Raw genomic sequence first — 72,089 nt, 5'->3', positions numbered from 1 at the left:
ATATTCGACAGTGGGACCCACATCTCAAATCCCGAAAAAACTTACGAAATTCGAACATCCATTCCGAGACGATTCCAATCATACAAAAATTATCCAATTCCGATGTCAAATGAACCTTCAAATCTTAAATTTTCGTTTTTGGAAGATTTTATAAAAATCTGATTTTTCTTCCATAAATTCACGGATTCATGATATAAATGAGTATGAAATCATGAAATATAATCAATATAGGATAAGGAACACTTACCCTAATATTTTTCCGTGAAAATCGCCTTACCCGAGCTCAAAAATGAAAAAGAGTTGAAAATGGGTCGAAACCCCATTTCTAGAACTTAAGTTCTGTTTGTGGGATTTTTATCCTTCGCGAACGCGGTCAGTGCCTCGCGTTCGCGAAGCACAAATTTGTGCCGTCCAATTTTACTCTTCGCGAACGCGAGGGCTACCTGGCGAAGGCGATGCTTGCCTGGCTTGGCCTTCGCGAACGCGATGGCTAATTTTCCTCGCCAGACTCTTTCCCTTCGCGAACGCGGGGCTTCGATCGCGAACGCGAAGCTTCGCACCTCAAGCCTTCGCGAACACGGCCCCCCTCTTCGCGAATACGGCCCCCCTCTTCGCGAACGCAAAGAGTAATTTTCATCTGCCTCTAGTTTCTTCTTCGCGAACGCGAGCCCCCTCTCGCTAACGCGAAAAAGGATACCATAAGCAGATTTCTGCAGTTTTTCTCAAGTCCAAAAATGATCCGTTAACCACCCGAAACCAGCCCGAGCCCTCGAGGCTCCAAACCAAACATGCACCCAAGTCCTAAAACATCATACGAACTTGCTTGCGCGATCAAATTGCCAAAATACCACCAAGAACTACGAATTGGGCACCAAATCAAAGGAAATTTTCAAGAAAACTTTAAAACATATATTTTTATAACCGGACGTCCGACTCACGTCAAATCAACTTCGATTCTCACCAAATTCGGCAGACAAGTCATAAATATTATAGTGACCTACACGGGCTCCGCAACCAAAATACGAACCCGAGGTCAATAAATCCAACATCAGTAGTTTTTTAAAAATCATTAAGCTTTCAAGCTTTTAATTTTTCATCAAAAATTCATATCTCGAGTTAGGGACCTCGGAATTCAATTTCGGGCATACGCCCAAGTCCCAAATCACGATACGGACCTACCAAAATTATTAAAATACTGATCCGGGTTTGTTTGCTCAAAGTATTGACTAAAGTCAACTCAGTTGAGTTTTTAAAGCTCTATTTCACATTTTAATATATTTTTCACATAAAAACTTTTCGGAAAATTGTACGGACTGTGCACACAAGTCGAGAAATGATAAATAGTACTTTTCAAGATCTTAGAATACAGAATTACTTATTAAATTTAAAGATGATATTTTGGGTCATCACAACCTCTAACATAAAAAGACGGAACAATAAAAAACTGGTATTTAACTTGTAAATATAGCAAAAAAATCCCTATAATTTAAAATCTTACCAATACAATATAGTGTCTAAAGTATATCATTATTGTTGTTCATTTAGATAAAAGTTCATTAGAGAAAAGAAGAAGAAACTTAGATTATATGTTGAAGGAGTAATTACATGTTGAAGCATTGATAATTGTAAATATTCTCACACTCAAATCTACAAAAAGACTTAGAGAAAAATAATTATTCCTTAAGGGAAACTGAACATGGCATATTATTGACTTATTCATGCGACAAGTAGTTATTTGTTCTTTGCATCAGAATTAATATGGATTAAATCATTGCATGGAAAGGCACGATAAATATAAAGTAGCTTCTTTTGTCCAATTGAATATAATTTAGAAATATTATGTTCATGGACTATACAAAGCTCCAATCTACTTGATTATTACAATTCAAAGATTAAAGAAGAATTACCTCTAGAAAATAGTTAATCGGCCTCGATGTTCCATTGACAATGGTGACAATCATATTTGCAAACAATGTCTGTATAATCTATAGAGTTATAGACTATATTAAAAGTATGAAAACTCTTAGCGAAATGTGTTCGTTTTTTTATACCCTTTAAAAATAAAGTTCACATTGACAAAATTGTAATTTAGGTTATTTTTCTAAAAATATGAATAGCTCAAATAAAAAAAGAAAAGGACTACTGACTTTATTTCTGTAGTTTTCTATGTATTCATTCTCTTTCAATTAATTCTTTTACTTAACAAATTAATGGTTATATTTATGGTTATATTTGGATAAAAACTTCTAAACGTCATGGAGTTCTAATTTCTAAATATATGAAATTTTGTTTTCTATTTTGATTTCCAATTGTTGCGTCACTCTTTGAATATTATATAATTCTATGTCAAAGAATAAAGATTTCTAGGAATAGGCACATTTAAAGTAGTGGAACTTGAAGGAATAGAATGCCCCGTTAGAATAACCTAAAAGAACTCTAGGCGCATATTCCTAACTTTAGTTTTTTCATTTTTGGTGTTAGTTACTTTTTTAAATAAGAAAAAATTTATAAATACTCAAAATTTAGTTGATTTAAAATTCATAAATATTAGGAAAGTAACTTAAATTACAATTGTGTCCCATGTGAAATATGTTTTTAAAGGGTAAAAAAACGGGAACGACATTTCGTTAAGAGACTTCGTGCTTTTAATATAACTAGTTTCTCGGCACGTTCGTTGCACTTGTATATCGATCATGTTATTTTACTTGTACAATAACTCTACTTTTGAGTAAATAATTATACATGAAAGAGTAAGGACAAGTTTCTCTAAATGATCGATATGAATCATCATATTGTCACTTATTTGTCAAGATCAAGATGATTTGATGTTGTATGAACTATAAAGATGAATTGTAAAGTTTTATTAGATATATGTGATGTCATTAATAAAGGCAATATAAATAATTAAAGAATATAATATAAATTAAAAATGGTATTACCTTTTCGTCGTCCAATATTATAGGCCTAAATCTCCTTCGTATTTTGGATTTTTCTATGGTCTTATTACGCTCTTCGTCTTGCTAATGCTTTATCATCCAGTCAGATGAGTATTTTTGTGTCCTACTATAAGGTACGTATGATTTCACTAATTCTACTTCGATTATTGGCCATTTTGATCGATTGAACCTGAGATGTTTAGGTGCACAAAGCAATAACAGTATGATATTTATAATATAACACATGTCAAGTGCTTTCTGTTGAGGTGAACATTCTTATTTGAAATAGTTAATAATTTCAAAAACGAATTAAAAGCTGGTATTAGCTATTACTATTATTTTAGTTAGTACATTGAAGTTAGACTTCGTAAGAAGCAAAAGTATTACCAATATTATGACCGAGTAATTCGAGTAACATGTTAAAATACATAACAAAATTTACGTATGATACAATTTTGAAAAACACAAAATTCTTTTGACGTATTCTTGCAAATTAGTGTATTATGCAACTTAGTAGCAAATGATATTACTTAATTTTTATCTAACAATTCACAATATATATATATATATATATATATATATATATATATATATATATATATATATATATATATATATATATATATATATAAAGCTAAAATGAAAAACAGACATTCATTGATAACTATATTTCATTGATTTATGCCCATTGAAAATACTAATAATAATTTCTCATATGAGTCCTCTAAAGCTTCTAACGAATATATGGTGAGTAGCGACTGTAAAAAATATAAATGTGGTATTATAGATTTCTTTCTTGGGAGCATGTTTAAATTAATTAATTAGCCAGAGTGAGCAGATAGGGTGGAAAACCTAGCATATATCAAAATTGTAATAATGTAGCGATAATCTCAATAAGGTCAAGCATAAAAATTATGGGGTAATTGAATGGTCGACTTGTGGCAACTTCAGTATAGTGGATGAGTAAATTTGGAGCATAGCAGTAGAACTCTTACAAGTAAAACCTTAAAATATCACTTGAAGAATAAATTTAAATTCAAAAAGATGGATGTGAAACTTATATATCTAAAGTTGTTCTATAGACAATATTAATTTATATCTACACCTTTAACGCTTTCCAAATTAAAAACCAAAATAAGATACCTTTTGTGATTAGGCTTGAGGTTCCAAAGTATATTAAATCGTCCTTAGAGATAAATTTCATAATTTAGTCTCTTGACTAACTTTGCCTCAATACTTCAACATGCCAAATTCTTAAAATCAAAACCCAATCTTTAGTCATTTAAATCATCCTGACAATACATAAAAGATAATATACCGAGGTTAAACAAAAGTTTCCTAAGAAATGGATTATGAATATTTAGTAAAATCGTTAGTGTGATCTGCCATATGACTTGAATAAGTATCTCATTAGCATGCGGAAATCTAATTACTTTTAATTTCTTTTCTTAATGACCAATAAGAATGTAGCCCTTTTCAGTTTCAAGCACTATCCTTAATAAATTGGATACTATAATTTCTCAACTACATAAACACATGAAGTTAATGTAAAGAAGAAAAATAAATGAGTATAATGGATCATGACATTTGCCATGACATAATATCCACTATTAGACCAAGAATTTCTTGCTATAAATAGAGGAGCTTCTCCTCATTTGCAAACACACCAATTCAAGAGCTTTTCACTCTTGTCTTTCTTTCTCCTCCTTTATTTCATTATAGAGTATTTTGTAAGAGAGTAAGTGTTGGGAAACACTTGTGTGAATCCTTTCTTTGGAGTGATTTTGTGAGGTTATTCTCTTGGGGTATTTGGTAATTAGAGTATTTACTCTAACTTTGTACTCTCTTTTGTACTCTTGTTGGTATAGTGAAATTGCTTCTCTCCGCTTGTGGACGTAGGTCACCTTGACCAAACCACGTTAAATTTATATTTTCTTTATCTTCTTTAATTGTCGTTATTATCAACTTGCATTGTCTTTGTTATTATCATTATAACGTTGTTTGGCTAAATTCTGCACTATCCGGTTTTCCGATCCTAACAAATTGGTATCAGAGCCAGATTTAACCGGGTTAGTTTAAATAGCCAAAATGACACTAACAAAGTCTTATGTTGAGAAATTTGACCGAAGTGCAAACTTCGAAATGTGGCAATTAAAGATGGAAGCTATCCTAATTCAGGATGGCTTAGATTTGGCACTGCAAGGAAAAGAGAAGATGCCGGATAAAATGACGGACGAGGAGTTTGCCGTCATAGACAAAAAGGCAAAAGCAGGTAATATTTTAAATCTTTCAAATGAGGTTTTTGCGTGAAGTTGCAACAGAAAGCCTAGTCAAAGGCATATGAGAAAAACTTAAAACCTTATATATGAAAAGAATAGTAGAAAACATGCTTTACCTAAAGCAAAAACTCTACACTTTTCGTATGGCTGAAGGTACCTCTATACTTACACGTCTTGATACTTTTGATTCTCTTCTTTTGGATTTAAGTAACATAGATGCTGAAATCAAAGATGAGGATCAAGCTGTGTTATTGTTGTTTCCTTACCCCAGTCGTTTAAACATATAAAAGATACTATACTTTATGGAAAGGACAATATCTCTTATAAAGATATCAAATCTATTTTGAAATCAAAAGAACAAATAGATAGAGTTATTACTTGGGAAACTAGTGGAAACCAAGGGAAAGGCTTAATCATAAGAGGTAGATTCAATAAGAAAGATTCAAGTAGTGAGAAACCTAAATCAAAGTCAAAATCCAGCTACAGAAATGTCATGTGCAAATATTGTCATAAGAAAGGTCACATTATTTCTGAATATTTTAAATTGAAAAACAAAGAAAAGCATACAGAAAAGAAAAATGAGCACAAAAATACTGACACTGCCGAAGCAATTGTAGCTGCTGATGAGACTAAGGGAACTATTTTTTAGCAACTAATAATAGTTTCAAATCTAACAATGAGTGAATTTTAGATTCGGATTGTTCTTATCATATGTGTCCCAGTCGGGATTTATTTACCACATATGAATCTATTGGAGGTGGAGTTGTCTTGATGGGCAACAATGCTGCCTGCAAAGTTATTGGAAAAGGTACAGTCCGAATCAAAATGCACGATGGTGTGGTAAGAACTCTCACCGATGTTAGACATGTTCCTGACTTGAAGAAAAATCTCATCTCTTTGGGCACTCTAGAATCTCTTGGGTGCAAGTACACAGGTGAAGGTGGAGTTCTAAAAATTTCTCATGGTGCTCTTGTGATCATGAAAACACGCAGATCTGGTACGTTGTATACTCTTTTGGGATCTACTGTTACAGGTGCTGCTGTAGTTTCAATATCAGATAAATTAGATTCTGATATCACCAAACTGTGGCATATGCGATTGGGGCATATGAGTGAAAAAAGTCTTTTCATCCTCAGCAAAAGAGGTCTCTTATGTGGCCAAAGTACCGGAAATATAGAGTTCTGTGAACATTGTGTGTTTGGAAAGCAGAAAAGAGTCAGCTTCAAATCTCCAGCGATTCATAGAACAAAAGGTACTTTGGATTACATTCATTCAGATCTTTGGGGTCCTTCACGTACCCCATCAAAAGGTGGTGACAAGTATATGTTAACTTTCATTGATGATTATTCAAGAAAAGTTTGAGTTTATTTCCTGAAAAATAAAAGTGATTTTTCTTAAATTTCAAACAATGGAAAGTTTTGATTGAGAAGCAAACAGGAAAACAAGTTAAGCGGCTTAGAACAGATAATGACTTGGAATTTTGTAATGATGAATTCAACGAATTTTGCAAGAATGAAGGAATTGCTCGACATCGTACTGTAAGAATGACACCTCAGCAAAATGGTGTGATAGAAAGGATGAATAGAACTCTTTTGGAAAGGGCTCATTGCATGATTTCAAATGATGGGTTGACAAACGCCTTTTGGGCAGAAGCTATCTCTACAGCTTGTTATATTGTCAACTGAGCTCCTTCTGCACCTTTGAACTTTAAGACTCTAGAGAAAATGTGGTCAGGTACTCCTGCTAATTATTCTGATTTAAAGATATTTGGTTGCCCTGCATACATGCATGTAAATGATGGAAAATTAGAGCCAAGGGCTAAAAAGTGCATTTTTCTTGGGTATGCATCTGGGGTGAAAGGATACCGACTATGGTATCCTGATCCCACGATACCAAAATTTATAATTAGCAGAGATGTAACCTTTGATAAATCCTCTATATTACATTCTAGAAAAGAGTCTTCTAGTTCTTGTAATACAGATAAATGAAAGAGTACACAGAACCAGGTGGAGATTGAGATTGGCATTCCTTCTAAGCCAAGCTCATCAACTTTGGAGCAAAATACAGTTGAAACTCCTGAAGTTGAGACAGAAGCTAAAATTCCTGAAGTTGAGACTCCTGAAGTTGAACCAGAATAAGAGGAGTATTCTATAGCCAAACATAGACTAAGAAGAAAAGGTAAACAACCATTAAGATTTAGAGATTATGTTGCATTTGCTTTTTCAGTTGCACAGAAAACTGAAAAAATTTGAGAACCATCAAAATATTCAGAAGCAGTTTCTGGTGCTGACTCAGCCAAGTGGCTGATTGCAATGAATGAAGAAATTGAGTCTCTCCACAAGAATGGTACTTGGTCTCTTGTGAAGCCGCCATCGGGGAAAAGAATTGTTGGTTGCAAATAGGTCTTCAAGAAAAAGGATGGCATTCCAGGGGTTAAAGATGCGAGGTATAAGGTACGATTAGTTGCAAAGGGCTATAGTCAGGTACAAGGAGTTGATTTTAATAATATTTTCTCACATATTGTTAAACATAGCTCTATTCGTGTCTTGCTTGCCTTCGTTGCCATGTATGACTTGAAATTAGAACAACTTGATGTTAAGATAGCTTTTTTACATGGCGAACTTGAGGAACAAATATACATGTATCAACCCGAAGGATTTAAAATTGAAGGAAAAGAAGATCATGTTTGCTTGTTGAAGAAATAATTGTACGGATTAAAGCAGTCTCCAAGATAATGGTATAAAAGGTTTGATTCCTTTATGTTGGATCATGGTTATTCGAGTAGCATGTATGATAGTTGTGTTTACTTTCGGAAGTTAAATGATAGTTCATTTGTGTACCTATTATTATATGTTGATGACATGCTCATTGTTGCTAAGGATTTAACAGAAATTCACAATTTGAAAAGTCAGCTGAAAAGTGAATTTGAGATGAAAGATTTGGGAGCAGCTAAGAAAATTCTTGTCATGGAGATCAAAAGATATCGAAAAGCCAACGGGCTATTTCTGACCCAGAAGAAGTACTTGGAGAAAGTCTTGGAGAGGTTTGGCATGAAAGATGCTAAACCAGTTAGTATCCCTCTTGCTGCTCATTTTAAGTTATCAGTTGCTCAGTCCCCGCAGTCAGAGGAAGAAGAGAGGTAAATGGAACAGGTTTCTTATTCCAGTGCAGTCGGCAGTATTATGTATGTAATAGTTTGTACACGTCCAGACATTTCACAAGCAGTGAGCGTGGTAAGCCGGTATATGGCTTGCCCTGGTAAAGCACATTGGCATGCTGTGAAATGGATTCTCAGATACTTGCGAGGTACTTCAAACACATGTTTGGAGTTTGGGAGAAATACTAACACTTTGGTTGGTTTTGTAGACTCAGATTATGCAGGTGATCTTGGCAAAAGAAGATCACTGACAGGCTATGTATTTTGCATCGGTGGTTACGCTATTAGTTGGAAAACTACATTACAATATGTAGTAGCTTTATCTACTATCGAAGCAGAATATATGGCAGTAACCGAGGCGATCAAAGAAGCTTTATGGTTGAATGGTCTATTTGCGGAACTCAGTTTACACCAAGGTGATATTACCATTTTCTGTGATAGTCAAAGTGCCATTCACTTGACTAAAGATCAAATATATCATGAGAGGACGAAGTACATTGATAAAAAGTACCATTTCATCCGAGAAACCATTGCTGAAGGAAAAGCCTATGTTCAGAAGATCAACACTAGAGACAATCATGCTGACATGTTCACAAAACCTCTTCCGGTGTCCAAGTTCAAGCTTTGCCTGAACTTGATTGGAATTTATGAAGAATGATTTTGTCCATTGGGATTTTTGCGAAGAAGGTGGAGCAAATTTACTATATTTAAGCAGAAATTAGGCCAAGGTGGAGATTTATAATATGGCCAAATTTTCATGACATTTGCCATGACATAATATCCATTATAACAAATTTTGTGGATCATGACATTTGCCATGACAGAATATCCACTATTAGGCCAAGGATTTCTTGCTATAAATAGAGGAGCTTCTCCTCATTTGCAAACACACAAATTCAAGAGCTTTTCACTCTTGTCTTTCTTTCTCCTCCTTTATTTCATTACAGAGTATTTTGTAAGAGAGTGAGTGTTGGAAAACACTTGTGTGAACTCTTTCTTTGGAGTGATCTTGTGAGGTTATTCTCTTGGGGTATTTGGTAATTAGAGTATTTACTCTAACTTTGTACTCTCTTTTGTACTCTTATTGGTATAGTGAAATTGCTTCTCTCCGCTTGTGGACGTAGGTCACCTTGACCGAACCACGTTAAATTTGTGTCTTCTTTATCTTCTTTAATTACCGTTATTATCAACTTGCATTGTCTTTGTTATTATCATTATAACGTTGTTTGGCTAAATTCCGCACTACCCGATTTTCCGATCCTAACATACTATTCACATGAAGTTAATGTAAAGGAGAAAAATAAATGAGTATAATGGATGAAAAATATATCTAGCTAGCACATTAGCATCCAAGTCTTTTCATGTACTTGATCTGGACGTAGAGATTGGCTTCTAGTAAGTGTAAACTGGCCTTTAAATATTCAATCACAATTGCAAACAATTGACCTAAAATTATTGTTTAGACCCCTTTAAAAATTAAAAGGACATAACATTTTAAGGAAACATACTTTTAAAAAGTTTAGTTCTTAAGCAACGGTAAAAATATATCTTAAAGTTGCAGCACCAAAAAAAAGGAAAAAATAATACTGGTCTAGAGCAAATTAAACAACAGTGCAGTTAGCTAATCGAAAATACCATGATATGATGAAAGCCTTTACGTGAGAGTTTTGAGTCTCCTGCAAATGAGCCTTGGACAATTGAGAATTTTGGGTGTGCAGATGACAAAGATAGTTAGTAGTATAAATTTTTTTTCTAGAAATAACATTACACTATTAACAAACAATTGATAGTTTTCTCTAGTATTGTTTACTATCTACTTGCCGTACTACTCCTAAGGCTTGAAATAATATGGGAACCTATTATGAATGGCATTAAAATGGCCGTCATGTCATACAATTTTGGAAGTTTTATTCGTTCTAAGGTTATTGTAATGACCTAACCGGTCATTTTAACTTTTAGAACCCCGTTCCCTAAAATAAAATTTTTCGTATGTACTTTTAAATGATTATTGACTTGCGGGGATGGTTGGTTCGGGATTTGGAAGCGTTTGGGTTGAAATCAGAACACTTGGTTCCTTAAGTTAGCCTTAAAAGGCCAAGTTTGACTTCGGTCAACATTTTGAGAAAATAACCCCGGAATCGGGAGTTGACGGTTCCAATAGGTTCGTATGATGATTTTGGACTTGGGCGTATATCCGAATCGGGGTTTAGATAACCTGGGAGCGTTTTGACGCTTAATAGTAAAAATCAACTATTTAAAGGTTTAAAATTCTTTAAATTTGGTTTGGAGTAGGATTTTGAGTAATTGAAGTCCGTTTGGAATTTCGAGTTTGGGAATAGTTCCGTATAGTGATTTAAGACTTGCACGCAAAATTTCGTGTCATTCCGAGTAGTTTAAGTATATTTCGGCGCATTGAAAGTAAATTGAACAACTTGAAATTGTTAAGTTTGAATCAATTTGGTTTAGGGTATGATTCTTAGATTTGATGTTGTTTTACACATTCCGAGAGTTCTAGCGAGTTCGTTTTATGATTTCAAACCTGTTGGTAACCGAGTGTTAACCGGACGAGGCTCGGACCAATTTTGAAAAATTGAGCAAGGACTGAAGCTCCGAGCTACTGTCATAATCGCACATGCACTTGGACAGCCGCAGGTGCGAGCCACCAATCACAGGTGCGAACGAGAGAAGCCTGCCCAGCCATCGCAGATGCGAAGTATTTGGCGTACCTGCGAACGCGCAAGTGCGATGACCTTGTGCGCAGAAGCGGAAAAATGAGCAGGTGCGAAGGGATGGGCGCACATGCGCTTGCGCAGAAGCGAGCACTTCTTCCGCAGGTGCGGAACCAGGAAAAGAAGGAAAATGCACACCTGCGAAGAATTTCCGCAGGGGCGAAAGCCGCATGTGCGGTACTCTTTCCGCATGTGCGAAAAACTTGTCCGGGCAGAACCTTAAAACAGACGAAAAAATCAATCCATTTCCTTCTATTTTTCATCCATTGTTGGGCGATTTCAGAGCTCTTTGTGAGGAGTTTTTAACTATCAACTTGGAGGTAAGTTAATTCTACACCCTTTGAGTTAAATACATAAATTATAGGTAGATTATAACCAGTAAATCTTAGAAATCAAGGATTTAGGTGAAAAACCTAGATTTTTATAAAAATGAGATTTTAACCACGAAAATAGTTATGGAATTGGGTAGAAATTATATATTTGAGTTCTTGAGATTATGGATAACGTTTCCATCAGAAAAATTTTCAGAATCGGGGCACGTGGGCCCGGGGTGAATTTTAAATTTTTTACCATTTTTGGTATGATAATTTATTTAATAGATAAATTTTGAATTATTGAACACATATTAATTATTTTATATAACTTTTGGATAGTTTCAGATTTTTCGGCATCGAATCAAGAATTTTATGCTACGCGATAATCGAAAAGTGGACTTTGAGACGAGGTAAGCCTTTTGTCTAATCTTGTGAGGGGAAAATTATCCCATAGGGATTAAATTGAATAATTGTTGCTAATTGCGGGGGCTACGTATGCACGAGGTGACGAGAGTCCGTACGTAGCTACTATTAATACTAAAGTCCGGGTAGTTTAGGACTCAAAGCATGAACTACTTGTGTAAATTGTATTCTTTATTTAATTAATATTAATTGATATATATGAATATATTGTGAATTGTTAGATAAAGATATTAAAGGATGGAAATCTCATATGCTTGATTTTCTGTTTAAATTAATTAATTGTTAAAAAAAATTATTCTTCCTCCCGAATTTATCTTATAATAAATATACTCTCCTTCCGGAGGTACATAAGAAAATGTCCTCCTTTCTTGTGGAGCTGACCGAACGCCTCAGCAGGATAGATGCATCTATGGATCGTGCCGCACGTCCCTCGGCAGTGTACACGACACTCTGGATCGGGCCGTATGTCCTCGACAGAAATCGTGCTTAATAATAATAATTACACGATAATTTAATAGTTATTTCAAGCTTGCGTACTAATTGATAAATTTGAGAATCCTTCGAATTTAATGAATTATTATGCCTGCTTGTTGAGGAATTAATTGTTATTCCTGTAAATGAGATTTAATTAATAAATTAAAAATTATTTGAATTTAAGGAATTTAATTAATATATTGAGAATTGTTACATTTGAAGGAATTTGATTATTCCCGCTGGTTAAATAAATTCTGTGAATCATGCTGATTTAAATATTCTAGTTGTATTTCAATTATTATTATTGACCCATAGTGAGTGTCAAAGTCGGCCATCTCGTTTCTACCACTTCGTGATTAGGCTTGATACTTGCTGGGTACACATTGTTTACGTACTCATACTACACTTGCTGCACTTTTTGTGCAGGACCTAAGGCAAGTACTAGTGGGGGACCTATCGTCTTACACCCACGTTATCCAGGGGCATAGTGGTGAGCTGCCTTTCTGAGCCGTTCTGCGGCTACTATTGTCTCTCCTTGTATTTTTCATTCTGTCTATTTTTATTTCAGACAGTATTTGAGGCTTTGAATAATCTACTAGATGCTCATACACTTGTGACACAAGGTCTTGGAACACACATTGGTAGAATTTGGTGTTTTATTATTTTCTTGGCTTTAAATTTTGTCAATATATGCTTAATTTATTAAGTTAGTTTGTCTAGCTGTAGTGTTGGGCGCCATCACGACCTATAGGTGAAATTGGGTCGTGACAGTTATTTTCTTTTGTAGTTTGATTTTATTTTTATTTTGGTTTTATTCTTTGTTGGTGTGTTAAAGAACATGCAATATTCTATTGGTACGTCTAAATATTCAAGTCGCATTATTATATTAGTGTCAGTAATTTTTAGAAAAGTAAATTATTCTTTACAAAGTTCATAGAAAAGAAGAATGCTCAATTGTCACAACGGTGGAAGGTGGTCGATGAAAAGATCACCTTTTGGAGAAATTGATTGAACAAATTGTGAGCGAATGCACTTTATCGGGAGTATAAATATTTGAAAGATATCAAAAGATAAAACGACTGTTGTTAACCAGATCTCTTTATTTTTGTTGAGATAAATAATTTGCTAAACAAATCTCTTAAGAATGGGCAACTTAGCTTGACATAGATTTGTCTCATAAATTAGGATGAATATTAGGTTCAAACCATTCTTGTAAAGTTTTTAATTCAAGTATAATGCAACTTAAATGTATTATGAGAAAGTGAGGACAACAGAAAATATACCTGTGGTGTTGAAGTATAACAGCAACTCCGAACCTGATCATATTGACTTCCACAATTTTGTGTTCAATGGGGTCAAAAAAATATCTAGAAAAAAAAAAATACACGATACCTTCATCTAGAGATCGATGCGCAAGTGAAGAGGAAAAAGTTTGGATATAGTAACTTTTGCTTCTTACACAAGATCTTTTAGCAGTAATCGGAAATTAGTGTAGGAAAACCAACAATAAACGTTTCAAAAAGGCTGCGGTTCATTTTTTTCCTCTAAAGACGTGTTGGTTCTTATGATATATAAGAGAAGGGAAAAATAGGAGAAGTTTTTATACATTTATATTTATTAGTAGAATGTTTAAGCTATTTAGAAGGGTATTTTAGTAATTCAACTTTTAACTTTTGAGGTTTATATTTTTATAATAATATAGATTAGTTACTTTAGCCCGCCCGGGCCCAATTCCAAAAGTTAAAGCTTGCAAGAGTATTTGAAATCAAAAGAAATAATTATTTTCTTACTTTGGACTTCTATTGTATTTTAAAAATATATATTCCTATAAGTTTTTGAAGTCCAACTGAGCCTTAGTACCTGTCAATTTTTTTTTTAATTTTTATTTGAGGTAATTTAGCAAGTGAAACGTTAGATGTTCAACATTTTTTTTGGTAAGTGATTCTACTAATGGAAAAAATCTTATGATATTTATAGTGTGTTGTCGTAAAGATAAGTTGATTAGACAATTTGATATAAAAAAGGACAGGCTGATAGGCCAATATAGTGCATGTAAGTTTTTCCAATGGTACTTAAAAGTTTTTAAAATTTCATATTTGAAATTTAACTTTAAATCGTTTCGATTTAATTTTTCACTCTAGTTTGATTTTTAAAATTGTCTTGAAATAACCTTTACCCCACAAAAATAGAGGTAAAAACTGCATACATCCTACCTTTTTCAGATTTCACTTTGTGGGATTACACTGATATATCGTTGATGTTGTACTCCTAATTGTACATTCCTTCTCAACTTCCCTCCGAAAGAAATATATTTCGGTTCAAGAAAGTTTAAGTTTTTTCTTATTCTCACTAAGTGATCATTTTGATTTATGAAAGCTTGCACAAAAATAATCTTACATAATATTTATAATAGGCTGGTAAATGTATCTAATATTCTAATTTCTTTTCTAAAATTTTATTTACCAAGCATTTGCTACTATCACCATATAAAGACTCTTTAGAATTGAAATTATTGAACATCATTGTAAAAGATTTGTAAAATAATTTGTTAATTTTTTTACAAATTAATAATTTGATCACTTTAAAAAGACACCATGCAGCGGGTATATAGTATTAAAGCTGTAATGGGGCCCATGAGTTTATAGGAGAATTCAAACTAATGCAAAGGAAACCAGACTACCAGAGAGGTCTCAAATGTGAAAGGTAAATGGGACCCACATGTAGAAAAATTTTGCGGAACAGAAGCACAAGTTCAAATGTAGTAATGGCTTTCTTGTCCTGTTGTAGATCGTACATTCATAAAACAAAATGGTACAACATTCTTAGAGCACTGAAACCATAAGATACCCTAATTTCCCAAAATACCCCCGTCAATACCGTCCAAAATTAAGCGTGAAATTCAAAGGGTATTTTTGTCAATTCACCTGGACGACCCTAAGCTCCCCTCTTAGCCTCTTCTATAATAATAATAGTAATATATATATAACAACCATATAGAATCTTTAAGGTTACTAATAATAATTCTAAAAATATGCACACAATCTTTTTTATTGCACAAAATTTCTATTTTGCATAATACATAAGATTTGAAGATTTGCACCTGATATCTTTTCCATTGGACAAATGCCAAAAAATATTTAAATAGATGATTTAACTGTTAAGCTCTTAGATTGTCTTTAAGTGAAAGTTATTGGACATCTTTTTGCTGAAAATTTGGGACGAATCTTCGTCAATTCATGTGTTATATCGCTAGTAAGAGAATGAAATCTAAGAAACAAGCTACAATTACAAAGGTCTTCTATTAATCTTGAAAGAATTTATTTTTCTAAGTAGCTTTAAATGTGTGCCTTAGAGTTTAAATCTTTATCATTTAGTTATGAATTTATTAATAATATACTAGCTTCTTCAATATTTAACTAGTGAAATATGCATATTTTTTGAGATTTTAAATTTGAATATTTTTTATATTTTTTATTTGTAATATTAGAAAAGGAAAAATAATTGATAATTTGAATAATTTTTATCTATAACGGCCAAAAAATATTTAAACGCCAAATGCTGTTATAAGTGTATAACAACTATTCACTATAAAAGCCAAAAAATATCAGAACAAACGAAGTTGTTATAGAAAGGATTGACCGTACGTGTTGTGATTTGAATTTTAATTTGAGATTTTCGGTTGATATTCATATATACAGTACCCTATCGACTAATTAAAGAATGCATATTTTACTTTATTGCACCGTGCATTCAACTTGGATATGAAATGTTTTTTATATTATTCATTTTACCTATTTATTTAATTTTTTTATAAATTACTACTTTCAAAATAGTAATTAAAAGATACTTCAAATTTTAAATTTGGTCAATAAAATAGAATGAAATTACAGTATAATGATTACAATTCACACCTTTCACATAGGCGCCCTCTCTTTGAAAGAAAAAGTGTAAAAAGATTTATGCATGATCATTTTTTTCTATTCAATTTTTTTTTTTTGGAGAGTTATATTGAATCATTACCCCCTATATGTGTGAACAGCTTTGAAAGCGTACGTAGACGTCTCCGGAGAAATTAAAAAATAGTCAGATTTATAAGTGGTAATTGAAAAATAGTCACAATTTCAAAAGTAATCGAAATTTAGCCATTTTTTATGTAAAGATAAATCTGAACGAAAATACTATTTAAAATCCGAAAAATATTCCAACACAATATACTGGAGTTCCAGTATAATATACCGGTCCAACATAATATGCTGGAAGTTCATACACAGATGCACCAATCTCCAGTATATTATGTTGGATCGGTCTGTATTGTAACAAAATAGTAGTTATTTTTCAATGACTTTGCAAACGGTAGCTATTTTTAAATTACCAGTCCGAAAACTGGTTAATCCGTGCTATTTTTACCTCCTTTTAATCCTCCAACCAAAGTTTTGGCATAGAATTATGCCACGAATAGAGGTGTCAATGTAGCCCAATTTAAATCTCTCTCCAATAAACCACCTCCTTTACCGGGAAACATGTCATAAATGAATAGGCAAATAGTATAAAAAGTTGCCTAATACTCGTGTATCACCTATTTATACATGTCTTCAGGTTCGAAGCATATCAGCCTGATAGCCTCTCATATAATTCTTCTTTAGTACAGTATTTATTAGCATTCAGACCAAACACGTAAGATCCACAAACCATAATAGTTCATCACTGAGACAAAAAAGTCTTCCCTTAATGTTGGCAGAAGTAAATGAAAACGCAGATCTTTGACGAACGGAACAAGGGTATGTTGGACAATCATAGAGAAATACGGTCCAAGATATGAACTTAGAACACTTCCGCAGTATTTCCACTTCCATATATATGAATTATGATATAAGTGTTTCCTCTACATTCACAGTGGCATGAACGAATTTTGACGAGTTAAAGAATTGTATGCCTCGTAAAGAATAGAAGAGTATAAAACTATGCTAATAACCGAGCTGGTACAAATGTTTTCTACAAAATGCCACCAAAACCTGTTGCTACAAAATCACACCACTCAAAACAGACATCCAGTCCCTTCATCGTGCCAATTGGGCAATACGTTGAGAACCTGGAATGAAAAGTTAAAATTTCGGTCAAGCGGCCACGGAATGCATGCTTTTTTGGCAGAACTTCTACAAGTTGTAATTGGCACTGGACCACAGCAATGCATATCATGTAGTCAAAAGAAAAAAAGAATTCTATCTTAACCAGCTAAACACAGACAAGAAGTCAAACACTCATTGCTCATTGTGACTGGAACTTGCCCATAAGGTCATCATCTGCTTTATCACATCCAGAATCAGGTGAAATATAGTATAAGTGTAATCAAATAATTGACTTTTATCATGCAAGTGAAAAACTGCAGAACACAATTATTCTATCTTTCCAGATGGCACACACCACACTTCCCAGAATATAAGTAGCACAATTTCTGGTTACGCACACATGAATCACAAGACTGTCCAAATTCTAGAAAAAAAGACATGGTTTCTCCAATTTTTCTTGCGTATAGCTCAAGAAGGTAGAACAACAAGATTTAGACGTACCGAATCTACATAGGCACCAGTCAAGTAGATGAAATGATGTGTATTTAACACAATAGAAATGGAAAACTAGATGTGACTTGAAGCACCCCAATCAAGAAGACACATAGATAAGAACTTTTTATCAGACATGACTTGCATGAAATTACACTTGATGCAGAAAATTCAATTCTCACAGTAGGAATGGATTACATACAGCTGGAACCAACTCTCTTCACTGAACCTAGTGACGTGGTGTAAGCACTGCAAAAAGAAGAAAAGCAAAAGAATGAGAGAAAAGTGACATAAATTTAAAGTTAGTTCAAAACAAAAGGCACAAATAGGGACAATCTGAGAAGGAAAACAGGTTGAAGAAGTGAACTGTCAAACTTATGCCAAGAAACAAATGAATGCCAAATGCTAAAGCTGAAAAATATTAGCCAGTGCTGGAATTTTTACTTATAGCAACATTTCAACTTAAATAATGAAAATGGACTACTACTGCTTGCAGCACCTTAAAAGCTTGAAAGACATTCTTAAACTTCCTGACATGAAGAAGAGAAGACTCCAAAATTGTTTAGTATTTTTTTAGTATTGGCAATATGCTTTCTCGAAGGAAGGGCGATTGTTTAAATTGCTTCAAGCAGTCAAGATTAACGAAAACAAAGAAAACATGCTTTATTAGGGAGTGAGGGTGATTGTTTAAATTGCTTCAAGCAGTTAAGATTAACTAAAACAAGGAGGCATAAAAGAAAAAAGAGAAGAATTTGGAAGGTATGGGAGCCGAATGCAGCAGCTAATAGAAATTCAATTAATCACCAGCAACAAAATTAGGATTTTTACACCGGCCCAACCAATTGCTTTTAGGCTGACGGTTTTCCTTCAGTATTCGTACCCCACTCTTCGTCAACCTCGTTTCCATTGACGAGTACTGCACCATCAGTAGAGTCAGCATCAACCACAACAGCATCTTCTTGGCTCTCTTGTTGATTGTCATCTTGCTCATGTTCTTGCACCTCATCACCATTCTGTTCCACAACCTGGAGAGTTTAAACAAGGCAGAAAATCATTTTACACTTAGCATTTACCAACAACGATTAGTCGTATAAGCTGCTTGTATGAAAGCTATCAACTACCCTCGAGTGTAGGAATATCTTTAGATGTTTGAAATACAAAATAGTATGACACACTAGTTAATTCTCAGCTTCCTATAAAAAAATGCTGTAAATGCAAACTGTGCTTTTTACTTCTTTCTTCTATCAAAAAGATCGCATATAGTAAATGAATCCTCGTAAGAGACAAATAGAAACATGTCCATCTTATACCTCATGCTCCATATCTCCATTTTCAAGGGGTTCTTCATCCATTCTCATGTTGCTGAAAGCTTCTACAAGGTTGGTAGCTGGTCTATCAGCAAAATTTCCATAATCTGCTGCTGGTGGGTACACACCCCTACAGAAAAATTAGAAAAATAACCATGTTGGTGCAAAATTTTCAAAATGAAATTGTGTGCAATTTAACAATTTCATTTTCAGTTAGGCTCATAACTGGGAACCAGTCCACTCTAGTGTTAAAAATGCCCATCCATTCTTTTTATTTAGAACACAACCCTGTTGTGCTTATACTCTAAACAATAAGAGGAAAGGAGCACAAATAGAAAAAGAGATGTAAAATGTGTTCAAAAAGAGGCTCAAGCACTCATAAACATTAGCAGGTCTGACCAAAGCATTAACATTTTCAAAGAGCCACCAGCATGCGAGCTACAAAAGACCACGCAAAGGGGGAAGAGCTATCTATTTACACCTCTCCTCGGCGACTCTAGCTTCAACAGCATGTGCAATTTGCCAGTGCTCAAACAGGTTGGGATATTCTTCAGGATCAGCCAAAGCTTCTGCTGCTTTCTGGTTAACCTACCAAGCGGAAATCATGCAGAAAACTATGTTCAAAATATGACAAGGACTCCAGCTATATAGTCGCAGATAATTCAGCAGACTGCTATCCTGAAGGAAGCCCAAATATGCTATTAGCATAAATGACTAAGAACCTTAGCCTGCTGTTTTTTTAACTTGCACTCAATTTCACATCTTAAAGTTAAAAAGGATGTATGTATCTAACACAGGGTGTTCTCGTGCCACCATTGGCCTCTCAGGAAAGTCATCAAAAATATTTCTTGTGGCTATTTCACAGAAATTACATATAAATGCAAGCAGAACATGGAAAATAAAACACAACGTTATTATCCAACAATATTTATTTTGATGTCTATAGCAGACAAAGAGTATCAGCTCAAAGAGCTCCAAAGTTTCTTTGCACCATTAACTTAATTGTCAAAAAGAATGATCCCCCCAACACAAAACTGAAGCAATTTCCTTATTTTTAAAAAAGAAAAAGAGGAGAGATTTAAAACTGAGGTAACGTCAGAAAACAAAGAGAAGCTCTGAGCTAGAGAATTGGCAGCTCTGGCGGATTTTTAATTATTTAACAATACATGTAAATCTAAATGCACGCTCGAAACAGAATATCACTGACCTTATTGAGGTCCTTCTTCCAAATAGCAACTATTTCAGACACCTTACTTGGAAGATAAGATCTTGCCATAAATGCAGCCTCAGGTATCCGATTGCTACAAAGAAATTGCAATACAGAATATCATTCCAGTTTTGACAACAAACTGATATGTGGCTACTTCATATACTTAATTATATCAACTTCCCGCCATTTAAGCTTGTTCATGAGTGATTCTTGGATCATATTACTTGCTAATCACTTAATGATGTCATTGATGTATAGCAGTGCAATGAAAGGGAAACAAAGTAAAAACCCCTTCAAAAGAAGAAAAAGAGGGAGAAGAAGAACTCACAAGACCCACGACCGCAGGCAATATGCACCATGATTGTGGTCCAAGGAGATTAAGAAAGCAGGGAGAAACAACATTGAAATCTCGATGGGGTCGAGAAGATTTTGGGCAGACTGTGACCCTGGTCTACACAGTTTTGGATGAAATTTTGAAAGCTCGATAGCTCGACCGCAGTCACTACCCAGCAACCGCAGTCCTTTGAGATTTTGTGGCAAATCTCTTCCAGGGCCGCATGGTCTTTTGTGTTTTTGGATCCAAACCTATAAATAGTCGTCTTCTGGGTTTCTAACCTATGATTGGCTGGAGAACACATTTCGGAGAGCTTTCTTAAAAGCAACACTAAGTTTTGGTATAACCACGCCGCAAGTTTAGAGTTTTTCCAAATTTATTCTTTACAGTCATTTCGATGGCTTGTATCCGCCCTATCTTTGACTTTGCGTTGATGCTTTTCATGGGTTGTAACTAAATCACTATCCAAGGTTATGATGACTCTTACGATGCTAAATACAAATTGATTCTTGGTCATTCTAAGGTAGATTTTATTTATCTTGGTTTGTACCGCTCCTACTAGTCTGGCCAACAAATAGAATCCCATATTAGTATGAATTGGTTGGAAATGTAATTCGACAATAAGGCAGACTGAATAGTGTGGGATTAGCTAATTAATTGATTTAATTAAGTTAACTTGTGATTGAGAAACAGGATATCCTTTCACCCCACATAGCTAATTCAATAAGCTTGAGACCAATATATCAAAATTAGTCTACTAGCATAGGGATATAGCTTGATAGCTTAAATTAGGGTAGACTTGCATATGACTGGAACATTTACATGAGTAAGTAATGTCTCCAAGCTAATAATTGAAACCCAAGGCAATCAAGTAGGAAAGCTTTACCTATTAACTTTTAACAAAATGTGTCAGTTCCAGTTGCAAAATTTAATTGTTTAAATTAGAAATAATTAGTTTAATCCATAACCACCTTAAGTGGTTTTTTGAATCAGCAATAATTGTAATAAACCTAGGACTTAATCATAAATGATCTAGCTCCACATGGGATGATAGTTGAACTCTTGGTACACTTTACTTGCCAACGGCTGCAAATTTTCAATAGGGTACCTTGGGGGTGATCGCTAACCAATATAAAAGGATCTTAAATGAAAATTAAATACCTGTCAACCAACAGCTGAACGCACTCATCCACTTTACCCAAGAGGAACAGGCAAAGAAATGCAACATTGTTTTTCCCATGCTCTTTGGCAAAAGATGCTAGTTTAGTTATTCCTTCAGCATCTCCTAATGAAGAATAAAGCAGCAGTAAACCACTCAAGTCATTTGCATGCTTCAAACATTCCTCTGCCATCTCCAGCTGCAAGATATAAAAATTGCAACGTAGGCAAAGAATCCATGTAAAGAGAACAGAATCCAAGTAAAAAGAACACATGCATTTTACAGAAGAAGAATGACTAGGAGGCAGCACAAATCAAACCACAAACACCCTTTACCACTCAATTAGAAAGAGAAATATTGGCAAAACTTTCACAGATGTACTTTAACTGAAGATTTTTCCCAGCAGAAAAATGGGTATAGGTCAGGAGTTTTCAGCAAAAGAAACTTTCAGAAAACTGACTTGGAAGTTCCTATAAAAATTAAGGAGCTTAAACACTGGCCATTTGTAAAACCTCGTACATTTACTTGTTTTTGGAAATTCAAGTGGTTTTTATTCTCCTTTCTCAGAATTTGTTTTCCCAAAAAAGGGGGGCTCAAGTGGCTGTAAGCATCAGTTACCATTCCAGCAGACATTGCTAGATCACCCAACTGCTTCCATTTGGATTCACTCTGCGCTATTACAGCAATTTCCTGCAAACAAGAAGGGGCACAAGCCCATACTTAAACAACATATGGTTTTTTTCACATAAGTAAGTACAAAGGAAGAGAGAAGAGGCCAAACCACACACTTTCACGAGTTAGGAGCCCTTACCTTCGCAATCTCTAATTTACCCAACTGTATGGCAAGTTCAAATCTGTAGTCAGGGTCAGTTGCAACTTCCAATGCTTCCGAAATCATTCCTCGTGATTCCAAGAAACGAGCAACACTATAGGGAACATTTGATCACAACTTAGGAACCTTGATGAATCCCATCATATATGACAAAGAAGTAAATCCCCCACCCCCAAGTTGTGCAGCAAACAGACTGCCGCCTACAACATATTAATGCATACGCCAGTGCTCTCAGATCATGGGCTTAATAAGAGATATGAATGGCATTCAATCACATAGCTTAGCAGCCAGAATACAACCCTAGCAGTGTGTCACAACCCAAGGATAATAAACAATTTTATATCAATACTACAATTGCGCCTCTATCAGAAACTAGATGCACTCGGCTATATGAATCCTCAATATCCATCGCGCACCATTTGGTTTCCAGTACTAAATAATTTGTCTATTAAGGAAATAATTTACATCATAAACTACACAAAAATGAAGTTTGTATTTTTGAACCCCGAGTTCATCACATTCTGCAACAATGTTGAAAGATGAGAGGAAAAATTGCAATCAAGCGCTATTTATTCGTCATGTTCCCAGAAAAGCAAGCTTATTTCAAGAAGAGTAAAGATGTACCTATTATGATGCTCCTTCGGAATTGATGGCAAGACCTCATTTGCTCTGTCCCAGTCATCACGCATCACAAGTGTCTTGTACTCGATCAAGCTGAGCAGTAAAGTATATCCCACAACACTGTAATGGAAAGCCAATGGGCTCATGTGTCAAAGAATCATAACTGAAATAAGTTCCAGAACCATATAGAAAAGTTGCCACAAGCATACTCACTTGAACTCTTTGTCAACCAGGAAAACCCTACTTTGATTAGCAAGATATCCCAGCAAGTACATAGGTCGGTCTAAGTGAAACATTGTGGTAACCTACAGATTATAGAACACACTGTTACTCATCTGTATGAGAAGAGACATTCGGCAAACAAATAGGTGAGCAAAACTGCGTGAATGAACTTTCTTACCTCACCGCCTACACAGTAGTTCAGCCTCGAAGAAGAATTATTGTAAATGAAACAATCTCCAACCCAAATTCCAGTCCTGACCCGTTCATTTATCTCATAAAGAAGTTCAAAAGCTTCTTCAACACCTTGGTCATCTACAGATCTTCCACTATCTAAATGTGCAGAAACAATATCGCGCTGCAGGTTTAATATCAAAGGTACGATCAGAAAAATAGTTCACAAAGAAAAGAAAAGAAAATAATTCAAAAATTGCTGAAAGGGAGCTCTCACATTGTATTTAAGTATGTAAAATGAAGAATCACTTGCAATAGCCACCAGATCACCACTGTCAGCCCAATAGAGGTTCTGAAGTAGTTGAAGCAGAAAATGCAAATGACATTGTAACAACCGTTAAAAGAGTAAAAGGATCACCCTAGTACATATAGAAGTCAAGCTTATATATCTTACTTTGACATTAACATCAATTCTTCGTATCAACCTGCACTCAGTCCAATCGTAGAAACAAATGAAATCATTTGAGCACATTGCCAATAAAGTACCCCCATAGATGTGCTCAGCAGAGAAAGTGGGCCGGATGCTCTTCTTCTCCTGGAGACATCAACATAATCACTTTTAGGCCAGATGGTGAATAAAAGAAACTATAACCCAAGTCCCAATGCACCCTTCAGTTTCAGGACAAAGAGAAGCTAAATGCATTTTACAGAGCTACAACTTATCGCATGCACATGAACTTAAATTTACTTGTCAGGCCCTCAAAGAAGCAAGGGGTTCACTAAAAACAGGGTTTGGAATAGGAGAAAGAGAAGGAGATTGAGGGAGAGAGGGGTTAGCATCTAATTGGAGTACATTATTTAAAGTAATGTATCATTAGATCAGTAATAGGCAATGTGATGCACAAAAGAAATTTAATTTGGGCGGGAGGCGTTAGGAGGACAATCATGAACCTGGAAATTTTTGCTGAAAATCTTAATCCTTGAAGTACTTTCTCTCACAGCATATTCTCCATCAGAAGACCAAACAATTTCCAGGGCTTGGCCAAATGACCTATTTCTCCAGGCCAGAGCAGTATATATGATGTACTCTCCGTCTCCACAAACAACGACAAACCTTCCGTTTGGATTATGCTTTAAACTCTGTGAACAAGGGGAAATAGAATGAGATCAACAGGAAGTGACCACTGGTGACTATATCCTCTAAACTTAAGAGGGCAGATAGAAATTGCAACTAGTACATTCTAGCATACCCCTTTAAACCATGAGAAGATGATTACAAAACTAATGAAACAACACATCTTTAAGGACATAAGGAAAGCAAAGAACCAGGTACAGAGACCATATCTTTCTGGATAAGCATAACTAATACAAAATGGCATTCCATCATGAAAATCTAGACACTGAATAAAGCAAGATCAGCAATCAGACTAAGAGTATATGAATTGCTCTTTTGACGGAAAGAGTAAGAGTCTTTTAATAGGACAAGCATTACAGTATATGAGACCCAAACAGGATGATCACATGAATAACCATTGAACTATTGAACGAGATCCAATTCGCTGTTGCAAAACAGGTTATACAAGATTACACTAAAATGCTTGGTTTCAGCAGCGAATCTGACTCACTTGTGGGTATAGGTCACAGGTTCCCAATTCCTTGACAGCCAAAGGCAATCGTTCTCCCTCAGTAACCTGAAGTAAAGCAAACAAACAGTCCATAAAATAAATTCAGTAGCAATTGAGTCAGGTGACCATAAAACAATATTCAGCAGTAATTTGAGTCAGGCAAGCAAACATAGAGGCAATTTCATGTCATACCTCGTAATCTGCCCCCACACTCTTGATGTTAACAGTTTGAATCTCATTGTGCTTAGCCCATATGACTTTTCCACTATTATCCATGCTAACAACAGGTACCTCTCGACCAAGTTTTACCATAATGGTTCCCTCATCATAGCCAATTACAACCCTGTATATTTAGCATATGAATCATAACTGCAGTTATCTGAATGAATGCAAATAGAAAGCACTAAGCAGAAGATGAAATCCTGATCTACTTCTTAGCTCATATATTTTCCTAAATTTCACATATTTTGTATTTGTTAATCTCACAAGTCCCTAACATTGACCTTTAAAAAACAAAAAAAAATGCTAGGTAGAAAGAATATAAATAATTGAAAAGCAAAGTAAATGTGGAGACTAAACTGGTTGACGTCAAAACAGAACAAAATTATAGCTATAAATCAATTATAGAAACTCACCTTCTTGAACCTTTCATGTAGCCAATAGCCCAAACTCTTTCAAGTCCATAATTCAACGTGTTCTCAAGTCTGCATGAAATACAAATGAAAAGAAAAAATCAAGAAATAAGGCCCAAGATTTACAAGAGAATACAAGGAGTCAGAACCAGAGGAGTGTTTACACATGTGAAGGATATATTTCATCAGTTTATCTTAGGTAAAACTACAGAAATGTATCAGTTTTTATCAGAAATAATTCAACACTCTGTAGAGTCTGCCAGAAAATGAAGGTGAACAAAAAGATCAAGAACTAAAACCCTAAGACCTAAAAAAGAATACAAGGAATCAGAACTAGAACTAGAACCAGAAGGGTGCACACAAAGAGTGAGTGATAACCATTTTCGAAAATGAAAGTCACCAAAAGACGAGATGCACTGCTTTTTAAGCGGTAAAAAGTTTTTCCAACAGATAAGTTCATCTTTTGAAAAAGAATTCTAGAAAATCATCAGTTTTCAAGGGTTAATTGATTAGTTTGATCTCAGAAGGAAAAATGAAAAGCAAAACGAACCACTAAAATAGCACTATAGAGCCTCAACCATGTTAGATGTTTAGCCCATTAATATGAACAAACAATAAAAATAGTTCATCTCTAATGCAAAAGAGGACTTCAAAAACTAAGTGCTCGTATCAATTATCTCCAGCAGCATGTATGGATGATATTCATGCAACTTGATGCAAAAAGTTCAATGAGGATATATTCATCCCACAATGTCAAAACCCCAAATTACATTCCTATGTTTTACCTAAGATGAGATTTGAAGAGGAAATATGAGAGTAAGTACAATGTTTTCTTATTAGGAATTAAAAAGAGAAAATAGACATAATTCTGTAACTTGTGTCATGTTATCTGTTGCAAAGAGATTCTTTTGAGAAAAAGGGACACATTTGCATATAAAATTAAAATGGAAATGGACATACAATTTGAACTAAGGGAGTAGTGTGTACCCTTGAATCCCCCCCCTTTTTTTTTACAAGAGGCAATATTTCAACAGTGGGAACACATTGTGCCACTATAAAAAATGTATCTCTCGACAAAGCGATGGCAGAGCTTGATGGGGAAAAAAAAGGTAAAGCATGTGCTGTTTACCCATCAATAACTTTACATAGGTCATCACTGTAAATCAATCAAAGAATTCACATTGACTGATTTATGCAACTAACAAAAGAAACCCTTTACAAATTATGCTAACATATGCGTTTATCCGCATAATTGGTGTCTATTAAATTAAGGAAACAATGTATTGGAAAGTAAGAAGTGTGTCAAAACATGAACCATCTTATCTAATGGTAAATAAAAACTAGACATAAGCTGCAATGAATAAGTAATTCTGAGTATTACCTGTAAGTAGTTGCATGCCATATACGAACAGTACCATCTTCTGACCCCGTGATTATAATAGGAAGATCTGGATGAAAACATACAGCAGAGACGTTGTGTGTGTGACCTTCAAGAGTCTGGACACAACTTTTCGTCTGATAGTCCCAGACCTGTTCCGTGATCCAGAGCATATAATTCAGTTTTTATATGGGTACTATCAACAACAGAACATAGAAATAGGTTATCGAAGCAAACCTTAGCAGTATGATCATCGGAACCAGTAATTAGATATGGTTTATCACCACCAGTGAAATAGTCAACACAATTAACCCCTTTCAAATGGGCATCCAGCGTGAAGTTAGGATCAGGAGAGCCAAGGTTCCAAATCTAGAAGCCAAGAATTTCCAGCCCAAATGTCACATAGGTGAATAACATATATGATGTATTTATATTTATCCCAGGAGGAAGGGGACGAGAGGAAGAAGAAAAAAGGTTACCTTTATAGTCCGATCAAGAGATGCACTAGCAAAAGTATTGGTGTCTTTAGGATTAAATGTGACTTGCATCACATAATGGGAATGACCCTCAAAAATTTGAGTGCATAACCATCCCTTCTCCCAGTCCCAGAGCTTTATAAGCATGTCGTCAGATGATGACAGCACATATGGTAGAGTAGGGTGAACAGCCACACACCTAATATAATCTGTGTGCGCCTCAAATACTTTGACCTTATCCATGGTATTATAATTGTATACACGAATAAACATGTCATCGGCACCAGCAACAATCCACTGCTTGCGTGCTATAAATTTCGCTGATCTAACTGTAAAGAATAATTGAGGTGTTAAAAAGAAATGCAAAACTTTGTTACAGTAAAAGGTTGCTTATGCACACCCTAACCAACCAAAAGTACCATTTTGATTCTATTAACGGACCTGGTAATTCAGTGACTTCGAAAGATTGTGCCATTGTCTGCAGTAAATAACGAATCACGCATCAGCATTTTATCAATAAAGCTATTACAATGTAACTTCTGCTCTATTAGGACTTAGGGTAATGCTAATACAATTGCTTTTTCATACTAAACTAAGAAGTAGATTTGCACATAGTGAAGAAGAGCTGTGTCTCATATGACTAAATGGTATGCTAATATGTAGAGATACTACTGATATTGACTTGAAGCTACTGTAATATAAGGATATCAGTGGTGGAAAATTACTATTACGGGCAGTTCTGGCTACCAATTTTACAGGTATAATTAACAGCTCCTAAAATGTGGCTATGTTAGATATTATCCCAAAGGACAAGCGCAAATAAGAGGAAATGGTACGCCATAAGAAAACGAAAGACATGCCTACATACAGGGCAAATCAAATGATGAGCTCAATAGTAATCTTGGATTTTTCAAAATAACCAACAAATTTGGGAGCTACAACTATCAACTTGTCTTTAGGTACAAATTGTTGGATATTTGCATACTGACATCTTCACATGATCAGACCTGAAGCTACCAGCATAAATTGATCTGCTTCGCAAGCATCATCAACCACTCCTTGACGAATCAACACCAACAAGATCATAATAATCAAATGTTCTGGCTCAAGGACTTATTCATCTTTGCATGGCCAGACACCAGGAAAAGAGCCCTTTAAGCCCAATCCCCCCCCCCCCCCAATATGTTAATCTTGACATATGAAAATCAGCTACGACCATAAAAACTGCTCCCTCACATCCATTTCATCTAATGCACTTTCTAGTTTGGGGTTAAGTGAACTTTTATGACGATTGGCCCAAGACCATAAAAGCTGCTCCCTCTCATCCATTTCATGTATAGTACCTTCTAATTAAGCAAACTTTTACAAGTAATGATATCATACATCTTTCACAAGATTCAAGAATTCAAATTAAATAGGAAGCAACGCAAGTTTGGAAGTAATCTCCTATACCTGAGTCTGGTAGTTCCAGATGCAAAGAGTCCCCGAATATAAACTTGCCAGTATCCTGTGAGCAGACATAGCATGAATGAGCCACAAGAACTAGACTTATAGTGAAAAGGTAAACTAAACGGCATGGCACCCCGAATCAAAACAAATTGCTTTAAGTAATGACATCAACGTCCTACTAAACCCCCCACCCACCCAAAACCCCCAAAACCCAAAAAAAAAAAAAAATCCTCCCCAAGAACAACATAAACTTTGTAATTTTACTTTTTCCTAAGAATATGTCAATCTACAATACAACATTAGAAACTACTTAGCAAGCATAGGCATTAAAACTGAAAAAATAAAAAATAAATAAATTAGAATGTTTGGTAAACAAAAATTCAATTACCATGGCTCCGTAGGATGTAGATCCACGGCCTTTACCCTTTCTGATCTTTGAGCAAGTTTCCTCTGATCAAATTACCACAGTCATCACAGTATGTATCGATAATACAAAAATGTAAGCAAAAATATAAACAACCGGTAATTTATTGAATTTGAATAAAGTATAGTACCTTAATCTCCAACCTTAGAGGCTGTGCCATTGCAAATTCGAGATTGGAAAAAAAAAACACAGAAAGGGAGTGAAATTAAGTTAGTAAACAACAAAGTACCAGATCTCAAATAATTCGTCAACCTGACATTCAAATTATAGTCGAGGAATTAGCCAAGTCACGTGACTAATGGGACACAAATGTAGTTCTCGATACAGTGATCCGTTGCCGCCATTAAATCAAATCAGATTTGGATCAGATCTAAGTTGTAACGTAATGCGAAAGCATTAAGGAAATACTGAAATTAATGGACTTACCATTTTAACAGATGAATGCGGAACTTAGCTGAAAAGGGAATAAATCAGAGAATTGTGTATGAATTATCCTAAAGATCCACTAGCTACTCAGCTAAGTGGAAAGTGCCAGAAAACAGACGAAAGGGAGATCGAAAGAGAGAGAAAGTGCGTAGAGGTTTTGCTAATGTCACAGCACAACCTCTGTAAGAAGAAGACGAAGAAGAAGAAGAAGAAAATGGGACGAAGGTAGGGAAAATCATGTGTAGATGATGCTTTGAATTGAAGTTACAATACAATGACAAATTTTTACATGGACTTTTTTTCATTTTTCTTTTCCCCTTTGTTTCTCCTTTTCCTCGGAGCATATTCATTTTTGGAAAATCCGAAAATATCTATTTTAAAATATTAGTAAAACTCATATATATCTATCTTCTATCTATATTATATTAAAAATATAAAGACCCTCAGCGAAATGTCATTCGACTTTTTTACCCTTTTAAAATAAAGTTCATACTTGACAAAATAGTCTTTCAATTATTTTCCTAATAGTTATAAATATTATTTAATTATTTTCCTATATTTAGGAATAAAGATTTAATTAGTTTCCTACTATTTAGGAATAGTCATTTAATTAGTTCTCTATTATTTAGGAGCAGTCATTTAATTATTTCCTAATATTTATAACTTTTATGTTTTAATACCTTTATGTTCTAGAATTTCAAGTACATTGAATTTGCACTGTGAAAGTTTTGTTCATGTTCAAGTTCATTCATACGTTGGAGTATCAAATTTTAGGTTTAGAAGGGTCTTTTTTAGTTAATAAAATTTTGACATATTATTCACAAGCAGCTCAATTTGACATATTATTCAAATTTCAAGTTCATTCATACGTTGTACTCCTCTTAGGTTTAGTAAAAAACAAAACACTTTCAACTTCTTTTTGATTTAGGAGTCTTTATTTTTTTTAATAATATTTTCTTTGTCTATTTGAAATATACACAATTAAACCTTATTTGAATTATATAAGTGACTACTTCTATTAAAGAAACTATTATTCCATATTTTATTATCAAAACTTTGTGTTGTTCGAGTATTGAGCAAAAAGATTTTGTATTAGTAGTTGAATTTTGAATTCACGTATTTGTATTAGTAGTTGAATTCATTCACAGACTAATTTGAATTTTGCATTCACGTATATTATTTATATTATTTTTAAAAGTTTATTCTTATTAATACGAGGGTCAGGCGCTATATTAAAAGCATGAAGCCCCTTAACGAAATATCGTTCGTCTTTTTTACCCTATAAAAATAAGTTTCACACTAGACAAATTAGTCATTTAATGCTTTGATAATATTTAGGAGTAATTGTTTCCTTATTTTAACTACTTTGTAAGAATTTCTATATAAGATCTAAAATTTTTACCTTATAATTTTATTTTCTTGTTTGAACTATGTAATATAAATATAATATTATTTGAAAATTTAGATGGGAGAGCATTCTCGCCTATGTTCCTCGATGAAGTATCTATTTTTTTTAATAACTCTTATGTAGTTATTTCAAAATTTAAAGCTTAATTTGGTAGGTTTTAGTGTTCCCTAAAAAGGATGCAATATCAAAAAAATAAAAGACTGAAAAAATAGGCAAAGTTGTTTCTGACAAGAAAAATCCCACAAAAATTGATTCTTAGGCCTTTTGTCATTATATTTTAAATTTTTAACCACATAAGAACAATTTTTTCCCTCTATTTTTCTTTCGTATAACCTATTCACTGTTAGTAAAACTCAATTTGCAAGTGTTTTTTTTAAAGTTTGATTGATAATTACTTATGACTATTCTTGAAATTTGATTCCGTAAGTGTTTCGACAATATTTTTTAGATAGTATCTATTACTCCTATTAGGTTTACAAATTGTAGTTATTTTCATAAAATTAATTTGTAAGTGTTTCTTTAAATTGAAAGCTTAATCGATAATTTATATTCTTTCTTGCTTGGATTTTTGAAGACACTGCACCTCTTTCATCTTTATTTCATTACTCAAATAATTTATAATAAAATATTTATGTAATTTTTTAACATCTTATACTTCTTGAGATAGGGTACACGCGCGTACGCTTAGACTAGTACTATATTAAAAGCACGAATGCTCTTAGCGAAATGTCGTTCATTTTTTTTACAAGATAAATAGAATTCACACTAGATAAAATAAATATTTAATTATTTTCCTTATATTTAGGACTTCGAATCAATTAATATATTATTTAATAATTTTTCCTAATATTTAGGATTCAGAATCAATTAATATGTTTCTTTTTTATTTAGGTTAGGTATCTTAGGAATGTATTTTTACCTTTTTTTTTTACTTAGTAATTTTAGGAACGTTTTTATACATATACATTCTTGAATTATTTCTTTATATATCCAACACTTTGTATATAAAAGCACAAATTATTCCTCCTTAGAGTAATTCCATGTTGAATCTTACGACTTCAAAAATCAACGACAAAATTCTTTAAGTTCGTAACCCAAATTAAATTCCACAACGATTAATAAATGTAATAAAAATATTCTACAATATTATTTTAATTTAACAAGGATCTGTTAAATTTACAGTAATTGAAAGACTTTCAAGTATCAACTGTGATGATATTAAAACTTATTCCAAAGATTGATTCCTTTTGGAATACTACCACAAATTATTAAATATTGAATGGAAGTTACGACTATTGTTATTTTGATATGTTGTGTATTAGGTTCTCGACATGTCTTCGGCAAAGATGATAATTTCATCTTCAGCTCATACAAATATTTTTCACGGCAATTTATAAAGAATTATGATCGAGGAATCCATATCCTTAATGTAAAGATGAAAATATATCGACGACTTAACTTATAGTTACATCTATGGTTACATCGAAAGAACACCCAACTTTTCTTTATTATATTAAAAGCTAGAAGTCTTAGCGAAAATATCGTTCATATTTTTATCTTCTAAAATTAAGATCCGCAAACATTAAAATTCAAAAATAAAATATTGATAATTTTATTACCATTTAAAAATAGAATATTATTAGATAAAATTATAATTACTAAATATTTGAAATTTGGTATGAGCTAGGATTAACAATTCGAATCAACAAGAAAATAAAATATTTTCTTATGTGTGAATAAATAATTACATGTCTGAATTAACTATTAATGAAATAATTCAATTTAATTCATTTACACATTTATCATATAAATAAAATTATTTTCATATATCACATAATATGTACATAAATTATGCCTTTAACAACTTGTTTGGATGGTCGTTACCTATTGTATTGTATCGTATTGTTACTTTAAATACGATATTTATTTTATTGGTTGTTACTTAAATTTTATTGTATCGTATCGTTAAATTCGTCGTTACGTAACGACGAAATGTGCCACTTTATGCAACGACCGATTTGGTGTGGTTGCGTCGTTATCTTGTCTTTTTCTCTCATCTCACCCTTCACTATTATTAAATTATTTTATTTTATCATTTACCCTACCTTTTTATATAATAAATTTACCCTGTATCGTAAATTTTTTTTATAATATTGCAAATTTATTCTTCATATTGGCGGAGCATGATATCATGAAACAACAACAAACGATACAATCTATCCAAACATTGTATTCATCAAACGATACAGTACAATACAATATAATACAATACAATACAATACAATACACTATGAAACGATGTGTGACAACCATCCAAACAAGCTGTAAGAAGAGAATCGGCAACAAAAGAAATCAAAAAAATGAGAGAAAAATTGGTTATAATATAATATTAAGAATCAAATTAATTAAATTACTATTAATTTAACTATTCTTCACTTATTTGACACTTTTTAAAGCTTTTATGTATAACACAAATGTAATATTTTATATAATATTTGCATAATTTTTAAGAAGTTATATTTATTGAGTTAGATATACGCGCAACGCGCGTAACCTAAGACTAGTTCGAGAAAAAATAGTTACAAAATGAATATGAATAGCAAGGGTATATAATTATGTGAATTGTATACTCGAAGGTATAACACATACAAAATTGTACTATTGTTCTAATGAGAGAATTTTGTAAATGGGTACAGTTATATTTTAAAAGTTATGTAAAAACTTCTTGTTTTCTTAAAAGAACTTACTTATGTATATTTATTGTTTATACTGATTCAATCAATAAATGAGCTTTTGTATATATCTAGCATTGAACTATAATAGCTTAATATATTACTTAATCATAATTAACTAATATTATTTTCGTGTAAAGATAAGAGTGTGATTAACTGTTTTCCTCACTTTTCTAGTCCAAAGGTCATATGAGTGACCAAAATACAACAATCACATTTTAATATAACGAGTTTGAATGTTATTTTGTAATGTTGTTTGAATTTTCTTTATCCTTGTTATTTATGTCCTATGTATAAAACATTGTTTGAGCTATATGTGATATAGTCATTTATTTTTTCCTTAGAATATGGGATTATGTATATAAATACTTAAAAAGCCACCTACAGACGCTTTATGTCCAATCATTCCGGATAACGCTTGCTTCCTCTGTATTACCGCGGCTGCTGGCATAGAGTTAGCGACGCTTATTCCCCAGATACCGTCATTGCTTCTTCTCCGGGAAAAGAAATTCACGACCCGTGGGCCTTCTACAGTTCTACCTCCACGTGGCATTGCTCTGTTAGGCTTTCGCCCACTGCGAAAAATTCCCCACTGTTGCCTCTCGTAGGAGTCTGGGCCGTGTCCCAGACCCAGTGTGGCTGATCATCCTCTCGGACCAGCTACTGATCATCGCCTTGGTAAGCTATTGCCTCACCAACTAGCTAATCAGAGGCGAGCCTCTCCTCACGAAATTCCTCCATATATATATATATATATATATATATATATATATATATATATATATAGTGCTTACAAATTTTATTTTTCTCTGGTGATATTTATAGGAGCTGAATCTAAATAAATTATTAGAGTGGAATATGGACCTTTATATTCAAGCTAATAGCCTGTGTGAACAAAACTCACTTCGGTTTCTAATGTTACTAACTTGATACTTTAACTAACTCGTAGTATTTGTTATGAATTTTTTGATGGAACACAACAAATTTGTGAAAATATTTCTATAACTAACTTTATTTTCTTTTACCAGCTTTTGTCTCATCAAGGACATGTGCTAGTTTTTTTCTTTTTCATGAAAGGACATATGCAATTGGTTTACACACCCAATTTATAGCAACAAAAACAAAATTTTTTTTTTTTTAATGATTTTTAGCAAGAATAAAAGAGGTGAATTGGATTAACAAAATAAATCACCAAATACTAAAATGGTAAATGTGTTCATATAGAAAAGCACAACACCAACGACTTAAAAAAAGTAGAAAGGACACAAATAATAGAGGCAGTGGCATCACAAAACAATTGTAGAAATTATATGTAAAGAGCACGGGTAACATCAAAGACCGCATAGCGCAGTGGATTAGCGCGTTTGACTTCGGATCAAAAGGTCGTGGGTTCGACTCCCACTGTGGTCGAATCATTTAAGTTTTTTTATTTTACTTTTGTTTTTTGTCATTTTACTTCTGTTTACAAAAATAATTTTAGTGAGATATATGGGAAGATTGAGAATAATATTGGAGTAAATGAGGATAGCCTTCCGCAGAGAATTGGACCTGCAGAAGAGGCAGTTCTGAAGCTATAGATGTTGCAAAAATAAGTCGTCGAGATGACGAGGATTGAAGAGAATGCATGTCTGCTAAGACTGTTCGGGGGTTGTTTGTCATTGTTGTATTGTATAGGCATATTCAGTATTTTAACTTTATAGGTTTAAGACCGAGATTCTACCACAACCATTTGATTTACTGGTCGAAATCAATTTTTATACTAATTTAATAGATTTTTAATATACATAAGATTTGAATCAAAACTATTAGACCAGAATGAACTCATAGCTAATGCACTATGTTCGGCCATGGGCATAATATCCTCAGGGTAATGACCTTGTTAAAACAACAACAACAACATACCCAGTATTATCCTACACCGTAGGGTCTAGAGAGGGTAATGTGTATGTAGACCTTACTCCTACCTTGTGAGAATAGAGAGGTTGTTTCCAATAGACCCTTGGCTTAGAAAAGCATAAGCACCACGTTAAAATGGTAATAACCTTGTTACTTATACTAATTTGCAAGTCAATAAATGTCAATATAGCATAACAATCAGTTTCAGCGGCATTATATTTGGTATAGAGATGTCTAGTTTTATATTTAGGCATATCCACTTCAATAATAAAGTGGATACGGTATATTTCGCTTAAATATGTACATTGAAGTATGTATAACGACATTGCTGCTGTGGGACTGTGGCCTGACACTTCTAGTTCTGGAGAACAGTTCGTCTCAGAGACCAGATTAAAGTTTCTTTAGATGCAGTAATCAGTATCCCTGATACGAGGTGATGAGTATTGCGAGTTATAGAAATAAAGAAAGTTCGAACTGGAGTTCCAAAAAATCATGTAAAGCGTAGACAGTACATTGTTGTTCCTTTTGTATTTTCTACACCAAAGTACATAGAATGAAATGATTTTCGTTCATTTTCTCTTCCTTACTTTTTACTTTCGAGAAAGCACTATAGTAAGGTTTACTCGACTAAGCATGGTGAGTTGTGAAATTTTTGCATACGGGTATGCAAAGTAACATAGCTCGGGGGAAAAGAAGTTAATCTCAACTATGCATTCATTCACGTTTAACATTGCACACTGGACATCTTGAATGGACACGTAAACTCCATTATACCAATACAATAAAGTGTAAAAGAATGTAAGGTTCCTGGTTCCGGATACACATCAATCCTTGCTTAAAAAAGACAGACATGACTCGGGTGTATATAATTCAGTAACAAGAAAATAGGGAATGCAATCGACCTCCCTCAAAACCCCGTGAAGAAACAGGATTATAAAAAAGTCACCCTGTGAATAATATAATTGCAACCATTCAACTATAAAGATGGCCGAACCTATCTCACCGAGGAAATATAGTGTTGCCGCTAAGAACCTTCAAAGATAAGCCTCAAAAGCCAAAAGTTATAGCATGAAACCACATCTTAGGCTGTATAAAGTATTTGAAAACCAAACCAACCGCCAAACTCATGAAGCACTTTATTTGGCCGCAGATTAGTCTGCGTCCATTGGCTCAGCAGCAGTTTGGGGTACCTCAGCACCATCAGTGTCACCGGCATTGGTGTTATGGTTGGAATGTGGATTTGGACTCTCCGCATCCTGAGGCTGTTGCTCACCTCCTTCAGCAGGTGCATGTGAAGGTGTTTCAGGAGTTGCCGGCTTAGCTGGCTTAGGTTTCATCATTATAGGCCGACAAACCCTGTACAGACAGATAATAGCAGAAGTATTAGAAAGTCAGCTAAGTAATACAAATCTAAGAAAAATTAACACAAAGCTAGCGAGAAAGACAGTGATCAATAAAAACTTCAGAATTAGACCACATATAAGTCAAAAGTGAATTTATTAGATGGAATTTGAAGAAGAATAATACTTGTCAAGTGATTCTGCTTTCCTCCTAACATCCGCCGACAAAAGAACAGGGTTTGCATGCTTTGGAAGAGAATCCTGCTGCTGCTTTTTCTCTCTCAACCAAGCCTCAGCTTCAACGCACTCATTAAGAACCTAGAAAGTGCAAGATAAACAGGAAAGTGACTGCTTGAGACCATACTTCAGGCCAGGACGAAGAGGATCATGCAAAAGAAAATAACAGCTAAAAACAACACTGATGACAGGCACACCTTCTGCTTATCTGCTAAATCAATGTGATCAAACTTTTGATCATTTGACATTGCCGCCTCTCTATAACTGTTAATGCAATAAGCAAGTTGATCTATTACAGATCCCCTCTCTGTGTACTCCTTGTATCTTTGCTCAATTGGGTCACCTTGCTGAGATTGCATCTTATAATTCAGTTTCAAAGGCAAAAGACGAAGCACAAAATTGGGTAAACAGACAAAAAACACAGACCTTCTTAAGTTCCTCAAGCTTCGCAATGTAAACACCCTTGGTCTCATCCTCCCCATCTTCATACAACCAGTCCTCCACCCCTTGAAGTTTAGCGATAAATTGTTCTCTTTCTGAATCCACTACAAACTCTTGATATTTATCATGCAGCTAGAGACATTGTGGAGGAGAAACATAACATTGTGGAGGAGAAACATAATCAATATCAAACCCAATGTTCTCATATAAAAACTACAAGGCCAATATATAATCAATATCCAACCTAATGTCCTCATACAAACACTTTAAGCCAACGCATACCTTATTCCTCATATCATAAACATAGGCCTCAACAGCATTCTTCTTGTCCTTTGTCTCTTCCATGACACGGTCCTGCAGAGCCATTTCAAATTCTTTCTCCACAGCCTTCTGTACATCAGCAGCTGCCAACGCCCCATAAACTAATTCAGTCACTGGTACATTTGTCTTCTTCACCTTCTTCTTTGGGGCTTCAGCCTGCAAGAAATAATAACCAAAACTTCAGAGATTTACAGATAACCCTTGCACAAAATATTCAACCATATTGGAAAAGAATATTCCTCATTCCAGATCAGAAAAAGGTCATATTCAGCCTGCACATTTCAAGGATTAAACATAGAGGTAAACACTAAACCATTGATATCTGACAAGTGAAAACAAATTTGGCATCTTAATAATGCATAGCAAGTCAAATAACTATCAAGCATGATAATTGAAAAGTACAAACTAGCTCAAACAACCAACAACAGTTTAAGATGAAAAAATTAATTAACCTTCGTGTCTGTCGCCATTTCGACAGGTTTGTCTCCAGATTCTGGAACACCGTTCTCAACCCCTGAAGCATCTGCAGCTCCTTTAGCATCTTGCATATTTTCATCAGTTTCAGCAGTAGTCGGAGCAGCAGCATCAGCTGAAGCGTTATCTGTATCCATTTTAATAGGTTCCTCTTTTACAATTGGGACTTCAACCTCTTCTTCTTCCAAAAGCTGAATCAGAGATCTTGGAAACATGAGACTGATGAACATCCTTACTCTACAAAATAAATAGTCAAAGATTTCCAGGACTTACAGTTGCTGACTCAACTGAGACAATACCATGAAGGTTTAGCCGTACTTTAACCTTTAATTTGGACCGCTCACCCTTATTCGACTGGAATGGTCCAATCTGCCAATCAACAAACATCAAGGAAAATCAATGGGGCAATCAAAGGACTCACTTACAAATAAAGCATCTCATAAGTGATAACTAAAATTACCGTGTAAGTACTGATCTTTGCTGGTGCCTGCAGTTCGCTCACATCAGCATATTGTACATCAGTTGTAAATGTGCCAGATCTGTAGAATGTCAAAGCTTTCACACTTGGTATCGGATTTCCCTTAGGAAAAACAACTGTGCTCTGTTGATTCTCTGCTGCTCCATTTTGTGCATCTGGAGCAGAGCCCTTCCATGACAAAGCAATTGGGAAAGGGAAGCTCTCATTGACCTTCAATGACCCAGCAAAAATTCTTAACTCTTAAACCCATGCATCAACTCCAAATAAATCAGTTTGAAGCTAGATGTGCAAATATAATCTTCTAACAACAGATAATGCAGGATCAGCAAGTTCAATATATAATCCACCTTGGCTTCAACTAGAAACTCAGCCATCCTATGAAATCTTATGTTCCCTTTTTTTGAGTCAAGAAGGCAATTTATGTTAACTATTTAGTTTGCCATTCATTACCTGCATATCATATTTGTTTCAAGGCAAGTGCACCAGTGAATTCCACTCCATCGATCCAACAACGCCTTAATCCTAAACAAGTTGGGGTCGGCTGTATGACTCACTAACCATGCTCCGTTTAAAATTATCTCATGCCAATATTTTACAAAATAAAAATAAATAGTACTAGAAAATATCTATATTTCCTACTGATATAAGATACTTTAATAGGGTTAAAAGACATAGTACCTAAAGTAAATGCAACAATGCACACAATCGATAAAAAGAAAACATTATTATCACATTTGTTTCAAGTCAATTGTATCAGTTTTTTCTTAAGTCCAGCATTGCAACCGCACCAACATGCCTCAAATTCGATCTTTAGATGATCGACTGCAACAGTCTATAAATAATTTGTTTAAGGGCAGTTCATAAACAATATAAGCCATGCGCCATGCGAACTAAGCCTGGTTTTTAAGTAGAGAAGAGTTGAGGGGAGAGCCCATTATCCCTGAGTTTCGAAGGTTGCGGTTGGTCCTAAGGGTTGGCCCCAGACTGATATCTCGGTCATTAAAGAAAATTCATAAATAATTATAGTTGAACCCAATGACATTATGGAATTCAAAGCGCTCAAAACCAAGATGAGCATGAAAATATGTATCAAACCATAGGAGGCAACAGCCATAAGCTACTTTACCTGAAATTCTCGAACTTTAAAGGTAGGACTGAGAATAGCACATTGCAGCGCACATCCTTTTGCCACACACTCACTAGCATTCATGGTCCTCCTTGGTTCTTTCCCAAAGAACTCAGTCAGAATTTTCATCATCGCAGGCACTCGCGAGCTCGAGCCAACAACCTCAACAGAATGAATATTCTCCGTTGTAAGTCCAGCTTCTAAAAGAGCTTTCTCCAATGGCTTTTTTACTCTCTCCAATATTGGAATGCAGATCTGTTCAAATTCCTCTCTCTTGATGAAACCTCTGACATCCTTCTCATCCATTAAACACTCTATACTCAAAGGTGCCTCAGGGTTTGCGCTAAGAACCTTTTTCAACTTTTCACAAGCAGCTCGAAGTCTAATACAAGCCCTCGCGTTCTGGAAAACATCAATCTTGTATTCTTCTTTGAATTTTGCAGCAAAATGTTGGAAGAGGGCTTCATCGAAATCCCTTCCTCCAAGTGATCTGTCAAATGAATGAGCCAATATCTTCAGCTGGCCTTTCTTGAAGCCTGCAATGCAAACTTGCATGCTTGCATGTCCAATGTCAACAAAAGCGACATTTAGTTGGTCATTTTCTGGCAGATCTGTCTTGTAGATACCATAAGCCAATGCAGTTGCTGTCGTCTCATGGATTAGACGGAGAGGGTGCAAACCAGCAATGGTAGCTGCATCCATAACCGCTCTTCTCTGAAGATCAGTGAAATATACAGGGATCCCAATACAACAATCAACTACTGCTGCATTAAGATTTTTCTCCGCTATAATCTTCAGATCTGAAAACACCATTCCAAGAACTTGGGTGGGCGTAAAAGATCTCATTTCCCCCAAATAACGTGCATGAATTAAAGGATATCCATCAGGCCCTTCGGTCACTGAGAACGGCAATGCCTTAAGATCTCTTTGCAGCTCAGGATCTACGAATTTTCGTCCTATTAACCTCTTTATCTGAGATATTGTGTTCTTTGGATTCATCATGCTTGATGCAGCACCAGCTGTCCCAAGAAAACGTTGCTTTTCACCAAAGCAGACAATAGCTGGAGTTTCCCTCTTTGATTCATCATTAAGTACAACATCAATTCCTCTCTGCCTTGCCACTGCAACAACACCACTCTCATTCCCAAAGTCAAAACCAACCACACTCATCTTTGCTGCCTCGCTCAATTTCAAACAGAAGTATAAATTACCTGAACAGCATCAAGAAGACACCAAATAAACTCGGGACTTAATTCATGTAAACCAAATTACTCACAATATAAAAAATAAAAAAAAACTGAGCTTTGCAATACATAGAAATCAAGAAAAGCTTCTCACTCCGGGTTTTCTCCAATGCGGATGCTAGTTTTACTAAGATAATACATGCTGAAACTAGCAGTTACTTTGGGTGTGAAAAGATGAATAAAAGATCTCAAGATATGCCATCCAAAACTTTCAGCAGATCTAAAAAACATTTCATTAGATAAATTCAATTGCCAATGATGACTTTCAATCTGAATTCCCAGCGAGGAGAAAAACTTTCAATCACGACTGAGCTAGTGTATATTACTATACCCAACATATCTCCCTCTTTAAGCTAAATAAGGCATTGATTTAAAACAGATAATATCCTGCTTAGTTCTCATACTTCGTCTTATATACCAAACAACCTCTCAAGATGCAAAACTAAAAGTGCCGCAAATAGAAGTATAAAAAGCTCATCGTAAAATCTTCCTAATGAAGAAATGTGTAATAGATTGGATGTTAGTACTGACTTATAGGATGTTCAAATCTAACGTCTCGTAAAGCTTCGACAAAGACAAATCTAAATTTTACTCAAATCACAGATCTGCGATATTGTGTTAGGGAAGAGTAAAATTTAGTAATCAAAGCGTACCTTACAGACGACGAGGCTGAGGTGTTTGAAGGATCGCTTGACCGGTGGTGTAACGGCGGCTTCTGGAATATTCCACGTAGGTTCCTCTGTTTTGTCCTTGTATTCTATTTTTGTAGCAAAACAGAGGATGCTGAAATGAGAGGGTTTTTTCTTTCTTTCTATTAGTAGGGCGAGTGAGGGATGCGATGCGTCTACACTGTTGAGATGCTCAAGCTTCTAGAAACATCTTCGGGATCTTGAAAAATTCCTAGGCGTTATGGGCTTCAAATTAATGAGGTGGACATTTCAGATTTCAAATTTTGCAGCCCATCGATTTCCTAATATTGCTAAACATTTTTAAAACAGAAAAATCAATGTAGAATTAACTCAAATAGCACCCTGTCACTTAAACTAAAAATAACAGGTAATTTATAATATATGCATACTTTATATATTATTATATGTGTATAATTATATATAATTAATATATAATCAATGTATATGACTAGAAAAAGTAAATAATTAATATGGTCGACTATTTGTGTAAAGATCCCAAAATCAATTTCTTTTGTTCACATGTAGGAATTTAGTCATTTTGAACACAAGTTAGTCTTTACTTTATAATAAGAGCCCGTTTGGCTCAGCTGATAAGCTTTAAGGAGTCATTTGGTAGAAAACAAGTTATCCGGGATTTTACAATGATGGGTGCAGGGATAAATAATAACGAGATTATTTGGTGAACTAGAGAATATGTCCGCGCTCAGATGTGGATCCAGGATTTGATGGTTATGAGTGTCACTGTCTTTAATGTAAACTTACCTCTAGTCAAGGAGGTCGAATTAGGGTGTACATTTGGCTAGTTTGCTCATTTTTGAATTAATTCGGTTCGGTTCGGTCTATTTTTTAATTAATTTGGTTCACTTTATAAGATTTTTTGGTGCATAAATACACACGTGATAACCAAACTAAAAATGTTTTGTCCTTCAAGAAAAAATAACATTAGCTAGATCAATAGAAAAATGATTGAAAGCATATTTGAATTTCAAAATTCGAGATTTAGAAAAGGAAAACAAAAATAATATACTTTTATAATCTAAATAACTAATAAAAATGGAATTGTATAGAGAATACAAAGATGAAAATAAGAAATTAAGAGAGAGAAGAAAAGAAAAATCTGGAAAAGAGGGAACAAGGAAAAGCAAAATAGGCTTTGTTAAAAATGAAAGAGAGGAGATTCAATCCTGGGCCGGCAAGAAACACCTGGACCATGGCACCTACCATAACTTTTTTACTCAGGGTTCCATGCTTTAATTTATATACCTTTTTTTTAATATGAAATATCAGTGGAATACCAATACTAATATGAAATTCTACCGGAGCGATCGGGTGACGTACCACCCCTTCCTTCTACATAGACATAGATCTGCCTCTGTCCGCGCTTCACGCGATTTTTAAAGACATTTCATTTTATCAACTTTATTTTACCAAAAATGAGCAATTAATCTTTATTAAACCCGACTTCAAATTATTTTTCACATAAATTGGATGTGTGACTAATCAAGACTAAAGTTAGAAAAGTTTAACACTCACAACGAGTTTGTCCCATTTTTTTTTTATTTTTTTTTCCTTTTAGTAGTAATTACAGGATTTGTCAAGACTAACGAAGATTATCATAACATCTTTTTGGTTATATTTGCCAACACCCTATGTAGTAGAGATGAAGGCCATTGGGATGAAAAGCTTCGAATTTTTGTCTCGGCTAAAGAGTTTTCGCAACCCATCATTATTGTTTATGTTTTCCTGATTTACCGCCGAATGCAAACTTCGTTTGGGTCCGAGGAACACCTATAACTCTATCAACAAACAAAAGAAAATTGTGTTCATACTAATAATCTATTTCCACTGACAATAAATAAAACAATCCAATATACACATTCATAATCAACATCTATACATACAAAAGAGAGAAAAAGAAAGGGACTTCATATATAGCGGCGCATCACATAAATATAAGTGATAACCAAAATAACACTGCCAAATCCGCCTTTTCAATTGACAAAGTTGAAATTCAAGAAGTTTACAAACAATATGAATCATTAAATTTAGTTTAACTATTAGAAAGAACCCAACATTCATTTCGGCTAAAGCATGTGCATAAACTACTCATGAGCTTTCGGAAGGGATGTTGCCAAGGATGCTGCATGATTTTGATTGGAGGATATAACAAATACAAATATTGTACATAATAGTTTCAGAAAATAAACTTTTAAAAACTTATATAACTATATACTAATGTCAGATTTGTGAAATCAACAAAAAACAATGCTTTGAGAAATTGCACAAACTTACAAAGGGTATATGAGATCGAATAACAAATGTAATTTGTCTTCTTATGATAAGAACCGAAACAGGAAAAGAAAAAACAAATAAAATAGATTGTAAAGAACTCTTACAAAGAAACTGGAATTCATCTACTCGTAAGTCTACTTCTAATATTCTTCTACATGACATAGATCAATTTTCATTCTCAAAAGTGTCTTCTTATCAATATACTATTTCGTCTCTACTAAATTGCTAAGGCCAATAAAGATTGATGATTAATCGCTTTACCCGACTCTGCAAGAGTGTTGTCTTCATAAACGTTTGTCTCTGGTTGGTCAATATTGTGAAGGCCACAAGTTATCTTCACACGAAACTTTTCTTGATTTGTCTCTTTATAAATCCATGGATAGAGTTTTTCTGAATTTTTCTATATTGTTGAATGGATTTAGACGAAAGTACTTTACTTTTGAGGGAGTAATGACCAAGTAAATACTCTACATTTAATGAGAAAATAAAGCACTTAATTGTAACGAACAGATGCGGCTCAAACGGAAACCGCATTGGCTGACCTTAAATGGCCTTTCAATATATGGCCTTGCAACTTTTCATTGTCGGCCTTTATTATAGGAAAGGAAAAATAAATCAAAGAATATAAATAGGATCCTCGGCCAAAGAGAGGTGCCAACTCATCTTCTATTGTTCCAACTTTATATATATATATATATATATAGAGAGAGAGAGAGAGATTATTTTTATTGGAAGATGTTTGGTTCATTGGACTAAAAATGAAATATACGGGATATAATACAAACATGTGTTTGGTGGATACTAAATAAGTTGGAATTTTAAATTTACATTATATGTTTCCTTTTTAGTACTCAAAATTCTACTGTCAACTGTGGAAATAATTACTTTGTGTAGTTATATTATTTGGCCTCTTTCTCACTTAGCCATCAACTGCAATCCTTGCTATACTAAAATTCCAACAAAGGAGGTGAAGAGATGAAGAATTATGCTTTCTACCATTTATTGGTTTATACTTTTCTGCTATAATATGAATTAATCTTTGTGTTGCTTTTAGTGGGGTAGATTTTGCGATGTTACAAGCTATGACACGAATCATGTAGCATAATTGACAACTTTCTTGCAAATTTTAGAGACAGATTTAGAACGTGTTCTATGTGTTCAATTGAATTCATTATTTTTTAACCGAACTATGAATACTCATGCAAAAAGAAGTAAACTATACATATCATAAGATCATTTCCATTCTGTACCTACCGACTCCATATCACATATTCGCCTTTGAATTTATGGCATGATGTGTATTGTTGACTTCCTCTTCTACCAAGGGGCTGAAATAACTTAATATGGTAGAATTTGATCACATATAGTACTTGTGCAAATAGCAGTATGAATTTAGCTCTTGTTCATCTTCATCCTTTTGCAATACCAAGGGTACATTTCATTTAATGACCTTTCTGGTTAAGCAAAGATTGGTGTTCATTAAATTAAATTCCCAAAAATCCCATTTATAAAATGCACGCACATCGAAATTCTCGTAAGTCAAATCTTATCCTTGTCAACTCGATACCTTGTAGATAGACAAATGATTAAAGAAATCAATGTTTTCGACATCAAACAGCAATAATCATGCCCAAATAGTAAATACCCCATGAATCATAGCCTAAGTTCGCTGAACCTGGTTGTTGGGTCAGTACCATGTCTTAGCCCTTTAGGCATCATCACTATGGCATTTTTCCTTTGGCAACTGTGCCAATTTCCTCGACCTGGGTTCGAGAGCCGTGAAAGCAGTCACTGATGTTTGCATTAAGATAGACTGACTACAATACACTCTTAAAGTGCAACTCTTTCCCGGATCATGCTTGAATACGTAACACTTTGTGCACCGAGCTCTCTTTTTTTTTTTTTTTTTCCAATTGTGCCAGTTTCGAAAATTTTCTTAACATCAAACTATAGTTGGATTTGACATATCAACTTAAGAAACCAACTAATGAAGTGGTTGTAGGAGGCAGGAGCACGCCACAAAATGAGTCTATTTTCGTAAAATGAGACTTCTAATAGATAACAAGATAATGTAAAACATCATTTACGTTCATACATATTCGCATCTTTTGGGTGAAAATCAACGAACTTCTTTACTTATATTAAATATAAGTATATATATATATATATATATATATATATATATATATATATATATATATACACACACATATATATATATATATATCTTCTTCATTTTAAATTCATTGACTTTATTAGTTCTAGGTTATATTCGCTTTTAGTCATCTGCTTACAGTCACTTCATCGGGACGAATCTTTATATATAGTTGAAAAGCAAGTGGTCTTAAATATAAATTTTTATGGTACTAGCAGTTCATTGTCAACGATGATTGCACAGTTCATTCTGCCTCACCTAATTCCTACAAATTTATTAATTTGGGCTCCACGTTCTGAAATAATAGTACGCCCCCGGCCCCCCAAGATTTTTAACGGCATTGACTCTTGGATGAATTTAACGGCATTGACTCTTGGATGAATGATTTAGTCACCTAATTGATCTCGTTGATTACTTGATTTAGGCAAGAATTCTTTGTTAATTTGCAGTGGATTGCAAATAATTTGTTTCCGTTAGGCTTGAGTTAAGCAATTGAAAAGTAAAAAAGAAGATTCTCATTGCCACTGGTTAGTAACTTCAAGGTCAGTTGAAAGAAAAGTCAAGATAATGTAAACTGTAAATCATATCATAGCTAATTTAGAAAAAGCAAAAAAAAAAAAAAAAGCCTTGAAAAAGATTCATATGTAAAGCATCTACCTTTGCTTGTGAATGAAAAAGTTAACACAAGAAAAACAAGAAATAGAGCATCAACAGTCAACGGATATCTGAATTTTATCATTAAATCCATATGAAAGAAGAATTACAATTAAAATTATATGATGATCGATAACGTAATAGTGACACCAGAGATCTTGAGCTAGAGTTCTTGGTGTGAATTCGCCTTCCGCAGAAAACGCTCTATCCCTAAAAGTGGGACTTTCTCGGCGCGAATCCAAATTAGTTGAAACCAAAGCCGGGACCGGACATTGGCTGGCAATTTTAAAAAAGAAAAGACACCAATATGAATCTTTGTTTTCCTCCATTAGAGCATTAATTCATTCTGAGTGAAGATTCTGGAGGGAACAGCAAAACGAGCTGAGAAAGATCTTGAGAGGTCATCAGCATCGGACAAGAATGAACCTTGATCAAAATTCTGTGAATAAGAATGAGGATCATATGAAAACTGCATTGATGTGTTTGAGCAATCGAATATACATTTCTTCTGTTTCTTTATCTTCCTCCATAGCAGTCTCCAGATTGGTGTTTTGCTTGTTGATCTGCTCACTGGCAACTTATAGGATACAAAACGGTCGTACTCTAAACCGGAGTAACACCGCCGCGAGCAGACGTACCCGTCGTCTGAATCACACCATGCTCCGGCGTCCATTGTGGTAGATAAAATAGTGTGTGCTTGTGATCTGAAAGTGTTTTGACTTTTTGTGACTCAGTTTTGTAGCATGAAACAAAGTGGTGCACTACTGCTACTTATATATAAAGCAGAATGATGTCTAATAGACTAATATACGTTCCTACTGTCCACAGTGTCCAGTGTCCGGTCTGGTGTAAAATGGTTCAATAGGTGAACCGGCACGTGACATGTTCAAGGATAAACTAGTCATTTACAATAGGGTTGTATTGCTTCTTTGTCTTTGTTTCTTTTCTTTTTACATTAAAAACATCTAATAATCATTGAAATTAAAATTTACTAGATTGTTTGGACTTATTGAGGCGGACCCAAGATTTGAAAGTCATGGGTGTCCTTTTGCATTCAATTAAAATCTGTTTTTGTATATAAGATGTTACTATTTACTAAAGACATATACATGTATACATAGAATTTTTGTCGAACTTTTTGAGTGTCGGTGACCCTTATCTCTGTAACATTAGGTCCGCCATAGGTCAGACAATACTCATGGAGGTAGAATTATATTGAATTGGATCGTTGCCTTTTATTACTATTACTCCCCTAGAGTGTTCGTCCCTTTGTTTTTTCATTTTGTAAAAATTCAAATAAAACTAAATAAATATAGAAGGTTTGTAAAGTAGTTCCTACTAGTTTGAGATTGATTCAAAGATAACGTGGTCATAGTATTATCATGTAAACAAGATTTCCTAGGGATTCAATTATCTCATCAATATTCATGCTATAGTATGAACTGTCTGACTTGAAAAAAGTTTCGCGAAAAAACTTGTTATCAAGTTTTCGATGTGTTTTTCCCATTAGAGTGACACACTCTAGCAGTATTTTCAGCAAGTACAATCCACATAAATTTTCCGCCGGGCCAACGACATTGAAAGGCAAAGAACAAGTTAAATAGCACCTCTCCGTCAAAATTTGGTCTGTGTTACACCTTGAAACTATAACACAGCCAAACGAAGAGTGAACAAGTGGTTGGAATCTTAAAGACTTTAAGAGGTCCAGATTAGCAGATCGATATGTCAAATTTCAAAAGCCACTGATTCCACAGCCTTGTTTATCTTCAATTCTTCATCCATACTTGGCCAACGCCTAATATGCACAAAACCAAGACCCTATCGATCACTCACTAGCCACTAGAATAGCTAAAGAGGAAAAGACAATCCCAGTCGTCACCAGTCCCTATCTGTTATAACTGTCAATCATTATAATTTAAGTTTCTTTTTAATAGATGCACTTTTCCACTTTTATTCTCCTCCTTACCTTCTATTCAATATTCCCGTATATAATATATATATACTGTGTTAGAGGTTGATACACAGTATTCTCCAGTATCCAATGTGTTACCCGAGTGGTGCTCATTGTATTGGTGTTCATGACAAGCCGGGAGAACGCCGTGGGCGCTTTGTCCCTCCTGATACAAGGGAAGATGTGCAGATACAAGCAAGCAGAGTATCAACTGGAAATGGAGCTGCAGTTGGAATGATGAAGCAGTGTGTTTGTTCCCCAACACATCATCCGGGCTCGTTCAGGTGTAGGCACCATCATGCTGATTACAAATGGGTTGCTCAACATGGGAACCAAACCAGTCACTAGACACTGGTGTTGCTACTTTTGCTCCCAAGTCCTTATAAGAAACTCAGCTGTAAAAATTCTTGACATCTGTCCAATATTTCTTTTATTTTGTGCTCTTTCAATAAGATGCGCATAGTTCTTGACACCAAAGATCGACGGTTCAAAGATATCAAATCTATCGATTGACCGAGTATATCCGACATAAGTTTACTACGGAAAGTTCAAAGGGAAACCTACTTATCCAGATGCGATTAATCCTTGCTTGTAAATCACACAGTTTTTCCATGCATACTTCCGTGATATAGCCATTCCCCATTCATGTGGGGGATTGTTGAGGTTTTGTTTTTAAGATGAAATAGTCTTAAAATTAGGGTGAATGGGAAATGGAGGGAAAATGAAATTTTGAGTAAAATTTTAAGTTTTCCCCTCTTGACAATGAGACATTGTCCCATATTGGAAGAGGAAGAGATTTTTGGTGGGTGTATAGATAATTGCTCTTCTTGTAGCTCTTAGAGAGTTAAGAAGAAAGCAAGCCTCGCGCCGTCATCGTCGTCGCTCGCTCGGCTTCGGCTTCGGCTTTTATTTGTTAATAGTAAATATTAACGTAAGATTATCCGTATTTGTAACGGATATTTTTCAATCCGTGTATTGACCACAAGGCAGCCGCCTAATGCTCTTGCTCCACAAACAAGCTAATGCTTGCTCCACCATGGAGGGTGGACAATTGTTCTTCTTCAACACTGGCTGCTATATATATGTGCAGCAGCTGTTGAAGAAAGACACACACAACACACAATACACAAGACACAAATCGCTCAATAGATTTGGCTATACATTGCACTCCTTCCTCTCAGCATTTCCATACGATTTTCTGAGTTTCTACTTCTTCGTTCTGCATTGTTTTTAACTTCAAACAAAGCAACTGTAAGTGTGATTTGCTACCGAACTTTGTGTTCGCTGAAACACTGGGGTTTGAAGTACCGCTACACCAGTGTGTGATTCGTTCTATCCTGGGAGGAAATAATCTATTACCTTGGGTACTAGGAGGGGATTAAATTCCTTAAGGAAACACTGTGAATTCAGTGGGCTCGAATTAATTACTGTTTCATTACGTTAACTTATATTTTGCAGAATTATTATTTACAAATACAACAATATTGGCGGGACTAACAAAACTTCCAAAGAGTTAAAGAATTATAGTAATAGATTCCTTATTTCTGCAGGATATCCAACAAAAGAACCAGTAAGAAAAACATCAGCCATAAAACTGATGTTTTAACTATCTCAGGGTAACAGTTCTAATGGGCAACTGCTACACTGAAAATGTCGACAAAAATTTTATATGAAACTTTTTCTCTGTGAAAAGATTAGAAAAATGTTAACAAAATCTTCTGTATACGACGCCACTGCTAGAAACTTGTGATGGACTAAGGTTAGGACTCATGAATAGAGAGTCAAATACTCTGTCACTACTCAACATAAAGGCTTTATCTAATGAGCTATTTACAATGAAATGATTTAATAACTGTCAGGAGTTATATACACTGTATCAACTCTTAACATGTATACAAAGAATACGATAAAACAAAAATTTAAGAAGATTGGCCGAGGAATGGAACAGTAATCCAGCTTGTCCTAACTACAAAGTCATTCTTTTGATTTCCCACTGAGATCCGCCAGGCGAGCAACTACCTCATCGTAGTTTGGTACCTTAGGATGAAGCCCATTTGGACCAAACATATCAGGTTGAAAAGAATTTGCTCGAGTGTGCCCTTTCATTAGCTCAGCTGGACTTATTTGTTCCAATTCAACTGGAAGGGATGCTGTTCTGCCTGAAGGACCATCTCGAGTTCTCTGCCTCGGGACTTCATCTTTTGCATTTGTTATGCTATGGTTTTCATGTCCTGAATTTTTATCACCAGACTGTGGCTCCACATGTTTCCTTCTAACCGATTTTGGTTTTGTCTTAGCCTCTTCAACTGCTTCGACGTGTCCATTGTATTCTACTTTGGCCACATGAGCACAACTAAGAGAAGAATCGGAGCTGCTTTCTGTTGTGTTCACTCTTGATTTGGTATGATGATGCCTTGCATTCTCATGATTGAATGTAGCAGCTTCAGATTCTTTATTTTGACCTGATTCAGACATGTGCTCTTGTTCATATAGCTCCTGTTGTAAAGCTTTTGAATTCCATTCTATACCAGATTCTGTTGCTATATCTTGCATTAACTGTACCTTCATATCCTTTTTATGTGGTACTGGCTTTAATTTTTCAGCAAACTGTCAAGAAAAAGGAGGAAATAGGAATCACATGAGAAAGTTAATGCATGAATATTATCTGCTGCTGAAGAAATGAGTACTACCTGTTTACTGACATAAAATTCAAGGGAATTTCCATATCTCTCAGAAAATATCGTTCTGAGTTGACGTAATTCAGGCAGGTCCGCTAGTCTTGCTGCTGCAAACATCAAAGATGCCACAGCTTCCCTGCAATTCTCAGGGCATTCCCTAAAAGATGGATAACATATTAACTTGTCTTCACTACACACAATATAAAAGGGCAGCCCGGTGCACAAGGCATCCCGCGTTCATGCGGGGTTTGGGGAAGGGCCAAGGGGTGTGATATAGACAGCCTACCCTGATGCAAGAATTAGTGGCTGCTTTCGCGGCTCGAACCCGTGACCTATAGGTCACACAGAGACAACTTTACCGTTGGTCTAATGCTCTCCTTCTTCAGTACACACAATATAATTAACCATTTATGTTTTCTATTCTTATGAGACACCAAATAAAATAATGTAAGATTTACCTCTGTTGAATCATGGTTTCAAGGTGACTAAAGACATGGTCACAATATTGCTCCAAGAAATCATAACAGCTCAAGAGATTCAGCTCAACTAGAAGGCCTTCAGTCTGTTGCATTAAAACAAAATCTGTAAAGCTTTCCATTTGATCGCTCGCCTTGTCCACATTATCATGCAAAAGGAATATTATTGACAAGTCTTTAAACAATTTCCAGATTCAGACTTATAGGAGTTTTATTGAATAAATGATGTAGAATATTTGGGAATTACCCTGTCGTAGGCATTGACATCCAATCCAGATTTAAGAAGGTCGGCTATATCATTCTTCAAGTATTTCTGCATTGCATTTCTCTTCTTCCTTACCATTTCGATTCGAGTTTTCATCTGCCTGATTGTAGACTTGCTGTACCAGAGAATTCCCAAAAGAATATGAGAACATTTAATAGGCAAACAAAAAGTAACTTTCTTAATTTGAAAATAATCAAAACAGAGATCATTCTTACCATTTGGAGTAAAACTTATTTCTCTTCCACGAGTCCAACATTTTGAATTTTCTTTAGTACGCACCTAGGAGGTTACAATATTATAATGACAAGGATACAATTATTATGATCCAAATGCATCTCAATCGCGCAAGAATCAACATGGAAAGCCGATCATAAGGAAAGAAAAGAAAACTAACTCCTTTGTTAGGACAAGAAAAAAAGAAACCTTTATATATGAAGGAGACAAGAACGTAATCTCGAGTTTAGGAGAAGCTCATATATTAAGGAGTTACTATAATTTAGAATCTAAATCGCCATAAAAGAAGTGGAAGAAAAATATTAGTCCAGCTATATTCTATGGGGTCTTGTCGGATAACGGACAATGCAGTGGTTTTACTGTGATGCCCTTGTTATTCCACGTGTGTGTTGCCGGTTGTGGACGAAGGGGAAGGGTAGTATGGTAAATCTATAGGCCCAATGAAATACGTAGTTGGCGGGTTTACATGGGATTTGATAGACTGGGAGTGCAAACCGCGGGAGACGAACCGTTGAGGATCAGCTCCTCTTTCACGGTTTCACCTTCCAACCTTAAATGTTCTTTTTTTTTTAATTATATTTTTTTCTATATTTTTCTTTCTTTTTTTTTCTCTTTTACTTTGGGGTGAGTTGCTGTGAATAGTGCTTTACCACTGCAACTGTAGCGATCTTTAGAGGCTCATCCAACATTTTAATTTGATGGATCCAATTTTTATATTTTACTACTGAACTCATTGCACATTAAAAATTATGGGTTTAGAATGTACTACAATATTTATTAAGATTTTGATGATATTATATATATATATAAGCCACGTATAAAATTATGGGTTGAACTTGTAGCCCGTGAACTATATCTGCCTCACGCGATCTTATCCTTCCAAAACCTCGAACAGCTAGCCTTGAGCCCTTAACTCATACTTAGAGCCCGTTTGGATTGTCTTAAAAAAAGTTATTTTTCAGCAAAAAAAAAGTTTTAAGTCAAAAAACAATAAATTAGGGTTGCCCACAAAGACAGATCTAGAATTTTTATAATATGAGTGCACCACTAAAGAAAAGAGAAAAATAAAGTATTAAGAGGACTTGATCCCTACTTCTCTAGGTAAATAACTCAGCATTCAACCAAAAACATCATTTAGCCTCTTTGGAGCATGGGTGACAACAGATAATATTAGACCAATTCTAAAAAATATGCACATAAAATATCTAGTTTGACGGAGAGATTATGGGTTCACGTGACTCATATATTGAATTATAAATCCGCCTCTCATCGCCTAACTTATTGCTTTTGGCTTATTTTAAACACTTTTTAACTTTGCCAAACTCTAAAAAAGCTAAAAAAAATTTAAAAACTGATTTGACCAGCTTAAATGCCAATCCAAACACCCTCATAGTTTCATTTAGGGCTGTTTAATGGTACGGTATTACATGTACGGCTGTACCCGTACCAGATTGTACCGGTACCGGACCATACCACTCCGGTGATTGGGTAGGGGTGGAGGTTAGGGTAATGGTAGGATACCCGATTTAGTACCTTTAGTACTAGTACCAGAAGTACCCTTAAGGTACCGTACCGGTACCGCACCCGTACCGGTACCCAAGAGAATTATTTTTTATAATATAGTCGTTTTTGTACCGTTAAAATATGAAAGGGACTATTTTTGCCTCCCTAGCCCCCCAACATCCCCCTAACCCCTAATTTATATTTTTAACCCCTAAGTTTATTCAAATACACTTTAACCCTATTTTAAAACTATAAATACCCCATTTCATTCTTTCAATTTTCATTCAAACACTCTCATATCTCCTTAATTCTCTATCTCTCTTTATCTGTAATTGCAATTAATGTCGATCAGGTCATCAGCGTTTGGTACATTCGTTCCAACTCATATTAATTTTTGCATTTATTTTTGTTATACTTGTGTTGTTATTTGTTGTAATTTTAATAATTTATTATTAAAAATAGCTACTAAACTGAAGAAAAAAAAGGTGTAATAGATATACTAAGGATAATGCTAGGAAGGGGGGTCCTAGTTTTGAAATAAATCCTAACCAGTCCGGATTTAAGAGTTACATACAAGAAATATATAATCCTGCTTTTCTAGGTTTTCCTAGAACAATTGTTAGAAATAATGTTTGCGATGAAGACTTGCTGAAATATTTGAAGAGAAGAAATTTTGGCCTTCCAGAAATAATTCAAGAAGACAACGATGCATGTAGTGAAATAGTACTATCTATTGGAGACAACATAGAAGCAGAAGAATAAGTGCTATCAATTTCAAGCGAAGAACCAATAGAAACTATTGAAAATCTACGTAAATTGAAAAAACATATGTAATTTTATTTTTATAAGTATTGAAATAAAAGTATTGAATTTATCATCCATTAAAGTTTTTTTGTATTTTAAAAAAAATTAATTTTTAATTTAAAATTATCCCTAAGTACCCATAAAGTATACCGCACCCTTAAGTACCGCACCTTTAAGGACCGGTAGGGGTACTGGTAGGTACCCAAAAAAATACCCTTAACCCGTACCCTTAAATATCGTTAAGAAAAGTACCCTTAAGGAACCCTCCCCATACACTTAACTGTCACGACCCAAAATCCCACCACAGGCGTCATGATGGTACTTAGTCTCTAAGACTAGGTAAGCCAAGTACAATTACATTTCAAGCCATTTTTTTTAAAATATTAATTAAATAGGTAATCAAAACCAACAACGGAAACAAATATGAAAACCTTCCAAGACTGGTAATACTGAGTCACGAACTCTAACTGAATACATGAAATGATATCAAGGATCGAATACTCCATACTGTTTGAATAATAATTAATAGTATAATAAAATGGAAAGACTCCAAGGAACTGCGATGACCAAGCAGCTCTACCTTGAATCCTTGCGATCCCACTCTAACTCTGTCCGAGTCCGGTATCTTCAATACCTGGCTCTGCATAAAAATGTGTAGAAGTGTAATGAGTACACCACGGTCGGTACCTAGTAAGTATCAAGACTAACCTCAGTGGAGTAGTGACGAGGTACAGTCAAGACACTCAATAGTCTAATAACTTGTGCAATATAGTATACAAAAATAATAGGAAATAAATAACAATGATGGCAACACTAATCAACAAGTGATATACATAGCAGGGCAACAAGAACACTATTAATATTACTCAGCAAATAATGAGTACAAGTACAACCAATTAATCAAGTCCTTCAAATATAAATCTTTCGCCTATATGCTTTTCAAATAATAATCTTTAGGATATAATACTTTTCAATAAATATATTTCGAATAGACTCCCTTTAAATAAATATCTTTCAAATATAATTCTTTCAAATAAATCTCTTTCAGATATAATTCCTTCAAATAAATATCTTCAAAAATAATTCTTTCAAATAAATCTCTTACAAATAAATATCTTTCGAATATAATTCTTTCAAGTAAAAGTCACCATGTGACACCTCATTTAACTTTCCTGGTATGAGAAATATATTCAATATATCACATCAAATAGCACGGCAATACCTTCGTGCACTTGTCTCATTCTCACCCAATGTATATATGTAGATCAAATCAATTGGCATGACAACACCCTTCGTGCATTTATCTCTTTCTCATCGTTCTTACATATAACAGTATCAACTAGGTGGGGGAAATGCCAATAACAATAGAAGAAATAAAGTGGGAGGCACACAGGAAGCAACCACGACTACAAGTCACATAGAAAACATAGGTGCACAATCATCTCAAGATAAAAGCATGAATGCATACATAACGAAAAGATATCGCAATATAATGTATGTCTCTTATCCTCGCCTGCACCGAAACACCCTTCGTGCCATGAATATATGATAATATAAAAATAATGGCACAACATCACCCTCCGTGCTTTTACTCTCATCCTCAACTGATAATATAAATAAAATGGCACGGCATCATCCTTCGTGATTTTACACTCTCAATGGCACGATATCACCCTTCGTGCTTTACACTCTCAAATGGCACGGCATCACCCTTCGTGCTTTACACTCTCCCTCACATGATAATATAATTCAAATGGTATGACATTACCCTTCGTGCTTTACACTCTCAAATGGCACGACATCACCCTTCGTGTTTTACACTCTTCCTTACCAAGCACATGTATATCATTAACAAGTAAGGTGGGAAGAATAAATAATATCAAGAAGAGTGTTTAAACCACAACACAATACAATAATTCATATCACAATTTGCCACTGACCACAACCAAATTCGAAATATGTATCAGAATCAATAAATTTCTCAACAAATAGCCTAAGGCTCCACACAACGTATATAAAACCTCAAAATAGTCAACAGAGGTAAAAAATACTCAATATAGGGAAACGCCTTCATTAATCCAAATTCTTGATAATTATATTAACTTCTCAATTTAAACTTATTTAATAAATATTTGCAGATAAGTATTCCATCATGAATTTAATTCCAAGAAAAATATCAAATCGACAAACACACGGAATTCACATAAAATCCAAGTGAATAACACCAAATTATTATATAAAATACAAACTCGACAAATAAGAAATTAGGTGTGATAATTCAAGGCTTTACCAAATGCCAACAATTATCCAATTTAATACATAAAAATGCCGACAACTTCAAACCAATAAAATTTGCACATATAAGCCCGAGTGCGTACTTGTCACCTCGCGTACACGGCTTTCAATCATACAATTTCCACATAAGACTCAATGCCTAAGGGGTAATTTCCCCACTCAAGGTTAGGCAAGATACTTACCTTTTTGAAGTTATGCCGATATTTCAAAATCGCCTTCTAGCTTGAATTGACCTCCAGGCCGCTCAAATCTATCCGAATTAATTGTATAACTTTATTAAAATTCATCAAAAATAATTCCGGATAATAAAACGTCGACTTAAAAATTTATTCTAAAAAAGTCAACAAAAGTCAATGCGGGGCCCGCGTCTCGGAACTCGACATAATTTTTACGAAATACGAACACTCATTCCGATATGAGTTCAACCATACCAATTTTATCGAATTCCAATACCAAATCGTCCTCCAAATCTTGAATTTCCATTTTTGAAAAGTTTTTACAAAAATCTCCAATTTCCTCCATTAAACTCGAATTAAACGATGAATATAACCATAGATTCATGAAATATAATCACTTTAAGATATAGAACACTTACCCCAACCAAGCTTGTGAAAAGTCCCTCCAGAATCGCCCAAATCCGAGCTCTAAAAATTTCAAAACGAAATGGCAAAAATGACCAAGTTCAATTCTTATATTTCTGCCTAGTTTCGCACATGCGGAGTACTTCCACGCTTCTGCGTGCTGGCTTTTGCGAGAAAAATCACGCTTCTGCGAAAGTGTACTGCCCAGTTGACCCTCGCATCTGCGGAAGCATTTACGCTTCGGCGAGAATCGCAGGTGCGAGGCAGTGTCCGCTTCTGCGCGCATGACCGCTTCTGCGGTTGCCTTTGCGCTTCTGTGCTTGCGCTTCTGCGCACCAGTTGCCGCTTCTGTGTCCTTCTCAGCTCCCCCTCTTCAGTCGCTTCTATGATGGTCGAACCTGCGCCCATAATTCCGCAGGTGCGATTCCAACAGCTGCTGTCATTTTCTAGGAGCTTCCTTGAAGTCCAATTAGCTCCGTTAACCTTCCGAAATCCACCCGAGGCCCTCAGGAATTTAACCAAATATACCAACATGTCCCAAATTACGATACGAACTTAGTAGAGGCTTCAAACCCCGTCAAACAACGCCGAAATTTCGAAATGCACATCGAATCAAATTATGAGTTTTCAAATCTTTCAACTTTTATATTTTGCGCCGAAATATATCAAATCAATTCGGAATGACTTCAAATTTTGCACACGAGTCATACATGACGTAATGGAGCTGTTCCAATTTCCGAAAACGAAATCTGACCTCGTTATCAAAAATTCAACCTTCGGTCGAACTTTCCAAAAATCTTCTATTTTCCACTTTCGCCAAAATGCGTCGAATTGTCCTACGGACTTCTAAATCCAAATCCGAACATACGCCTAAGTCCGAAATCACCATACAAAGCTATTGACATCATCAAACTTCTATTCCGGGGTCGTTTGCTCAAAAGTCAACTCTCATGTCAACTCTTTCCATTTAAGCTTCAAAAATGAGAATTTCTCTTTCAATTTAATTCTGAACCTTACAAATACCCATCTCGATCGCACACGCGAGTCATAATACATATTACGAAGTTGCTCGGGACCTTAAGTCGCTGAACGAGGCGTTAATTCTTAAAATAACAAGACGGGTCATTACATTCTCCACCTCTTAAATATACGTTCGTCCTCGAACGTACCAATAATCTTTCTGAGGACATTAAATTACTTATTGTATTCTTACATAGATACTTGTGGGTGATTCTACGTTCCGCAATTTAACATGGATCCGACAACACCATCTCAGTTGAAATTATTTCTTTTATCCATACTTATAAGCTTTAAAGCCAATTCCTTACTCTCCAATCAATTTCAAATGCCTGATTTTTTCATTTTAACACAATGTGCTAGTCTCAACTGGCTGCAGCAATTTCGTGCCCACACACACATTATACGTATGTACATAACCACATCTATGATCATAATAGTTATTCATAATCAACTGATCATAATAGTTATTCATAATCAATTTCAGCAACATTAATTAACCTCATATTGACCAAAACCTCGTTTCAAATTTTCACAATACTGACAACAAAATGTGAGGCATGAAGACCTCATAACTATTACCCGACTTAACGAGTCACATTTAACGCCAACTGGGCACTCACCTCGTATGCTAAAACTCAATATTTCCCTCACAATTATGGATAAATATGCACAGAAACACATAAAAGAATTATCAAATAAGCTTAACAGGTATGACTCCCTATCAATACAATAGTACAAATTTTTAATTTCATAAAGGGAGAATTTAAACACATAAACTTTCATCACAAGGATCTTGTCCTTATATAACTTCCACCGCAGCTTGTAGCCCAATTTAAATATTTCACATCATATAAAAATGCGAGGATGTCGTCCTCAACTCTGAATCACAAGTATTTTGCACATTGTGCCAACTGAAATTTTCAATTTCCTTTCTTTCTTCTTTTAAATAAATTTCGTAAATAATTTTTTTTCAACACATAATGAATCCTCATACCGGTAGGGCATATAATTCATAAAATTGAATTCAATTATTCTAAAATCACATCGAAACTCACTGTAGAGAGTAATAGAAAGTCACCTTTGGACTCATAGCCCACAATAAAGTACAAAATAAAAATGATACACACGTGCTAACACCATAAAATCTCCCAACAGGGATAAACACGGGAGTGGAGTACAAATTCACTAAACCACAATATATAAGGAGCATGAAAGGAGTTCTCACCTCGATAATCAGAATCGAATCAAAATAAGAATGGTGCTCCTTTTATTATAAATTAAATCATACTTGTAACTACACCATCTGGTGTATCGACCTCAGTCAATTCATAGCAATTATATCAACGGGTCGGGCCTCCACCTCTTAGATGCCCTCTACCCCCCTGTCCTCCATCTGGCTATGCACGTGGAATATTAACTGGAATAAAGCTTGTAGCCTGAGTGTTTTGATGATATTCGCCTCTCCCAAGTACGGGACAATCTCTCATGATGTGCCTAGTATCACCACACTTATAACAACCTATATGAGGTCGCGACTGCTCGTGCTGAGTCTGTGCCGGAATAGCTGAAATAACCTACTTTCAGAATCTTGTGCCGGTGGTGCACTAAAAGTATTAACTGGAGTACTACGAATACTTTGAATTGTGGACTAGGCTGACCGATTGCCCGAGCCTCCGCCATGATGAGTCATAGCTGCAAAGTAGAACCCACTAAATCCTCCAGAGTTCCGAGACCTTTTGGCCTCCTTAGCCTCCTTCTCCTCTCTTGGAACACGTTCTAACATCCTAGCGATCTCTACTACTTGCTGAAATGGAGTGTCAGTCTGCAACTCTCGATCCATACATACTTTAAAATCATAATCGAGCCATTCAATGAATATGCGAACTCGCTATCTAACTGTAAGAACCAAGACAGGTGCATGACGGGCTAACTTACTGAACCTGATACCATATTCTGACACCGTCATGGTGCCCTGATGAAAGCGTTCAAACTCTGTGCACCACGTATCCCGGAGGGTTTGGGGAACAAAATCTTTCAAAAACATTTCCGAAAATTGAGTCCAAGTTGGTAGTGTTGCATCGACTGGTCTATCCTTTTCATAAACTTGCCACCATTGATACGCTGCTCCTGATAGCTGAAATGTAGTAAAGGAAACTCCGCTCACTTCTACAATACCCATGGTATGGAGAATACGGTGGCACTTTTTTAGAAATCCCTGGGCATCCCCGGCAGCTGTGCCACTAAAGTAGGTTGACTATATCTCTTAAACCTCTCAAGCCCCTTTTGTTCTTCTTCTAATGCTTCTGGCCTGACCTCAGACATGACCGGAATAACAGGTTATACTGGCACCACACCAGAACCTGACCAATATAGACATGCTGCTCTGAAGTACGGGCGGTGGGAGTTTGAGCTCCTCCCCCAATCTGTGAAATATTTGGTGCAACGGAGATCAACCCTGCTTGAGTTAATATACCAAACATGTTCAGGAACTGTGCTAAAGTCTCCTGAAGTCCGGGGGGTAATAACAGGTACTTCCGGTACCTGTCCCCCAACCGGAGCTACTGGCGGCTCCTCAATTGTTACTCTGACAGGTGCTCTAGCTGCGACACGTGCCCTTTCTCGGCCTCTACCTCGGCCCCAGCCTCTTACGGCTCTAGCAATATGCGCGGGTGTTTGCTCAGCTGACTCGGTAGCACGTGTCCTCACCATTTGTGAGAGAATAGAGATACAAAGGCTCAAATTCCAAAATCAACAAATTTCGCACGGTAGGAATGAAAGAAGTGGAAATTTCCTAACAGTTCTGTAGCCTCTCGAAGATAAGTACAGACGTCTCCGTACCGATCTGCAAGACTCTACTAGACTCGTTCGTGACTCGTAGAACCTATGAATCTAGAGCTTTGATATCAACTTGTCACAACCCAAAATTCCACCACGGGCGTCCTGATGGCAATTCGTCTCTAAGACTAGGTAAGCCAGGTACAATTACATTTCAAGCCATTTTTTTAAATATTAATTAAATAGGTAATCAAAACCAACAACGGAACTAAATATGAAAACCTCCCAAGACTGGTAATACTGAGTCACGAAGTCTAACTGAATACATGAAATGATATCAAGGATCGAATACTCCATACTGTTTGAATAATAATTAACAGTATAATAAAATGGAAAGACTCCAAGGAACTGCGATGACCAAGCAGCTCTACCTTGAATCCTTGCGATCCCACTCTAACTCTGTCCGAGTTCGGTATCTTCAATACCTGGCTCTGCACAAAAATATGTAGAAGTATAGTATGAGTACACCACGGTCGGTACCTAGTAAGTATCAAGACTAACCTCAGTGGAGTAATGACGAGGTACAGTCAAGACACTCACTAGTCTAATAACCTGTGCAATATAGTATACAAAAATAATAGAAAACAAATAACAATGATGGCAACACTAATCAACAAGTGATATATACAGCAGGGCAACAAGAACACCATTAATATTGCTCAACAAATAATGAGTACAAGTACAACCAATTAATCAAGTCATTCAAATATAAATCTTTCGCCCATATGCTTTTCAAATAATAATCTTTAGGATATAATACTTTTCAATAAATATATTTTGAATATACTCCCTTCAAATAAATATCTTTCAAATATAATTCTTTCAAATAAATCTCTTTCAGATATAATTCCTTCAAATAAATATCTTCAAATATAATTCTTTCAAATAAATCTCTTTTAAATAAATATCTTTCGAATATAATTCTTTCAAATAAAAGTCACCATGTGACACCTCATTTAACTTTCATGGTGTGAGAAATATATTCAATATATCACATCAAATAGCACGGCAATACCTTCGTGCACTTGTCTCATTCTCACCCAATGTATATATGTAGATCAAATCAATTGGCACGACAACACCCTTCGTGCATTTATCTCTTTCTCACCGTTCTTACATATAACAGTATCAACTAGGTGGGGGAAATGCCAGTAACAATAGAAGAAATAAAGTGGCAGGCACACAGGAAGCAACCACGACTACAAGTCACATAGAAAACATAGGTGCACAATCATCTCAAGATAAAGGCATGAATGCATACATAATGAAAAGATATCACAATATAATGTATGTCTCTTATCCTCGCCTGCACCGAAACACCCTTCGTGCCATGAATATATGATAATATAAAAATAATGGCACGACATCACCATTCGTGCTTTTACTCTCATCCTCACCTGATAATATAAATGAAATGGCACGGCATCACCCTTCGTGATTTTACACTCTCAATGGCACGACATCACTCTTCGTGATTTACACTCTCAAATGGCACGACATCACCCTTCGTGCTTTACACTCTCAAATGGTACGGCATCACCCTTCGTGCTTTACACTCTCCCTCACATGATAATATAATTCAAATGGTATGGCATTACCCTTCGTGCTTTACACTCTCAAATGGCACGACATCACCCTTCGTGCTTTACACTGTTCCTTACCAAGCACATGTATATCATTAACAAGTAAGGTGGGAAGAATAAATAACATCAAGAAGAGTATTTAAACCACAACACAATACAATAATTCATATTACAATTTGCCACTGACCACAACCAAATTCCAAATATGTATCAGAATCAATAAATTTCTCAACAAATAGCCCAAGGCTCCACACAACGTATATAAAACCTCAAAACAATCAACAGAGGTGAAAAATACTCAATATAGGGCAACACTTTCATTAATTCAAATTCTTGATAATTATATTAACTCCTCAATTTAAACTTATTTAATAAATATTTGCAGATAAGTATTCCATCAGGAATTTAATTCCAAGAAAAATATCAAATCGACAAACACACGGAATTCACATAAAATCCAAGTGACAATAACACCAAATTATTATATAAAATACAAACTCGACAAATAAGGAATGAGGCGTGATAATTCAAGGATTTATCAAATGCCAACAATTATCCAATTTAATACATAAAAATACCTACAACTTCAAACCAATAAAATTTGCACATATAAGCTCGAGTACGTACTCGTCACCTCGCGTACACGACTTCCAATCATACAATTTTTATATAAGACTCAATGCCTAAGGGGTAATTCCTCCACTCAAAGTTAGGCAAGATACTTATATTTTTGAAGTTATGCCGATATTCCAAAATCGCATTCTAGCTTGAATTAACCTCCAAACTGCTCAAATCTATCCAAATTAATTGTATAACTTTATTAAAATTTATCGGAAATAATTACGGATAATAAAACGTCGACTTAAAAATTTATTCTAAAAAAGTCAACAAAAGTCAACACGGGGGTCGTCTCTCTGAACCCGATATAATTTTTACGAAATCTGAATACCCATTCCGATACGAGTTCAACCATACCAATTTTATCGAATTCCAATACCAAATCGTCCTCCAAATCTTGAATTTCCATTTTTGAATAGTTTTTACAAAAATCTCCATTTTCTCCATTAAACTCGAATTAAACAATGAATATAACCATAGATTCATGAAATATAATCACTTTAGGATATAGAACACTTACCCCAACCAAGTTTGTAAAAAATCCCTCCAGAATCGCCCAAATCCGAGCTCTAAAAATTTTAAAACGAAATGGCAAAAATGACCAAGTTCAATCCTTATGTTTTTGCCCATTTTCGCACGTGTGGAGTGCTTCCACACTTCTGCATGCTCGCTTTTGCGAGAAAAATCACGCTTATAAGAAAGTGTACTGCCCAGTCGACCCTTACATCTGCGGAAACATTTCCGCTTCTGCGAGAATCGCAGGTGCGAGGCAGTGTCCGCTTCTGCATGCAAGACCGCTTCTGCTATTACCTTTACGTTTCTGCGCACCAATTGCCGCTTCTGTGGCCTTCTCAGCCCCCCCTCTTCAGTTGCTTCTGCGATGGTCGCACCTGCTCCCATAATTCCGCAGGTGCGATTTCAACAGCTGCTGCCATTTTCCAGCAGCTTCCTTCAAGTCCAATTTGCTCCGTTAACCTTCCGAAATCCACCAGAGGCTCTCGGGTCTTTAACCAAATATACCAACATGTCCCAAAATACAATACAGACTTAGTCGAGGTTTCAAACACCGTCAAACAATGCTGAAATTATGAAATGCGCATCGAATCAAATTATGAGTTTTTAAATCTTCCAACTTCTATATTTTGCGCCGAAACGTATCAAATCAATCCGGAATGACTTCATACTTTGCACGCGAGTCATACATGACGTAATGGAGCTGTTCCAATTTCCGGAATCAAAGTCCGATCTCGTTATCAAAAATTCAACCTTCGGTCGAACTTTTCAAAAATCTTCTATTTTCCACTCTCGCCAAAATGCGTCAAATTGTCCTACGGACTTCCAAATCCAAATCCGAACGTACGCCTAAGTCCGAAATTACCATACGAAGCTATTGACATCATCAAAATTTCATTTCGGGGTCGTTTACTCAAAAGTCAACTCTCAGGTCAACTCTTTCCATTTAAGCTTCAAAAATGAGAATTTCTCTTTCAATTTAATTCCGAACCTTCCAAATACCAACCTCGACCGCACACGCGAGTCATAATACATATTACGAAGTTTCTCGGGACCTTAAGTCGCTGAACGGTGCGGTAATTCTTAAAATGTCAAGTCGGATCGTTACATTAACCCTCAATATCCCAATACCCTCCCCGTAGACAACCCTAGTTTCACATTGTTGTTCTTTATCAATTTATCGGCAAAAAATAAACTGGGATATAGGGATCAAAGGTGCACGTGTTTGATATGACGAAAGCTTTTTCCTGAAAAATATTTCCTAAAAAATATTTTTCGATGTTTGATTAGGAGATGAAAATATTTTCTGGAAAAATAGTTAAAGATTAGTGAGGTAATATTAAAAAACTATCCCTTCCATTTCAACTCCAAATTGGTTTCTTAGCTAAAATTACAGGTCAGGCGATATGAGCTTGAACTAAGTTGTTCAAAGTGATACTGGCTATTCTGAGAATAATACTGCTTCTCCAACAAATGATTAGATATATTGACACGGGCTTTAAACCTATTTAAACTCATTCATTCATTTCTTCTGTCAGCTCTCATATTCCCAAGAAAAAAAAATATTCAAGTAATCCATCTATATGAAGTCTACGTAGAAAAGATATTAATTAGGTTATGGAATTTTACACAAATGGCTTGCCGGATTCATTATTTATTTTTTCTAACAGATATATATAAATTACATGTTAATTATACATATATTATATATAGATTGTACATGTATTATATATTTACCGACTAATTTTAATTTAAGCGATTGGGTGAGCTATTTACGTTAATTCTCAATTATTTGCTCTAAACCATACTGTTGGAATGAGATTTCAGATAACAAGCCCAACAATGCCCGAGTGATAAGACTAGCAAATAGGAATTTTGGCATGGTATGACAATGTATCACATAATTAGCAGAATAAAGCCTTAATTACATATATTGGCATCAGATAGCCAATAAATATATATCATAACAATAACGTTTATATCACAACTTTATTTTCTTTCTTTGCAGATCTAAAATATAAAATTATAAATATAGGTGTCCTATAATTTGTTGTTGTCTTTATATCCAAGTGTATAACAAAAAATAATTATATTTTTTTTATATCACAATGTATAATACAAAAATAATTATATTTTTGTATATCACAGTGTATAACACATCAAATAACGTGTATATCAAAATGTATATCACAATTTTATTTTCTTTCTTTGTATATCTAAAATATAAAATTATAAATATAGTTGTCCTATAATTTATTGTTGTCTTTATGTCCAAGTGTATAACATAAAAATAATTATATTTTTTTTATCACAATGTATAACACAAAAATAATTGTATTTTTATATATCACAATGTATAACACATCAAATAACGTGTATACCAAAATGTATATCACAATTTATTAGTCCTTACATGTTTGCTACCTGCTAGGACTTACGACAAAATCGAACACAAACTTTAACAATGAGTGGCGGGAGGGGGACATCGAACAAGAAGCAAGAAGGGGAGGGAAGCAGTGAACAAGAAGAGGAGTCACTACTAGAAATTCGGTAAAAATCGATCAAAATGCGACTATTTACGTGTGGACGGTATTTTTGTGGTCGGAAAGGCATACCGACCAAAGTTGGTTGGAAATTACCGACCAACTTTGGTCGGTCAATTAAATTAAAAAAAAATATTGCAAAAAAACCCGACCAAAGTTGGTCGGTTTTTTCCGACCAAAGTTGGTCGGTATTTTAATTATGTAATAAAAAGATTCACCATCTGAAAATCGAACCGGGGTCTGTACTGTGGCAGGATACTATTCTACCACTAGACCATTAGTACATTTTATTTTAAGATTGTCTTTTATTTGATTTATACTCTTTAATTGTATTTTCGCACGAAAATAACCGACCAAAGTTGGTCGGTTTTATTAAAAAGTAAAATTACCGACCAAAGTTAATCGGTTTTTTTAAATGACCGGCCGAATTAACCGACCAATTTTGGTCGATTTTTTTAATATTAATTTTTATTTATTTTAATTGAAAAATCGACCAAAGTTGGTCAGTTTCTTGAAACATAAATTTCGTGGGACTCAAAAATAGTTTTCCGTATTTTTGCGCCAAAGAAAACCGACCAAAGTTGGTCGGTTTCGTAAAAACAAATTTTTAAAAAAATTATTTTGAACAACCGACCAACTTTGGTCTGGCTTTTGGTCGGTTTTTTGACCGACCAAAGTTGGTCGGTCGACCTTGGTCGATTTTTACCGAATTTCTAGTAGTGGACATTGATTCAGCTTGAAGCGTAACTCTTTGAACTCCTTCCTCTCACTCGTATGCGTATGTGAGTGGTCGGTATCAGCTGTGCATCGAATGCCAATTATTTCGGGTTATCTTGGCCAAACCTAATATAAGGCTAAAAAATTGCTAATTCCTCTTATGTGTTGTTATCTGGTGCCATTTTATCTAGCAAATAAGGTTAGCAAGTTGTGTTTTCTTTCCTGGCCCAAAACAACAAATTCATTGGATACAAGTTACAATTGCGGGTGGAAATGGCGCGGGGTAGCCATGCTTTAATATGGTATTTAATTTTTATCCAGTATTTTTAATGCTGAGCAAAAATAGCCACTACTCTATTAAAATTAATACGAAAAAATAATTTTGCCCTTTCTTCATGAGTGTTGTGTAAATATTAAGGATATGATATCCTTAATTTCATGAGTGCTGTGTAAATCTTAAGGACAAACGTCCTTAATATTTACACAATACTCATGAAGTTAAGAACACCATGTCCTTAACATTTATACTGCACATATGAAGTTAAGGACAAGATGTCCTAAAGTTTAAAACAAAATGTGCTAATTCATGACCTTTTGCCTTTAATATTTATACAACACTCATGAAGTTAAGAATACCATATCTAGCACATGGGTATTTCGTCCGGACGGGTAAAAGTTTATTAAAGCACTAGCTAAAGAGTAAATACATTTTAAATAGTGACTTAAGAGTAAATACATCTCTAATTAGTGGCTAACTGTGCACTTCCCCTCAATTGCGTACAACTTTATCAATTATACTCAATGACCTTGAAAATTGATGATCTTTGATGTTTTGACCCTCGATTGCCCTATGTGCAGACCTTTGAGGTTAAAAGTCAAAATGTTGCCCGTAAGGTAAGCGAGAGGTAATACTTGTTGAACTTGTCGTTATGCCCATGGAAAAAGTAAGATTAAAAAATCAATAGTCGCTTGTACAAATCACCCCTCCGCTAGATGCTTTATTTCTTAATTATGTAAAAAAAATCCCAAGATGAGTCATATATAGAGTTCCGAGAGACAAGAGAATTTTATTTTCAATCATCTTACACTGAACTAAAGGTCTCCAAAAAAAAAAGAAAAAGACAGACAAGAAAAAAAGAGAGGTTAGAGATGAAATTAGTTAATTGAAAATGAAAATGACTACCAAAAACATCTCAAAAAATGAATGAGAAAATGAAAGATGTAGTTTCCACCACCAACCAAGTCCCTACGAACCAACCGGTCCAAATTCAGGTTCCGAGGGAGGAGATCACTGTAGTACAACAATGTTGTTAAGGTGGAAGCCGGCTGAACCATCAATGCGGTCATTGTTCTTGCTACTGATCCAAACATCATTGCCGTGACACACTGCAATACAACAATTTAATTTCTAGTTAAAAATAAAAGCAAATAAACATTTTGAACTTTAAAAAAAAGCAGTCTGGTGCACTAAGCTCCCGCTATGCGCGGGGTCCGGGGAAGGGCCGGACCACAAGATTCTATCGTACGCATCCTTACCCTGTATTTCTGTAAGAGACTGTTTCCACAGCTCGAACCCGTTACCTCCTGATTACATGACAGTAATTTTACCGGTCACTCCAAGGCTCCCCTTCACTAAAAGATTTTATATACGTAAACACTATCAATGTATTTTAATAATCCTGTTTTATTTTAAATAGTTTTCTATAATTATCAATTAATTAGCATAAAATTCTTTTGCACTTTCACTCTATAAGAGTTAACTCAAAACTAAATCCCCAACTTCAGATCAGTGCGAAATTAGAAATTTCGCTAAGAGCATTCAAGGTTGTTCTAGATATAATATATATGTATAAAAGATGTATTTAACGTATATATTCAACCGGCTATCTTTGAGCCTATGTGGCCGCGCCACTGCTTCAGACAACGGAAACATCACATAGAATTAAGACTAAATAATGTTCAAGAACAATAAGGAGAAGAAGAATGTCATACCATTATTGACATTAATCAAAACTCATACAGGTTGTTTCTGGGTGTGGACTTAGCAGAAAGCTCTCAGGGAAAGAAAGAGTTGTTCAAAACTGATCGAAGTTAAGTGCCTTGTGGGGAGGTGGGGTTTTTGATGTTCTGTTTGTGGACTTGAGGTTTTGATTGGGTTTATATTAAAAGACACAGCCAATTAATCTTGGTAAAAGTGAAACTTAAACGTACTTTGTTGCATGTGACAAGTTGATTAACGTGAATCTACCAAAAGGGAAGCAACTGATATCGGGAAAAACAAGTGAAACAAAGAGCTAGCTAGCTAGCTGAAAAGTGGTTTTTCTAGTCTAAGCAAATACAATGGTGAAAAACATGGGCGTTTACTTTGGGGATATCGACAATTAGATCTCCTCCACGTGTCACGCCTTAACAGCAGAGAAATATTTATGTCGGGCGATTGATTTTATTTGGCAATAAATATACTACTTATTTCACAAGGAAGGCGACCTCAACAAAATTCTTGCCTTTGCCTTGCTGCTCAAGCCCTCGATCAACTTGCATCTGTACGTTTTCTTAACATTCTTTTTATAAATAGAATATTGTGAGCATATAGTGTTCAATCATATGCTGATTACATGATATTAGACCGCTAATAAAATTTGCTTTACTTTTTGAAGACAACTAATTATCAAAACTTCTCCTGTTGATCCAACAATATGCAATTTTATTTTCAAAAGAGTAGAGCTGTAGTTCAATTACATCTCTAAATTGGACAACTGTGGAGTAACATTAGTAGTAATTATGCGAATACTAGAAGAGACATAACCAAACTAAAATGAGTTTAACTTGTGTATTGTATACGTACATTGAATATCTCATTTTTATTTACGATAACAAGTAAATCTATATCTATATAAACATAAGTCTGATGGGGTAACTATTTATCCGTAAAACAGTACAGTCAAATTTGTAACGTGGTTTATAGACAAACGAATCGATTTGATCCCAACATGATAAATAAATTGAATAAAATGCAAGACTTAGCGTTGAGATCGAGATAAGACAACGAATAACTTGGTTCCAGGAGCAGAGCTTCCGAAGGTGTGATGACCCAAAATGTTATCTTTAAATTTAATAAGTAATTCTGTGTTCTAAGACCTCGAAAAATACCATTTATTATTTCTCGACTTGTGTGCGCAGTCCATAAAATTTTCCGAAAAGTTCTCATGTGAAAAATGAATTAAAATGTGAAATAGAGCTTTAAAATTCAAGTGAATTGACTTTGGTCAATATTTTTAGCAAACGGACCCGGATCAGTATTTTGACAGTTCTGGTAGCTCCGTATCGTGATTTGGGACTTGGGCGTATGCCCGAAATTTAATTTGGAGGTCTCTAGCTCAAGTTATAACCATTTAACGGAACTAGCAATTTAAAGGCTAAAGATTTCCAAGTTTGACCACGGGGTTGACTTTTTGATGTCGGAGCCGGAATCCGATTCTAGAAATTTGAACAGCTCTGTTATGTCATTTATGACTTATGTGCCAAATTTGAAGTCATCCCGGATTCATTTAATATGTTTTGGCACGAGATTTGCAAAGTGAAAGTATAAAACTCAAAGTTTGAATCGGGGTGTGAATTGTAATTTCAACGTTGTTTGGCGTGATACGAGACCTCGAGTAAGTCCGTATTATATTATTGGACTTGTTGGTATATTCGTATAGGGTCCTGAGTACCCCGAGAGTGATACAGATTGAAATCGGATCAAGAACTGGACTTAAGCAAAATCTGTATTTTTCCTTGTGCTGTAATCGCACTTGCGGATTTTTCTCGCAGGTACGAGCTCGCAGAAGCGAGACTTCGATCGTAGATG

General features: G+C 35.0%; 3 protein-coding genes, 1 non-coding gene and 1 pseudogene across 25 annotated transcripts; 1 reads left to right on the top strand and 4 right to left on the bottom strand.

Moving 5' to 3' along the window:
• Nucleotides 1-17,128: 17,128 nt before the first annotated feature.
• Nucleotides 17,129-30,415, bottom strand: LOC107766461 (coatomer subunit beta'-1). Of its 22 annotated transcripts, none has more exons than XR_012705132.1 (26): nucleotides 30,137-30,414; nucleotides 29,841-29,861; nucleotides 29,675-29,736; nucleotides 29,290-29,344; nucleotides 28,279-28,315; nucleotides 27,841-28,166; nucleotides 27,599-27,730; nucleotides 27,365-27,513; nucleotides 25,987-26,055; nucleotides 25,544-25,694; nucleotides 25,352-25,417; nucleotides 24,678-24,866; nucleotides 24,181-24,321; nucleotides 24,004-24,078; nucleotides 23,734-23,910; nucleotides 23,547-23,638; nucleotides 23,337-23,453; nucleotides 22,692-22,806; nucleotides 22,499-22,570; nucleotides 21,883-22,079; nucleotides 20,385-20,478; nucleotides 19,659-19,765; nucleotides 19,181-19,307; nucleotides 18,675-18,895; nucleotides 18,053-18,119; nucleotides 17,129-17,401 (listed from the first exon to the last, which is right to left on the bottom strand). XR_012705132.1 is itself a non-coding variant. In XM_016585265.2 (26 exons), the coding sequence occupies exons 1-25, from the start codon at nucleotides 30,137-30,139 to the stop codon at nucleotides 18,100-18,102; spliced, it is 2,838 nt and encodes a 945-aa protein (XP_016440751.1). In that variant the 5' UTR covers nucleotides 30,140-30,412; the 3' UTR covers nucleotides 17,129-17,401; nucleotides 18,053-18,099. The 22 variants fall into 22 exon arrangements, 5 of the variants coding, with proteins under 5 accessions (XP_016440751.1, XP_016440744.1, XP_075100486.1 ...); XR_012705131.1 differs by having other exon boundaries at nucleotides 18,073-18,119; XR_001643704.2 differs by having other exon boundaries at nucleotides 18,073-18,119; nucleotides 22,400-22,570; nucleotides 30,137-30,412.
• A 4,274-nt stretch (nucleotides 30,416-34,689) lies between these two features.
• Nucleotides 34,690-35,067, bottom strand: LOC142176927 (18S ribosomal RNA; annotated as a pseudogene).
• A 545-nt stretch (nucleotides 35,068-35,612) lies between these two features.
• Nucleotides 35,613-35,686, top strand: TRNAR-UCG (transfer RNA arginine (anticodon UCG)). Its single transcript has one exon. It is a non-coding gene; the product is annotated as a tRNA-Arg (tRNA).
• A 1,237-nt stretch (nucleotides 35,687-36,923) lies between these two features.
• Nucleotides 36,924-42,696, bottom strand: LOC107766483 (heat shock 70 kDa protein 14). Its single transcript, XM_016585279.2, has 10 exons — nucleotides 42,487-42,696; nucleotides 40,590-41,800; nucleotides 39,446-39,673; nucleotides 39,259-39,354; nucleotides 38,964-39,176; nucleotides 38,473-38,667; nucleotides 38,176-38,322; nucleotides 37,947-38,096; nucleotides 37,700-37,830; nucleotides 36,924-37,528 (listed from the first exon to the last, which is right to left on the bottom strand). The coding sequence occupies exons 2-10, from the start codon at nucleotides 41,757-41,759 to the stop codon at nucleotides 37,324-37,326; spliced, it is 2,535 nt and encodes an 844-aa protein (XP_016440765.1). The 5' UTR covers nucleotides 41,760-41,800; nucleotides 42,487-42,696; the 3' UTR covers nucleotides 36,924-37,323.
• Nucleotides 42,697-51,350: 8,654 nt separating this feature from the next.
• On the bottom strand, nucleotides 51,351-53,487 carry LOC107766452 (uncharacterized). Its single transcript, XM_016585236.2, has 5 exons — nucleotides 53,209-53,487; nucleotides 52,976-53,108; nucleotides 52,711-52,814; nucleotides 52,265-52,409; nucleotides 51,351-52,181 (listed from the first exon to the last, which is right to left on the bottom strand). The coding sequence occupies exons 1-5, from the start codon at nucleotides 53,247-53,249 to the stop codon at nucleotides 51,549-51,551; spliced, it is 1,056 nt and encodes a 351-aa protein (XP_016440722.2). The 5' UTR covers nucleotides 53,250-53,487; the 3' UTR covers nucleotides 51,351-51,548.
• Between the last annotated feature and the right edge of the window lie 18,602 nt (nucleotides 53,488-72,089).

Source organism: Nicotiana tabacum, chromosome 22 (assembly GCF_000715075.1).
Source record: "Nicotiana tabacum cultivar K326 chromosome 22, ASM71507v2, whole genome shotgun sequence".
In the NCBI taxonomy this organism is placed as follows: domain Eukaryota; kingdom Viridiplantae; phylum Streptophyta; class Magnoliopsida; order Solanales; family Solanaceae; genus Nicotiana; species Nicotiana tabacum.
Note: the sequence above shows the minus strand (reverse complement) of the source record. Positions and strands in the feature narration are given on the sequence as shown.

What these genes read in the sequence shown, in the direction of transcription:
- LOC107766483 (XM_016585279.2), bottom strand. Translation starts at nt 41,759, where the DNA reads ATGAGTGTGGTTGGTTTTGACTTTGGGAATGAGAGTGGTGTTGTTGCA. An exon ending in CAAAGATCAGTACTTACACG is followed by an intron (nt 39,355 to 39,445) that starts GTAATTTTAGTT and finishes GTTGATTGGCAG; the next exon opens with ATTGGACCATTCCAGTCGAA. An exon ending in ATTTAGCAGATAAGCAGAAG is followed by an intron (nt 37,831 to 37,946) that starts GTGTGCCTGTCA and finishes TGCACTTTCTAG; the next exon opens with GTTCTTAATGAGTGCGTTGA.
- LOC107766452 (XM_016585236.2), bottom strand. Translation starts at nt 53,249, where the DNA reads ATGTTGGACTCGTGGAAGAGAAATAAGTTTTACTCCAAATG. An exon ending in AATAAGTTTTACTCCAAATG is followed by an intron (nt 53,109 to 53,208) that starts GTAAGAATGATC and finishes TCTCTGGTACAG; the next exon opens with CAAGTCTACAATCAGGCAGA. An exon ending in ATGTCAATGCCTACGACAGG is followed by an intron (nt 52,815 to 52,975) that starts GTAATTCCCAAA and finishes TTAATGCAACAG; the next exon opens with ACTGAAGGCCTTCTAGTTGA.
- LOC107766461 (XM_016585265.2), bottom strand. An exon ending in TACATGAAAGGTTCAAGAAG is followed by an intron (nt 25,695 to 25,986) that starts GTGAGTTTCTAT and finishes CTAAATATACAG; the next exon opens with GGTTGTAATTGGCTATGATG. An exon ending in ACTACTGTGTAGGCGGTGAG is followed by an intron (nt 23,639 to 23,733) that starts GTAAGAAAGTTC and finishes TATAATCTGTAG; the next exon opens with GTTACCACAATGTTTCACTT.